Source organism: Notolepis coatsorum, assembly GCF_963971535.1.
Source record: "Notolepis coatsorum genome assembly, chromosome: 11".
In the NCBI taxonomy this organism is placed as follows: domain Eukaryota; kingdom Metazoa; phylum Chordata; class Actinopteri; order Aulopiformes; family Paralepididae; genus Notolepis; species Notolepis coatsorum.
The window spans coordinates 12810767-12882855 of NC_140175.1; the positions used below are offsets into that span (position 1 = coordinate 12810767).

Below are 72089 nucleotides of genomic sequence, written 5' to 3' on the forward strand. Positions count from 1 at the left end.
ATAGACCTAGGAAGCTATATGCTATGGGACTGATAACCGACTCTCGGTGCACTTTGTGCTCTCAAAAGGCCACTGGCACTTATATGCATATGTATTGGGATTGCCCACCAGTGGCCTGCTTCTGGAGGTCAATAACGGACAAACTTTCAGATCTGTGTGGCTTAACTATCCCATTCACAGCTGTTACGCTACTCCTGAACGATATAACGACACTACCCGCGTCCGTACAACTGAAAAGGGTTGTCCTAGCGGGCGTCACAGCAGCGAAGAAGCTAATAGCAATGAGATGGAAGGAGCCTGAGAAGCTTACAATGATTAACTGGTCCCTAACTCTATTGGATGTGATTTATCTTGAGATATCCACAGCCCGGGTGATTGGGGTGGGGCAGGCTGGAATTGACCTATGGTTCGCAGCAGCTGAGAAGGTAAAGACCGCAGTGTGCGGCTGAGCGGGGTTGAGGTGCGTGTTCGGGTGAGTCCGGCGGTCTCTTGGAAGGGGGAGGAGGAAATGTTTTGTCTGTCTTGTCTTTTGTCTTGTCATCTTGAGTTTAGCTGGGGATATTATGGGGGGGCAGCTATTTAACTATTTCTTCACTGTTTGGCCACTTTTACACGGTCTCTGTGAGTCTATGGAACACCTCTACAGGTTTTTGTTTTTTCATGAAGGTTCATTGCTCTGTTTTCGGGTCGTGTTCTCAAAAAATGGTCCTTGTGGTGGATTGGAGATGTACGTTTTATTAATATAGGGTCACACGGCCGGGAATCGGGGCTGAAAACTGGGAAAGACCATTTATTAGATAGTACCCCTTGGAATTAAAATTTAGAAGGTTGAACTCTGTTTTCTTTTCTCTTATAATTGTTAGTCTGTATTATTATTATTGTTTTGTTATTTTCTTGTGAAGTTCTATGTACTGTGATTGTGGTTAATGTGTTGTCTTGTTTCATGTGAATAATAATAAAAAAGTTGATCAAAAAAATAAGTCCACATAGCTAGAAAATAATGCTAAACACTGGAAAAGGCCATTTATAAGATAGTTCCCTGTTTAAAACTTTACGGTTACCCTTTTCTCTCCGAAGTCTCCTTTCAAATCCTCCGGCCGACGCACGCTCTGTGCTGCCAGCACTGATCGCCAATAAGATCAGCACCTTGACCCGACAGGTTAATACTAACAGTGATAGTAATAATGTGTTTCATTATTTGGCATATTGGTTTTATCAGTGGTGGCGGCGCCGAGCGTTCATCGAGCTTTCCCAGAAAACCACAGAAGGAGGCGCCATTAGCGATTTTGAAAGGAGACTTCAGAGATAAAGAGGGTAATTGTGTTCTGTTTGTCAGCAGCAGCAGCAGCAAGTGTTTTCACCCCACTTTGTCCAGACGGAGCCTTCTGTTGATCCCTTCGAAAACACATCAGTTAGGACGGTTATTGACGTAACCCCAGTCATCCGCAGCGGATGACATCATGGAGCTTTGTAAATACAGTACATACAAAGCTCATCAATAGAGCTACACTGTATCCAGTGATTAACACATTCCCGCCCGACCACGGACATGTCCGTGTTTCGGCGCCATGCTTAAAGGGCCATGTCCGTGGCAAGGTTGTTTTGGCTTTTATTCCATTTTAATAACCTACTCAATGTCACCGAGCGGCACTGCAGATTTACCCCACTCTTGGAATTCTGAAAAGTGCATTACCGGCCAGATCCTCTTAGGGGCGCTGTCTCGATAATGCTGTGTTCCCTGTGGCAGAACGGTGCCTTCTTTTTTTTTTTACTTTCAATGGAGTTTCCAGTTATCTGGATTCTATACGTGTAGCCTTGTAGCTTGGAATATCTTTTGCGACGCCGAATTCACTATGCAGTAAAGGAATATATCATCAGCCAATGGACATATCGATCTACCAGATGGCGATTGATAACTGGGAAATCCTTTTGGGGATCCAACCGGCCCACGGTAAGATCTTTTTCACGTAAATTACATGCTGATCGGGCCTTGTTCTCATATCCAACCAGCCGATCAGCGAATGTGGCTACTGAGGCTAACGGGGTTATTGGTAATCAATAATCAGAAACGACGTCCCCGCCCCCCCCCTTTCATGCATTCATGGTGGACCATGAATACCGACAATATGCATTTTGCGTTTTAGCTCTAGCTTCTGTAGGGCCGAAAAGCTGTTCGATTTAATGTTATTAGCTTAGCGCCCTGTATCTCGCCTTCCAGGAAATATACTAGTCCAAATCCCATATAACGCTTATATTCACAAGGCTATAAAATGAGGACGTATTGATGAAAAAATTATTTCTTTAAGCCGTTTTGAAGGGGCGGTTTATGGTCTCAATTGACAATGAGAATGGACAGATAGCAATACTATAAAGTATAGATTTAGCGTTATCCTGGACTCCACCCTCTCCTATCAAGCCCATGTCAGTTCCGTCACCAAATCCGCCTTCTTCCACCTCAGAAACATCTCCAGACTCCGACCATCACTTTCCGACTCCACAGCCGAGACCCTCATCCATGCCTTCGTCACCTCCCGCCTGGACTACTGCAACGGGGTCCTGTCCGGGGTTCCAAGCAAGACCCTGGACAGGCTCCAGTATGTTCAAAACTCAGCTGCCAGGGTTCTAACCCGCACCAAACCCTGGCAGCACATCACCCCCACCCTCCACTGGCTCCCCATCAAATCCTGCATCACCTACAAATCCCTCCACGCTCTGGCACCTCAGTACCTCACTGACCTCCTCCACCCCTACACTCAGTCACGGTCCCTGCGATCCACGGACACTGGTCAGCTCTCCATTCCCCGAACCAGACTGCGGACCTTTGGGGACAGAGCTTTCAGCGTGGCAGCTCCCACCCTCTGGAACTCCCTCCCTGCAGAACTCCGCAATGCCCCAACTTTGGACTCATTAAAAAATACTCCTCAAAACCTACCTCTTCAACTTGGCCTTTAACCCTTAATTTATCACTTTGTATGTTGTGTCTGTCCACTATGTTTGTTACTTTAGTTTAATTTTTTTTTAATGTAAAGAGACCTTGGGTCTTCTGAAAGGCGATATATAAAACTAAGTTATTATTATTAATTTTTTTTTTTTTTTTTTACTTACTCTTTTTACCCCGTTTGGGGCATAGGCCGTTGACAAGGGTTCTCCAAGCATCCCGATCCTGAGCCAACCTCTCAAGCTGGCCCCAGGTGTGTCTCATCTTCTTGGCATCATCTTCCAGGTCTCGGCACCAGGTGTTTCGTGGTCGGCCTCTCTTTCTTTTATGCTCAGGGATGGTTTACGGAGTGTATGGCCAATCCATCTCCAACACCGTTGGAGAATCTCTTTCTCTGCTGGCTGTTGTCGTGTTCGTTGCCACAGGTCTTATTATTAACTACTACAATAATAATAATAATAACTTCGTTTTATATAGCGCCTTTCAAAAAGTTACAAACATAGTGGACAGACACAACAAACAAAGTGGTGATTTTGAAAGGAGACTTCAGAGATAAAGAGGGTAATTTTGTTCTGTTTGTCAGCAGCAGCAAGTGTTTTCACTTTTCACCCCACTTTGTCGAGACGGAGCCTTCTGTTGATGCCTTCGAAAACACAATGCGAACATGCAGTAATCAGTTAGGACGGGTTATTGACGTAACCCCCGTCATTTTATGCGTTTCTAATGTGTAACCGTGTCTATGCCCGTTTGTGTTTTATGTAGGGATGTCAGATATTATCGGCCGATATTGGCATTAAAATGTAATATCGGAAATGATCGGTATCAGTTTTCAACATTTTACATTTATTTAACCTTTATTTACCCAGGCAAGCAAGTAAGAACAAATTCTTATTTTATTTATTGTCAAAAGTATGCATAATGTTGTGTTAATTCCACGACAAGACTAAGAGATATGTAATGTTAATTACCTGAAATTATTCAGGTTTTTTTTAGGGGGAAACCCTGCATATCGGTATCGGTTGATATCGGTATCGGAAATTAAGAGTTGGACAATATTGGTATTATATCGGATATCGGTAAAAAAAAAAAGCCAATATCGAACATCCCTAGTTTTATGTGTTTCTAATGTGTAACCCTGTCTATGCCTGTCTGTGTTTTATGCGTCTCTAATGTGTAACCCTGTCTATGCCTGTCTGTGTTTTATGTGTTTCTAATGTGTAAACCTGTCTGTTTGTGTTTTATGTGTTTCTAATGTGTAAACCTGTCTATGTCTGTTTGTGTTTTATGTCGTGCTTGTTGCCTTCTGGCCTCTTGTGTTGATTTCTCTGTTTGTTGAGCCAAAGACAATTTTGGGTAATGGAGTAAGCAGAAGTAAATAGTCTACCCATATAACTCTGTATGATAGCATGTACAATAGTGCTATCGTATATATATACATTTATATTTACCGCATATATATATACATATCCGTCTGAATAATGAACATACCTGCATATAATCCTTCTAAATAACTACTTATACACCTGCATATAACCCATATAACTCTGTGTGATATCATGTACAACAATGCTATATATACACCATATATAAATATATTTATTCTTACTTATTTATCCTCATCTGTCTGTACATACCTGCATATAATCCTTGTTACATACCTGTAGATACTATATCTATATCTGTACATATCCCTTAGCTTCTTAAATGTACACTATGAATTAAATGGGGGACCCTGATGTAAACAAGACAAACGTCTTTCTCTGGTCTTCATCCCCTTAACAATTGTGTGTATTGAGCCGTACAGTATTGTACCCATTCTGCAATCTGTTAAATAAAGTTTTCATTCATTCATTCAGCTACTCTTACTAGTTACGCTGCTGGCCAGTATGACTTACTACAATAGTGTCTTCATACCTGTATCACTGTACATATTAATACTACAACTCTGTACATAGATTTGATTACCACTGTTACTCAGTAGTACTAATCTATATATATTAAACCCAATTTAATCACCTGTACATTGTATATTATTATCGCACTTTACCGCTACATTTGCACTCTGGTTGGATGCCAAACTTATTTTCGTTGTACTGTACTTGTGCTGTATGATGACAATATATTTGAATAAAAAATAAAGAGATATTCCAGCAGGTGGAGCTGTAAACGAGACCGCTCCAAGGTTGGGGGAGCCATTCAAATAATATATACAATGAATGAAAATTTTTATCATTTTAATAATAGTTTTTAGTTTCCGGTTACGTTGTGCACATACAAGAAAAGGAATGGTGATGAGGGTCTTTGAGGTACAGTTTATTACATAAACAATTATAGAGATTGTTACATAAGTCCTTAAAATAAAGTCCAATATACATTGGGAAATATACTAAAACAAAACAGTATATATACAAGAAAAATAATAATAAAATTATATTATGTTTACAAATAAAAAGCACTTCTTGATTACAGGTTTGCCACAAACAACTCCATCACATAACACTGTCATGCTTTCTATGATCTCCCCGGTTACATTATGCCATCTTACACCACTACGCTACATGCCATAATGAGCGTAGTCTGCATGCTGGGAAGTGCTGTTTTAACCATTACCGTTATTACCAACCCATAATAAAACAACTAGACGCCTGGAGATGTGAGAAAAGCATCTAGAAGAAACACAAGTATCAAACAGGGTATCTGCAGGTTTCAACAAGTTAAATGTAAGACTATTTAAAACCTTTTTAATAGCAATTCAATCGATTTTATACCAATTCCACAACCATACTAGCAAAAAAAACAAGAACACATACAGTAGCGACACTGAACTGCCGGCTGCACTTGCACGCCAATTAAAATTCTTGCACGTTCCATACAAGCTCTCGCCAGACACACCAAGCTATAGAAAAATATATTATTATTATTTAATCTCCCAACAGCCCGGGTCTCGCCCCAAAATGTAATACTTTTTAATATTAATACCCCCCGCAGATACCCTGATCAAATCATAGATACGGACGCTCTTCTAGAAAGGTCACGGCCTCTTCTTTTTAAAAGAAAAAGGAACAGCATAGCCTCCACCGTTGGTGTGAAACTAAATTTGGATAAAAGCTGCTATATAAAGGCACTATTCACCATTTTTACCTAAAGCAGTGGTCGTTTTCACGTCAAGGACCCCCAAATTGATGCGTAATAAGGCCATGGACCCCCCATATCATAAGATTCCAAGAAGATATTTGTTGTTGGGTAAGATTTTGTTGAGAATTCCATAACTTGAATGTAGGTTGTGGAGATAACAAGAGGAACTTATATATAGCCTACATTCTTTGCCCTAACTTCTAGTGAAGAATCTATTACGGGGCATCTGCATGTCGCCTGTAGAGGGCGACACTGAGCTGGCTGCAACTCGCGGCACCAATTTAATAAAAATGATTACGTGTTCCATACAAGCTCTCGCCAGACGCACCAAGCGCCGACTTGAATACAAAAAACATTTCATATATTTCACATTATTTCATCTCCCCACAGCCCCCTCAAAAATGAATACCTGTGCAAATTAAATGTAATACTTTTTAATACCTTTTAAGGCCTTAAATTGAGAATTGTGACTTTAATACTTTTGAACCCTTTCACTGTGACGATACAAAATGTTAACCCTTTCGCTGCCACACGACAAATGGTTAACCCTTTCACTACCACACTGCAGAAGGTTAACCCTTTAACTACCACACTACAGCCGGTTAACCCTTTCACTACCACACTACAGACGGTTAACAGATACCCTGTATTAGTGACCTTCAGCTGGGGGCCCTGGAAGCCCCTCGGGGACCCCTGGCGGGCCCCGGACCCCACTTTGAGAAGCACTGACCTAAAGAACAGCAGACAACATGGACCATGTGACCCGGAGGACCATGTGACCCGGAGGACCATGTGACCCGGAGCAGCAGAGATGGAGAGATGTGGGAACGTTTCATTCAAACCCGCTTCTCCCACCGGGACCAGGGGACGACCTGAGACGAGACACTCCCTGAGGAGAGAGACACACACACAGACACACACACACAGAGAGACACACACACACACACACAGACACACACACACACAGTCCGTCTTCTGTGTTGCATTTGAGTATCTGCAATGACCCCATGCAGGGGACATATTTTAGTCAACAAGTTAATATATGTCTTAGAGATCCCTGGACATGTCTTTTACATGTTTGCTGAAGAAAATCTGATTATGCATTCTAGCCCTGGGGGGGGGGGGGGGGGGGGCGTTTCATCAGTGACCCTGTGCATGTGTGTTCCTGTGTGTCATCCATCTCCCATGTGTGTGTGTGTGTGTTCCTGTATGTCGCCCAGCTTGTGTGTGTGACGTTCCTGTGTGTTCCTGTGTGTCGCCCTGCTTGTGTGTGTGTGTGTGTTCGTGTGTGTCACCCATGTCACATGTGTTTGTGTGTCGCCCATCTCACATGTGTGTGTGTGTGTGTGTGTTTCCTGTGTGTCACCCATGTCACATGTGTTTGTGTGTCGCCCATCTCACATGTGTGTGTGTGTTTCCTGTGTGTCACCCATGTCACATGTGTGTGTGTCGCCCATCTCACATGTGTGTGTGTGTGTGTGTTCCTGTGTGTCGCCCATCTCACATGTGTGTGTGTGTGTGTGTTCCTGTGTGTCGCCCATCTCACATGTGTGTGTGTGTGTGTTCCTGTGTGTCGCCCATCTCACATGTGTGTGTGTGTTTCCTGTGTGTCGCCCATCTCACATGTGTGTGTGTGTTCCTGTGTGTCACCCAGCTCGCATGTGTGTGTGTGTGTGTGTGTTCCTGTGTGTCACCCAGCTCACATGCGTGTGTTCGTCTGCATGACAAATAAAGACTTCGTCTTCCTGTATGAGTTCTGTGTGAACAAGAGGAGCTACACACCCCAGGCTGTCCTTTGGAGAAGTTGACGTGTGCATAAAGCAGCATGGCGATCTCTTTATGTCCCGCCTCCAACGCGATGGACAAGGCCGTGCTTTCATCCTGTAGACACACAGAGACAACGCATGACTGTCTTTTCACAACTACAGTATATATACAGGGTTGTAAAAAGTACCCAGAAGTTATACTTATGTGAAAGTATGGGTACCGTCTCAAAATCTTACTCAAGTAAACGTCAGAGTATCTGGCTAAAAACACACTTGAGTAAAAGTAAAAAACGTTTCTACTTTTAAATGTACTTAAGTAGTAAAAAGTAAAAGTAAAAAATAGCAGGTGTTTAATCAAAGATCCCCGCTTTCTAGTCTTGCACAAGACCAATCAGCATGGGTATGGGGGCGGGTTAATTTTCCATTGATGGGGATTTGATTGGCTGTTTTTAAATAAAACGCGGCCGCAGGATTAATAACACTAACGTTAGTTCGGCCAGAGAAACAAATATACTAATTAAAATAGATGGACCTGTGAGATTTGTACTTTGTAGGTCTGCATTTTAAATGTAAGGAGTAAAAAGTATGTTTTTTTTTTTCTGAGCAGGAGGAGAGAGAGACAGAGAGAGCAACAGGAGAGAGAGACAGAGAGACAGAGTGAGCAGGAGGAGAGAGAGACAGAGTGAGCAGGAGGAGAGAGAGACAGAGTGAGCAGGAGGAGAGAGAGACAGAGAGACAGAGTGAGCAGGAGGAGAGAGAGACAGAGTGAGCAGGAGGAGAGAGAGACAGAGAGACAGTGAGCAGGAGGAGAGAGAGACAGAGAGACAGAGTGAGCAGGAGGAGAGATAGACAGAGAGACAGAGTGAGCAGGAGGAGAGAGAGACAGAGTGAGCAGGAGGAGAGAGAGACAGAGAGACAGAGTGAGCAGGAGGAGAGAGAGAGACAGAGTGAGCAGGAGGAGGAGAGAGAGACAGAGTGAGCAGGAGGAGAGAGAGACAGAGAGACAGAGTGAGCAGGAGGAGAGAGAGACAGAGAGACAGAGTGAGCAGGAGGAGAGAGAGACAGAGTGAGCAACAGGAGAGAGAGACAGAGTGACAGAGTGAGCAGGAGGAGAGAGAGACAGAGAGACAGAGTGAGCAGGAGGAGAGAGAGACAGAGTGAGCAGGAGGAGAGAGAGACAGAGAGACAGAGTGAGCAGGAGGAGAGAGAGACAGAGAGAGCAGCAGGAGAGAGAGACAGAGAGACAGAGTGAGCAGGAGGAGAGAGAGACAGAGTGAGCAGGAGGAGAGAGAGACAGAGTGAGCAGGAGGAGAGAGAGACAGAGTGAGCAGGAGGAGAGAGAGACAGAGAGACAGAGTGAGCAGGAGGAGAGAGAGACAGAGTGAGCAGGAGGAGAGAGAGACAGAGAGAGCAGGAGGAGAGAGAGACAGAGTGAGCAGGAGGAGAGAGAGACAGAGTGAGCAGGAGGAGAGAGAGACAGAGAGACAGAGTGAGCAGGAGGAGAGAGAGACAGAGTGAGCAGGAGGAGAGAGAGACAGAGTGAGCAGGAGGAGAGAGAGACAGAGTGAGCAGGAGGAGAGAGAGACAGAGTGAGCAGGAGGAGAGAGAGACAGAGAGAGCAGGAGGAGAGAGAGACAGAGAGAGCAGGAGGAGAGAGAGACAGAGTGAGCAGGAGGAGAGAGAGATAGAGTGAGCAGGAGGAGAGAGAGACAGAGTGAGCAGGAGGAGAGAGAGAGACAGAGTGAGCAGGAGGAGAGAGAGACAGAGAGCAGGAGGAGAGAGAGACAGAGAGAGCAGGAGGAGAGAGAGACAGAGTGAGCAGGAGGAGAGAGAGAGACAGAGTGAGCAGGAGGAGAGAGAGACAGAGAGAACAGGAAGACAGAGAGACAGAGAGAACAGGAGGAGAGAGAGACAGAGAGAACAGGAGGAGAGAGAGACAGAGTGAGCAGGAGGAGGGAGAGACAGAGAGAACAGGAGGAGAGAGAGACAGAGACAGAGTGAGCAGGAGGAGAGAGAGACAGAGAGAGCAGCAGGAGAGAGAGACAGAGAGAGCAGGAGGAGAGAGAGACAGAGTGAGCAGCAGGAGAGAGAGACAGAGAGAGCAGGAGGAGAGAGAGACAGAGTGAGCAGGAGGAGAGAGAGACAGAGAGAGCAGCAGGAGAGAGAGACAGAGTGAGCGAGAACAGGTGACCCGTACTCAAACAGCAACGACCCGGCTGCGTGTAGGGGGGGTGGCGGTGATGACGACTCACGCTGTCGCTCAGGGTGGCGTCGCAGCCCGGCCGGCCCAGCAGCGTCTTCACGATGTGGGCGTGGCCGTGCTCGCTGGCGCACATCAGCGCCGTGGAGCCCTCGTCGTCCTGCAGGTTGACCTCTGCCCCCTGGGCCAGCAGGGCCTGCACCATGTCCGCCCGCCCGTGGCTCACCGCCAGCATCAGCGCCGTCTGACCCGCCTGGGCGAGGAGGGGGGCACAGATGTCAAGACGAACGGGGGGTCAGCACTCATTGAACAACACCGCCGAGTCCAACTCACACGGGGCGAAACAAGTGATCATCTGCCCGGTGAACTGGATGATCCAGGGTGAACTGGATCATCAAAACACGATGGATTAGATTCACATTTATAGTCATTATGCACCACAGGCACAGTGCAAGGAAAATAAGTTTGTCAAAGAGTGCAAAATGTCAAAGAGTGCAAAATGTAACAGTAAAGTGCAGTAGTACAATGTACAGGTGATTAAACTGGGTATAACATATATAAATTAGTACCACTGAGTAATAGTGCTAATCAGATGTATGTACAGAGTTGTAGAATTAATATGTACAGTGATACAGGTATGAAGACACTATGGTAGTAAGTCATACTGGCCAGCAGTGTAACTAGTAAGAGTAGGTAAGGGATATATGTACAGATATAGATATAGTATCTACAGATATGTAAAAAGGATTATATGCGGGTACGTACAGACAGGTGTGGATGAATATATACGTACAGGTGCAGCTCAATAAATTTGAATATCGTGGAAAAGTCTATAAATTTTGCTGTATTGATGCAGTAATTTGTGCAAAAGGAACCCCAACCAAGCACTGAGTGAACATACATGAACATACTTTTCAGAAGGCCGACATTTCTATATACAAAAGAAAAATACATCTATTTTAAATTTTGTATTGGTGATACAGAAGTTTGGGCTTTCATGAGCTGTAAGACATAATCATCAAAATTAAAACAAATAAAGGCTTGAAATATTTCACTGTGTGTAATGAATGAAGAGTTTCGCTTTTTTAATTGAATTGCTGAAATAAAATAACTTTTCCACAATATTCTAATTTATCAAGCTGCACCTGTATATGGTAAGAAATAGAATAAAAATATATACGGTATATTCAGAAATGTTTGGATTCAGATATATATATATTAGTGGTGGGACTCTATTAAAAATTGTAATCGGGTCAGGTGGCGTAGCGGAGATTGTGCTCGTCACCAATGCAAGAGGCTGCGGTATCGACTCCCGGAGAGTCAGCATTGCCTTGGCTCGGGCTGATCGCTATACTAACTCGTTTGGCTGAGTTAGGGGGAGGGAAGCCGTGGGTGGGTCCTGGGCGTTGTGGACAGCGACCCCTACAGTTCGGTCGGGGCGCCTGCACAGCAAGGGTAGCATCTGGAGAAAGGTAGTGTGACCTTCCACACGTTACACTCTCCCGGTGAGAATCTGCACGGCCAGGCTGGCTGCCGGCTGGCTGCACATGTGTCGGAGGAAAGCATGCGACAGTCTCCGGCCTCCCGGACCAACAGTAGGGGGGGGGTGCGCAACAACCAGGAAGGGGGTTGGGAATTGGCACAACGACTAACAGTGGGATGGGAGAAAAACGGAAAAAAGGGACAAATTTTTTTTTTAATCGATTTAATTCGAGACTTTATAGTTAATTAATCTAAATTAATCACATTTTAATCGCATAATTAAGAAAAGCAAAATTTTTCAATTCAAATGAATTTGCCTCAGCGACGGACTGACCTGGCTGGCCTTGGCGTTGACGTCTCCTCTGGTGAACAGCTCCTCCACCACCGCCATGTCCCCGGGAGTCTCCACAGCTGCCAGGGCGGCCAGCATGACGGGGGTGTAGCCGGCCTTGTTCTGCTGGTCCACGTTGCACACCTCTGCGGGATGAACAGAAGAGTACATTACACATTAAAAACCACCATGATTGGCCAAAATTTGCCGATAGTCTGGCTGGTCGACTACCCATGCAAAGAATTGCCCCAAAAGAAAAATAATTATTATGATTATGATTTTTTTTTCTTGTCCTCTGCGAAAGCATGCAATTGGTCCACTGATGGATACATCTTGATATTTGTCTAGTCTAGTGTGTTCATTAGACGGGTGAAATCCTCTTTCAGTGCCTCTGTGACCGTTTTCTTAGGCAGTTAGCCTCTCCAGTATGCGCGCCATTAGCGTTAGCCACGCTTCTAGGCCTCTTTGCTTTTGGAAAGAATGATCCAAATAATTATAATAATAATAAAAAAATATTATAATAATATATATAGATTTTGATTTTTTTTTGCATTCAACTGAGATTGGCAGTCGACTACGGCTCCTTTTGATAGATAGTCGACTATTCGACTAGTCGAGGTCAGCCCCAATACTTATTGTACTTATTTTATGCCTATTCTTATGTCTGCACTTTCTACGTTGCACTACTTTTATTGTCTTTTATACCTATACTTATGTCTGCACTTTATGCATTGCTTTTATTCTGTCAGCTGTATGCCAATTTTATAATTATGTTCATTTTATGCTATTTGCTGTGAAGGACTTTGAGCTGCAATCCATGTATGAAAGGTGCTATATAAATAAAGTTATTATTATTATTATTATTATTATTATTATTATTATTATTATTATTATTATTATTATTGTTATTATTATTATAAGGTCAACCCACGAAGGACAGACAAAGTCTCCTCTCTTTCCTTTTGTTATATACAGTACCACTCTAAAGAGTACCACTCTAAAGCCTCTGGATACAGTACCACTCTAAAGCCTCTGGATACAGTACCACTCTAAAGAGTACCACTCTAAAGCCTCTGGATACAGTACCACTCTAAAGAGTACCACTCTAAAGCCTCTGGATACAGTACCACTCTAAAGAGTACCACTCTAAAGCCTCTGGATACAGTACCACTCTAAAGAGTACCACTCTAAAGCCTCTGGATACAGTACCACTCTAAAGAGTACCACTCTAAAGCCTCTGGATACAGTACCACTCTAAAGAGTACCACTCTAAAGCCTCTGGATACAGTACCACTCTAAAGAGTACCACTCTAAAGCCTCTGGATACAGTACCACTCTAAAGCCTCTGGATACAGTACCACTCTAAAGAGTACCACTCTAAAGCCTCTGGATACAGTACCACTCTAAAGCCCCTGGATACAGTACCACTCTAAAGCCTCTGGATACAGTACCACTCTAAAGAGTACCACTCTAAAGCCTCTGGATACAGTACCACTCTAAAGAGTACCACTCTAAAGCCTCTGGATACAGTACCACTCTAAAGAGTACCACTCTAAAGCCCCTGGATACAGTACCACTCTAAAGCCCCTGGATACAGTACCACTCTAAAGAGTACCACTCTAAAGAGTACCACTCTAAAGCCTCTGGATACAGTACCACTCTAAAGAGTACCACTCTAAAGAGTACCACTCTAAAGCCTCTGGATACAGTACCACTCTAAAGAGTACCACTCTAAAGAGTACCACTCTACAGCCTCTGGATAGAGTACCTCTCTAAAGAGTACCACTCTAAAGCCCCTGGATACAGTACCACTCTAAAGAGTACCACTATAAAGCCTCTGGATACAGTACCACTCTAAAGAGTACCACTCTAAAGCCTCTGGATACAGTACCACTCTAAAGCCCCTGGATACAGTACCACTCTAAAGCCCCTGGATACAGTACCACTCTAAAGCCTCTGGATACAGTACCACTCTAAAGAGTACCACTCTAAAGCCTCTGGATAGAGTACCTCTCTAAAGACTCTTCTGCCCTGGCCGAGTTGGTCAAGAGCTCCATCTAGTGGCGGAGTGGGGGTGGGGTGTTGGTCCTGGGGAGTCCGGTGGTCTTGGGGAAGGGGGGGGGGAGGAATGTCTGTCTAATGTCTAATGTATTTGTGTTGTTTGTGATGTCTTTATTATTTAGACTTTTTATTTTTATTTAGTATCATTAGTCCTGATTTGTAAATAACATGTATTATTATTATTATTATTATTATTATTATTATTATTATTATTATTATTATTATTATTATTATTATTATTATTATTATTATTGTTGTTGTGTTATTATTGATATTGATGTTGTGTTGTTGAAGTTTAAAATAAAATAAGAATTGTATAAAAAAAATTAAACTTTTTAATGTCAAATCTATTCTAATTCGGGAGGTTTTTATGTAAATGATCTGCTCATTTTATGCCCGTCTATAAGTATACAAATTTTATGCTGATTTTATTCCTATGTTTATTTTATGACTACATTACTGCTGTGAAGCACTTTGGGTTGCAATTCTTATATGAAAGGTGCTATCAAAATAAATCATATCATTATTGTAATTATTATTATTATTAACTCATTCAGCGCCAGTCACGATGATAGTCGGGTTAACTCGCCATTGCTTGAGCGCCAGACCCGAGTATATAGTCAGGTTTTAATCGTTATTTCTTTTATTAGCGATTTTCATCCAACCAGCCTGATGTTATCGTTGGGAATGGGTCTGGCTCGCAAAAGGGCAAATACCGCCGCCTACGCCTTCCAGCTGGTATTGCACCCCATTGGGAATGGTGTAGTTTCTTTTCTGGGACGATCCGAGCCGTGCAGGCAGGGTTTAAATACTCAGGGGAGGTGGGCAGATACAACGATGCATTGGAACAGTAACCCCGCCCGCCCGTCATTGTGAAACGGTCGGTAATGTGGTACGGACCTCCACGAGCAGTATTTAGAATGGCGATCAGATAATTGGATTATAGCGGTTGGGTGGCGCAGCGGAGATTGCGCCCGTCACCAATGCAAGAGACTCCGGTCTCGAATCCGGGTGTCAGCATTGCCTCCGGCTTGGGCCGGCCGTCATACTGGCTCAATTGGCAGAGTCAGCGGGTGGAAGTCGATGGGTGGTAATCTGGACGTTGTGGACAGCGACTCCTACAGGTCGCTTGGGTGACGCCTGCACAGCAGAGACAGGAAATAGCGGGGGTAGTGTGAGCCTCCAACACGTTACACCTCGCCAATGAGAGTCCGCGCTGGCAGGTGAAAAGATGTGACAGGCTGCCTCTTTGTGTACCGGGGGGGGGGACACATGATGCAAGGCTTCTATACTCCCTACAACCGACCAGTGGGGGGCATATGCGAGCAACGTTCAAGACAGGGGAGGGAAGAATTGGCAATTCGAAATTGGGATGGGAGAAAAATAATTTTTTTTTTTAGAAAAAGTGGATAAAAAAAGGAGGCTAATACAGAACCAAGCATTTCAAGGTAATGTACATGTACCTTATATGTGACAAATAAAACTTGAACTTGAAATTACAGCAAATGGCTTACTATAACCCTTTCACTACCACACTACAGAAGGTTAACCTTTCACTACCACACTACAGACGGTGTAGTGTGGTAGTGAAAGGGTTAACCGTCTGTAGTGTGGTAGTGAAAGGGTTAACCTTATGTAGTGTGGTAGTGAAAGGGTTAACCTTATGTAGTGTGGTAGTGAAAGGTTAACCTTCTGTAGTGTGGTAGTGAAAGGGTTAACCTTCTGTAGTGTGATAGTGAAAGGGTTAACCTTCTGTAGTGTGATAGTGAAAGTGTTAACCTTCTGTAGTGTGGTAGTGAAAGGGTTAACCCTTTGTTGTGCAACAGTGAAAGGGTTAACCTTCTGTATTGTCGCAGTGAAAGGGTTAACCATTTAGTAGTGTGGTCGTGAAAGGGTTAAAGCATTTATATATCTGTTTTGCCTCACAGATGGGGGACACACAGCCCCCTTTAGTTAATGACTCGGCACCATCTTGTTTGAAGGTCCTGGTTGAAAGGCTGGACGCGCCCGGCTCCTCCTTCAGGCAGAAGGACAGGATATGAAACTAGTGTTTACGTCCCGCTGCTGGTGCCGAGCTGCTTCGCGCCGATAAGGACGGCTGCTCCCCGTCGCGGCGGCGAGGATGATGGATGCTAACGAACGATAAGGAGCTCAACCGTCTCGGCGTAAAACACGACGACGACGACGACGAAACTGCAGCGATTCGAGGAAACGATAAAAAATAATCCTCTTTAAAATGAGGAGAATCTTTGGTTAGAGATGCATTCGAGTGCGACAGAAACTTCCCTCGTCCTCTCGCAGTCATACGGCGCTTCTCTTAGAAGATACTCGAGGCGCTTTACAATGCAGGGTGGAAATTGCCTCATTCGCCCACCGCAGTGCAGCAGCACCCAGGCGTGTTCCTTATCTGACGTGAGCCCCGCTCCGCACACACGCGTTACTCGCTCCCAGTGAAACTCCTCGCTGTCGGGTGAAAAGAAGCAGGCTGGCGACTCCACATGTATCGTCGGAGGAGGCGTGTGTTGGTCTACACCCTGCCCAGACTGACAGTAGGGCAGCATGTGGTAGTCTGCACCCTCCCCAGACTGACAGTAGGGCAGCATGTGGTAGTCTACACCCTCCCCAGACTGACAGTAGGGCAGCATGTGGTAGTCTACACCCTCCCCAGACTGACAGTAGGGCAGCATGTGGTGGTCTACACCCTCCCCAGACCGACAGTAGGGCAGCATGTGGTGGTCTACACCCTCCCCAGACTGACAGTAGGGCAGCATGTGGTGGTCTACACCCTCCCCAGACTGACAGTAGGGCAGCATGTGGTGGTCTACACCCTCCCCAGACTGACAGTAGGGCAGCATGTGGTGGTCTACACCCTCCCCAGACCGACAGTAGGGCAGCATGTGGTAGTCTACACCCTCCCCAGACCGACAGTAGGGCAGCATGTGGTAGTCTACACCCTCCCCAGACCGACAGTAGGGCAGCATGTGGTAGTCTACACCCTCCCCAGACTGACAGTAGGGCAGCATGTGGTAGTCTACACCCTCCCCAGACTGACAGTAGGGCAGCATGTGGTACAGGGTTTCCGTTAGAAAAAATTGTTGCCGGTCTCAGGGTCCGGTAGATTTTTATCTACCGGTCAAATGAGAGAAATTCCGGTCAGAGTTTATTGAGCTTAAAAACAACAGGCTATATAAAGAATGACATCCTCAAGGCATGTAGATTTATAATATTTTAACTTAAAGCTAGGCTACTTTTGCGTATACAGTCATTATATTCCAAATAAAATAAGTCCAGAGACTCCGTGCTGCTGCCGACTTTAAATCAAATAGACCTGTGTCTGTGGGCAGTCGGCCCGACATTAATAAACAGCAGTCTGTTATAATCACATTTATGAGCTAACGAATTCCGTTATATTGGACATTTGTATTAATTATATCAAGCGAAGAACTGAGAAATTTGGCAGAGAGATGGCAACATTATCGTGGGTTTGCGTGATGTATATCTCCACCTAGTCCCAACGACTTGGTGCTGGTCATAATGTCCGGTGAAAACAACTCCCTCCAAGCACAACTTGACCACCCGAACCGTACCAAAACAGGCCAAAATTAAATAGCCCATGCGACGAACGATTCATTACATTCGTTTCATCGTTGCTCCACCAAGCAGCCGGTCCAACAATATCAGCGCGAGCGCCGCAGTTAGTTTGCAAGAAGCATCCAGCTGCAGACCCGCAGAGCAGCTTTCCAGGTCTGGGGACCGCACTGTGCCAGCAAAGCTGGTGGGTTCTGTGGGTCTGCAGCTGCATGCCTTCCGCAAATCCAGCAGCAAGCTCTCGCTGAGCGAAGCAACGACAACAAACGCAATGATTGTTTCGTTCATCGCATAGGCCACCCAACTCCAGCCCATCCAAATACAATTCAAATAATCAAACTGTGCCCAGAGGGAACTATTTTCACCGGACACTATGACCGGAGAGATTAAATTTGTCGGACTTCAACAGATTTTGCCAGTCAAATACCGGTAATTACCGGCTAACGGAAACGCTGATGTGGTAGTCTACACCCTCCCCCCAGACTGACAGTAGGGCAGCATGTGGTAGTCTACACCCTCCCCAGACCGACAGTAGGGCAGCATGTGGTAGTCTACACCCTCCCCAGACCGACAGTAGGGCAGCATGTGGTGGTCTACACCCTCCCCAGACTGACAGTAGGGCAGCATGTGGTAGTCTACACCCTCCCCAGACTGACAGTAGGGCAGCATGTGGTAGTCTACACCCTCCCCAGACTGACAGTAGGGCAGCATGTGGTAGTCTACACCCTCCCCCCAGACTGACAGTAGGGCAGCATGTGGTATGTGGTAGTCTACACCCTCCCCCCAGACTGACAGTAGGGCAGCATGTGGTAGTCTACACCCTCCCCAGACTGACAGTAGGGCAGCATGTGGTAGTCTACACCCTCCTCTCCAGACCGACAGTAGGGCAGCATGTGGTAGTCTACACCCTCCCCAGACCGACAGTAGGGCAGCATGTGGTAGTCTACACCCCCTCCCCAGACCGACAGTAGGGCAGCATGTGGTAGTCTACACCCTCCCCAGACTGACAGTAGGGTAGCATGTGGTAGTCTACACCCTCCCCAGACCGACAGTAGGGCAGCATGTGGTAGTCTACACCCTCCCCCCAGACCGACAGTAGGGCAGCATGTGGTCGTCTACACCCTCCCCAGACAGACAGTAGGGCAGCATGTTGTAGTCTACACCCTCCCCAGACTGACAGTAGGGCAGCATGTGGTCATCTACACCCTTCCCCCAGACTGACAGTAGGGCAGCATGTGGTCGTCTACACCCTCTCCAGACCGACAGTAGGGCAGCATGGGGTAGTCTACACCCTCCCCAGACTGACAGTAGGGCAGCATGTGGTAGTCTACACCCTCCCCCCCAGACCGACAGTAGGGCAGCATGTGGTAGTCTACACCCTCCCCAGACCGACAGTAGGGCAGCATGTGGTAGTCTACACCCTCCCCAGACCGACAGTAGGGCAGCATGTGGTAGTCTACACCCTCCCCAGACCGACAGTAGGGCAGCATGTGGTAGTCTACACCCTCCCCAGACCGACAGTACGGCAGCATGTGGTAGTCTGCACTTTACTTTACACTGTATACACTTTATATTAGGGATGTCCCTAATATAAAAATCTGGATTTTTTTATTAAAAAACTCTTAAAACTCATACTGAGGCCTTAGTTTTGGTTTTAAATTGCATATCATCACTAATTTATTTATTGTCACACAGAGCAGAAGAATTTTGCCAAAACAAACGCATTTCCTTTGATTTAATTATACATCAAATGATTTATGTCAAGGATTGCAATGCCTCGCTTGAATGAAGTTAACTTTTCACCTGGATAACGTCAACATTCAGGGTGAATGTAATGTGAGAAATTGGGATAATAAAAAAAAAAAAAAAATAATATATTATTTTTTTTATTTAAATTTTTTGATCGGATCGGGAAAGATCGGTATCGGTAGATACTCAAAATCACATGATCGGGATCGGATCGGGAGCAAAAAATATACTTTATATATTTATTCAAATGATTAATCCTTCACTGCACTGTCTTTGTCCTGTGTCTGTTGTTGCTGTTTGTTATGTGGAAAAAATATCTATGTAAAAATGCATATACAGGGGCGCCCAAGTGGCGAACCGCGTAACGCGCTGTGTCACGGCACGGCCGACCAGGGTTCAATTCCCGGACCCGGCGTTCTTTGCCGAATGTCTTCCCCCCGCTCTGTCTCCCATTCTTCCTCTCTCTCTCTCTCTCTACCAAACTGCCCGGTAGTAAAAACCAATAAAAATCTACCAAAAACATAATTAAATAATTTTTTTTACAAAAATGCATATACTGTAATTGCCGTAACAATTACCAATGTGTTTACACATAATGGCTCATGAAAGGAATCTGAATCTGAACCCAGCGGCAGCGCCTCTCATGCCCTCCGGGGGGCGCCCTATAGAGGTGTGTACGGTGGAGCGGGGTACCTGCGTCGAGCATCTTCTTGACCACGTGGAAGTTGGAGTGAGACACGCTGTAGTGCAGAGCCGTGTTGCCGTTGCCGTCGGCCATGTTGGCGGCGTGGCGCAGGACGGCGGGCGAGACGAGGCGGAAGGCGGCCAGGTGCTCCTCCACGGCGGCGGGGTCGGCGGCCTTCTGGCTGGACACGCGGAACCACTCGTGCTGGAGCGTGTGCAGGCAGGACCGCTGAGAGGGAGACACGCGGAGGAGAGCGCAAGGTCAGAGGTGCACGTCCAACACAGAGGAACGAAAACAAGTGAATACTGTCATAGTGTGTAATAGTGTCAGTGTCTAATAGTGTCAGTGTATAATAGTGTCAGTGTATAATAGTGTCAGTGTATAATAGTGTCAGTGTATAATAGTGGCATAGTGTAATAGTGTATAATAGTGTCATAGTGTATAATAGTGTCAGTGTCTAATAGTGTCATAGTGTATAATAGTGTCAGTGTCTAATAGTGTCATAGTGTATAATAGTGTCAGTGTATAATAGTGGCATAGTGTAATAGTGTATAATAGTGTCATAGTGTATAATAGTGTGATAGTATATAATAGTGTCATAGTGTATAATAGTGTCAGTGTGTAATAGTGGCATAGTGTATAATAGTGTCAGTCTGACACTATTACACTATGACACTATTATACACTATTACACTATTATACACTATGACACTATGACACTATTATACACTATGACACTATTATACACTATGACACTATGACACTATTATACACTGACACTATTATACACTATGACACTATTATACACTGACACTATTATACACTGACACTATTATACACTATGACACTTATATATTACATATACCGATATGCCCTACTTTTGATTACTTGTATTATTGCACAATGTCGTTCTATTGGATTCTTATTATATTATTATTATTGTATTATGCACAATCGTTGCGGGCAAGACCCCCCGCATTTCACTGTATACTTGTATACCGTGACAAATAAAACTCTTGACTTGACTTATACACTATGACACTATTATACACTGACACTATTATACACTATGACACTATTATACACTATGACACTATTATACACTATGACACTATTATACACCGACACTATTACTCTATGACACTATTACATTATGACACTATTATACACTGACATTGTCCAGGGAGATCACCAGACTCCCTGCTTAAAGAGCCGCCCCAATGTTGACATCAAACCTAGGCCCTTGCACATGCACACACACAGACACATGCACACACAGACACATGCACACACAGACACATGCACACGCCCAGCCTTCACTCATATTTTTTTATTTTAGAATAGCGGAAAAAGGCGTCTTCGTCAAAACCTCAGGGTTTTGCAAGCCTCCATAATTGACAGTGTGCAGACTGAGCAGTTTGAACTTGGAATAGCAGAAGGCCGTGTTGTAATTACGGGGACGCGGCTGAGAGAAAATAAACAAGAGAACACAATAAGTTTCACTGAAGCTCCGAAACCTCGTCTTCAGGGGGAGGATCTCAGACGCTCTGCAGTAGAACCGCAGAAGACTAAAACTAACAAAAACAACCTACTTCTCTAGTAGCACTTTGAAAGGAGCTTGTGAACCTCTCTATGTAGCTCAGTGGTGGTGGTAGTAGTAGTAGTGTGTGTGTGTGTGTGTGCGTGTGTGTGTGTGTGTACATGTGATGTGAGAGACACAATTTCAGTTTTCATCTCTTGTCTATCGATCACCATCTGTCAGACCATTTCATTCTGACTGATGCTTGTCTCCCATCTTATTTTTCCAAGGAGTATGTCAACATCTCTATGTAGCTCAGTGGTGGTGGTGGTAGTAGTAGTGTGTGTGTGTGTGTGTGTGTGTGTGTGTGTGTGTGTGTGTGTGTGTATGTGTGTGTGTGTGTGTGTGTGTGAGAGAGACACAATTTCAGTTTTTTTCCCCATCTCTTGCCTATCGATCAACATCTGTCAGACCATTTCATTCTGACTGATGCTTGTCTCCCATCTTATTTTTCCAATTCTCCAGATTCACACTACTCTCCAGTGGTACCTTTCACACTACAAGTTCTGTGAGTCAGCAGGAGGGGAAGGGTAGGTGACAGCTAAGGGTCAGTGAGATTGTTAGTCAAACAGCGTTGCACCCGAGTGCTACAGTCTTGAGTGCATAGTAGTAAAGACATACTAGCAGTAGTATAGGCAGGTCGATTCCTTAGTAGCAGAGTGCATAATTGTAAAAGACAATACTATATATATATATATATATATTATATATATATATATATATATATAGACCCTCATCTGCACCTTTGATTACACGGTTTACTTGCTCATAATCTTATATTTAGTTAATTATATTGTTTACAGGTGCGGCTATGTGGTGCAGTGGGCAAGGCGCTCACCACGAATACTGGAGACTGGGCCCAGCGCTCCACATTGCTTTCAGTTTAGCTGGTCGTCTGCACTAATACACATTGGCCGTATTAGGGGGAGGGAAACTGATGGGTGGGGATCGGGCGTTGTGGACAGCGACTCCTACAGGTCGGTTGGTGCGCCTGCGCAGTAGAATCAGGAAGCGACTGCTGTTACCTCGAGTATCGGAGGGGACTCGTGCTATGTATGACTTAGTCCACATTGCAGCCGGCTTGTGGGAGGCAAGAAACAGCGTTCAAAGACAGGGGAGGGTTGAGTTGGATGATACGAAAATTGGGATGGGAGAAAAATAGAAAATGGGAGAAAAAGTGGATCAAATTTTTTTTATATTGTTTACACTGCTTATTTCTATCTTTACTATAATAAATATCTTGCCTATATTTATGTCTTGATTGATTGATTAAAAACTTTGGAGGATTTGAACATTTACAGGGGACAGTTTCTAATTGCTGTGTAATTGCTATGCCGCTATGACGACCACATTTAATAGAGGAATATCTGATCTCATCTTAATACGAAGGTTAGTATTTTTCGTTCTTCATTTCAGACATTGTTTTTAGTCGGGCGGGTTTTCGAACCTCTTCCGAACCTCTCCTCCCTTCCTCCGCTCTATTTCCATGACAACAGCCTCCGCAGCAATCACAGTGGCCGTCTGGAAGTCCACCCAGGCCAGATGATCCCTTTCACTCAAAAACAACGTTGACATTTTTAGGTCCGAGAAATAGCCAAAGGCGGAAAATTACAGAGCCTCTACATTCCTAGGCTATGAATGTCCTTCCTCTTACATCCTGTTTTATTTATGGTATGTCACTTCATACCACACGGGTCGGCCACCCGACTCAGGATCTCATCCGAGGACCTTTTCTAATCTCTCAAATCAGAAAGTCAGTCACAAATACCTTTCAAATAAAGGTGAATGCAATTATGTGCGTTCATGCATCCCTAGCACTAGCAGAGAGGGAGAGCTGCCTTGGCATGTTTTTTATTTGCGTAAAAAAATCTTTGGCTGTGATCTTCCTTCTGTGGCCTCTATATATGCCACACACATCAGGCGGAAAGGGGAGAAGATGATCGGTGACCCCTCTCACCCTGCTTACTACCTATTTAACCCCCGTCCCTCTGGTAGAAGACTCCAAAGTCTCAGGTGTAGGACATCTCCTTTTAAGAATAGTACATAGTCGAGTAGTACACGGTTTTATGCTGAAATGAGCATTGCACCGAGACAAATCCCAATCAACCATGTGTTGAAATGGCAATAAAGTATCTATCCATCTATCTATTTCTATATAAAGCCTTGGTTTATATAGACATAGATAGATGGATAGATACTTTATTGCCATTTCAAATTATGACTTGAGGAAAAGGGGTGGGATTAAATAAGTGTATACTTCTTCCCACTCCTTTTCAAATAATATGTAATGACACAAAAAAAAGTTGTTTGACTTTTGCGTTTTATTCTTATTTTTATACATTTATTATTTGAATGGCTTAAGGCTATATCTGTACTTGTTGTTTGTTTGTTGTTGTTGCATATTTGAAATAAACTTCAATCAATCAATCAATCAATCAACTAAAACGTACCTGTTCTCTGCTGGATAAAGCCTTGTCGTCGCTCAGATGGATCTTTAGCGCCTGGCATGCGGAAAACATCTTCTCGCTGAGCTTAAACCTTGTTGGGAAAGTATTAGATTAGATTCAAATGTATTGTCATCATACAGCCCAAGTACAGTATAACAAAAAGAAGTTTGGCATCCAGCCAGAGTGCAAATGTAACAATAGTAGTGCAATAGTAATATACAATGTACAGGGGATTAAACTGGGTATAAAATATATACATTAGTACTACTGAGTAATAGTGCTAATCAGATGTATGGACAGATTTGTAGTATTAATATGTACAGTGATACATGTATAAAGACACTATGGTAGTAAGTCATACTGGCCAGCAGCGTAACTACAGTAGTACGAGTAGGTAAGAGTTATGTACAGATATAGATATAGTATCTGCAGATGTGTAAAAAGGATTATGTGCAGGCATGTACAGACAGATGTGGATAGATATTATACGGTAAGAATAAATATATATATATACACTATATACAGCATTATTGTACTACTGAGTAATAGTGCTAATCAGATGTACGTCAGTATGTACAGAGTTGTAGTATTAATATGTACAGTGATACAGGTATAAAGACACTATGGTAGTAAGTCATACTGCTCCCGCCTGCCTTTGGGGGGGAAGGATGACGGGATGGGTCAAGTGCAAAGAGACATTTCATCGGCGACTCAGTGCATGTGTGTGTGTGTGTTCCTGTGTGTCGCCCATCTGTCTCACATGTGTGTGTTAATCTGCACAACAAATAAAGACTTCTTCTTCTTCTTATGTCACAGGTTTACAAACTGCAGGTCTAACGGCTCCAGGGCTGTGGGCCTCTGGGATCCAGGGCCCTATTCCCCGTACCTGGTTCAACTAAGTCGATCAAGAGTCCCATTATCCAGATTCAGTTAACCCGATGTTTGAAGCCGGGATTTTCCTGTTCCTCGAACGCTGATTCAGTCTCGTTAACTCGAACCAGACTTGAGACTCTGGATAATTGCGTGCGGCCGCTTCAGTTGAAAAGACAGCAGGTGTAGATCGCAGAAATCCTGATATTCTAACGGCATTGATTGATTGATTGTTTTAAAACTTTATTAACAGATTGCAGGCGGCTCAATAGCCTCGCCGACAAGTTAAATGCATAATCTATAGGCTAATTTTAAATCCCTCATTACCCCAATCAATCAGATTATATTTCTTTAAACGTTCCTGCTGGCAGTAGGTTTATGCATTGAATAATCAAATGAGATCTTGCTAGCGAAAATAATTAGTTCAACTGTTTCAGAATAAGGATACGGCTCTCTTATCTATTGATTGATGTATGGTGGATATTTTACTTATCTGCACTGTGGTGTGACGGTTTGTGCTTTTGCCTTTCACGCAGACGGCCCGTGTTCGAATCCCCCTCCTTGTCTTTTTCTTCTTTTTGCAATGTAAATACTTTGGTGCACGTTTAGAGCTATATAAAGAATGACATCCTCAATGCATGTAGATTTATAATATTTTAACTTAAAACTAGGCTACTTTTGCGTATAATCATTAATATTATATTCCAAAAAAATTATATTCGAAGCGCGGGGTTTCGAACTCGGGTCGCCCGGTTGACAGGATTAAGCACTAGCCGTTGGACCACTGTGCCAGACGGGATATATCCATTGTGTATCCATTAATGGACAAGAGACCCGTGTTTCGAATATTTTTCTTTTGAATGAAGTTTTATCTCTTTATTCTCAAATGCATTAATGTAACGTCAACGGCTCATTCAATTTCTCAAATCCGTCAAACAGCGCATCTCATCAGACATTTTAATCCCAGTTACAATATCACAATAACGTGTGAGTGATGATACAATTCAACAATCCTCAGAGTCCTCGTAATTCATAATCCACAAAAACCACAATCCACGCATAGACACTTCGATTTTATGCTTGAATGAAACACAATCCGGGCGCTCCGTTAAGCAAATCTACAGCGGAGAATATATGAAACTAATCAGAGCCAAACGGCCGATAGGTTTCATTCATTAAAAATATCCCCGCGGGATTCACATTTGAAATGCGCCTGCAGCGTGTATCGCACTCCGAGCGCCGTATATGACGTGCATTATTTTATTTAGGACAAAGTAAATCTATAGGCTGAATATGATTTATTATCAGCATTTAGTTCTATTATTATACATTTCAAAAGCCCCCTCTAGGAAAACGAAGCACAGAAACATAATTCAGAATGGTATAATGCAGATCTACACTGTGAGAATCATTTCAGGAAGCGAGCTGGCTTTTCTTTGCGGGGGCGTGGCCATGGTTCATCCAGCTAACTGAACTTAACCCTGCTCCGGACCAGGCTCAAACTTTTTGATCTGTTGTCATGGTGATTTAGACAATCGAGCGTCGGGGAACAGAAAGGTCCGGCTTAAGTCAGGCTATACTGGAAATGATCCGGCTAACTCAGTTAGCCAGGTACGGGGAACGGGGCCCAGAAGAGCTTCAGCCTGGTGTTTTTCTCTAGCCCATCATTCAATTATCTACTTATCGCCCCTCTTCTGGTCAGCGCTGTGAATTTACTTCCACCAGATAGTCTTTGGTTTACTTAAATTAGATGAGATTAGATCAAACGTATTGTCATCATACAGCACAAGTACAGTATAACGAAAAGAGGTTTGGCATACAACCAGAGTGCAAATGTAACAGTAAAGTGCAATAGTGATATACAATGTACAGGAGATTAAGTTGGGTATAAAATAAATGAGTAGTACTGAGTAATAGTGTTAATCAGATGTATGTACAGAGTTGTAGTATTACTATGTACAGTGATACAGGTAAACAGTAAAGACATTATGGTAGTAAGTCATGGTCAAGTGTAGGTACAGATATAGATATAGTATCTACAGATATTAGGGGTATAACGGTACACATATCCGTACTGAACCGTTTCAGTACAGACCTTCAGTTCTGTACACGCTGTGTACCGAACAAATGCAACGGTACGTTAACCACCAATGGAACGAATGTGCAGAACTTTTTTTTGCATGCAGAATTGAATTCAAAACTCCAAGTTCACCCCTTCTCAAAATATAACTTGAGCAAAGGGCCTGATGTTCGTTCAGCCCACGCACAACACAGAGATTACCTGTAATTTAGCATAGCCTCATAGTGTGGCGAACGCACACACACACAAACACACACCCTCTCTCTCTCAGTGCGTGAGGAGGATTGGTGCTAGATTGAGAAGGGGCCGTCTCTCGGAGATCAAATGAATGATAGTCTGCGGCATATAATGGACATTCATCCACAGCAACGCGCCTCCAAACAAAGTGGTGTGTGGTGCTGTGCTGTATTTATGTATTTATTGTGTCATGTTGTGCTGTATTATGTATCCATTGCTGGGAAGGGGGGGGGGGTACATGTATCTATGTTCCAGTTGTATGTACTGTAGAGCTCAATACACTCTGTACCGATCACAAATACCACCAACCTGGTTGTGTGGCAATAAAGGAATCTTGTAAAGTGTGATAAACATGAATTGATATATTTTCCTTGGCATGAAACAGGAAATAGTATTTACCATTAGGGACCTGCATGACGCTTCTTTCTCTATTCAATAACGTGGTCACGGTTGTTGTTGTATTCAGTTCAATGAGATTGCGTGTCTCCTATCAGTCGTGCAGCGCATTGAGGCCCACAATCTATTTTTATTTTTATTTATTTTTTTACAAGTCGATTATTAATTTGAATATAGAATATTCATTGCCAACCCTACTTAACAGTTACTGCATCACCCCTGAGTGGAACATGGAAAGCCAAATAAATAAACTTAAACTTTCCCCCACTGTACCGAAAACCTGTACCGAACCGCAACTTCAAAACCGAGGTACGTACCGAACCGTGGTTTTTGTGTACCATTACACCCCTAACAGATATGTAAAAAGGATTATACTGTATGCAGGTTACAAAGTAACGCATTAGGCACTCACAAGGAACATTTAGTCCGTTCTGTGGGCATTTATACCTCTGCTGTGCGTCTGCTTTCGCAAAGCCTCTCCGCTCCCTGTAGGGGGCGCCCTTCACGTGGCTCGCGTGCGATCTTCCTTCGTCAGTGTCGTCCCTCCATCTTCTGGTGCCCTTCCTGTCCTCGTCCTCGGAGCTGGCGTCCTCACAGGTGTAGGGTTCACAGGTGGACAAGTCTAACCTGGAGACCAACCAAACAGAATGACGCTCTTAACTTCACCCAAAAAAACAATGCTGGTTTATTTAGCACATAATCACACACACATAATAATAATAATAATAATAATAATAATAATAATAATAATAATAAACGTTATTTGTATAGCATAATTATAGCATATAAGTGCTTCACAGCAGTAAAAAGACAAGAGCAATGTATAAAGTGCAGACATATAATAAGTATAAAATGAGCATCAAAATAGACAAAGTCAAGGTAAGACACATCAAATCACATAGTCTTTCACATTAGGATATAACATCCCAATAGGCCTCTTTGTTTACGGTTTGATTATCATTGAAACACATAATATAGACAATTTTAAAATAGACAGTAATAAAAGAGCAAAATAGAATAGACAAGAGTAAAATAGCAATAGTGCAGTGCAACTCTGAATGACTGTTTAAACAGTTGAACACCTTTTAAAAAACAGATAAAAACGTCCTTACTGTTTTTTTACTATTATGTACCCGACTACTATGCTACAATACTTACTACTACCTATCATGCTAATATGTCTATACGACTATGCTACAATACTTATACTACTACCTATCATGCTAATATGTCTATACTACTATGCTGATTGATTGATTGATTGATTGAAAATCTTTTATTTTTGTATCTACTTTTTCTCCCCATTTTCTATTTTTCTCCCTTCCCCAATTTCGTATTGTCAAATTCTACCCTCCCCTTTCTCGAACGCTGTTTGGCCATGCCTCCCACAAGCCGGCTGCAATGTGGACGAAGCCTTGCATCACGTGTCCCCTCCGGTACTTGAGGAGGCAGCCGTTGCATCTTTTCACCTGCACAGCACGATCTCTCAGCGGCGAGGGTCTGCGTGGGAGGGACACGCCGCCCCCGTCGCTTCCTGATTCTACTGCGCAGGCGCACCAACCGACCTGTAGGAGTCGCTGTCCACAACGTCCGATCCCCACCCACCAGCTTCCCACCCCCTAATACTGCCAATTGTATTAGTATGAACGACCAGCCAAGCTGGTAGCAACGCCGAGAGCTGGGCTCGATTGATTGAAAATCGTATTAACATATTGCAGAATGGGTACAATACAGTACGGCTCAATACACACAATTGTTAAGGGGATGCAGACCAGAGAAAGACTTTCGTCTCGTTTACATCAGGGTCCCCCATTAAAAATGTTCCCCCATTTCAGGCTGTACATTGGAGGGGGTTGGGTTTGGACATTTACAGGGGCCAGTTTCGAATTGCAGTCTCCCGTAGGTGCTCTTTTAGAGAGGTTTAGGTGGGTAGTGATTCACATTCCTTTACAGCTGTGGGTAGGGCATTCCACATTGTTATGGCATAATTGCGAAGCGTGTTTAGTCCCTTGTTTGAGCCGAATCTGGGTTTAACATGATTTGTGGAGCTCCCTCTGGTGTTGTGGTCGTGGTATTCACTGACCTTTGGGAAGTATTTTGTAGACCAGGCCCATTGCAAGTTGCTGTACTCTGTCGTCTACTCTAAGCCATCCTAGGTCGTCAAAGTGGGCATGGGTAAGTGGGTTCTAGTAGTAAGGTCAAGCAGTAGTCTGACCAGTTTGTTTTGTGATGTTTGTAATTTAGTTTTTAGCGCCTTTGAGGTGCTTTGGTACCATGAGGTGCAAGCATAGTCGTAGTACCCTTGAATGAGTGCTCCTGCCAGAGTCTTCAGGGTATTTTTGTTTACCAGAGAGGAGATTCGGTACAAGAATCTAGTTCGTTGGTTGACTTTTTTTTTATTACATTGGTTGCCATTTTGTCACAGGAAAGATTTGCCTCTAGTATGGAACCTAGGTATGTAATTTCATCTTTCCTTGTGACAATATTGTCACCCACTGTAACTGAGATGCCGTCGGTCTTGCCGAGTTTGTTTTTTGAACCGAAGAGAATGGACTCTGTTTTACCAAGGTGTAATGATAGTTTGTTATCAGCTACTATACTTATACTTCTACCTATCATGCTATGTCTATAAAACTATGCTACAATACGTATACTACTACAGTACCTATCATGCTAGTATGTCTACACTACTATGCACTCAAGAGTGTAAGACTCAAGTTCAACACTATTTGACGAACAACGCCACTGACTCTTAGCTGCCAGAGACGTACCCTTCCTGCTGACTTGTTGTTCACAATTTGTGAGTCGCTTTGGATATAAGCGTTGGCTAAATGAAAACTTTTCAAATGTAAAGCTCTTGTTGTGCACACATCAATTTAGTTTGACAGTTACGGAGAGTAAATTGGTTTTTAATATGGCCACCAGGGACATTGAATCCTTGCGTTGTGTTAATTACAGCTCTGTGAAAGTATGTGGATGAAAAAATAGCAATAGCTCGTCTCATTTAAGGAATGCTAACTCGTCATTTGAATGTCATCGGGGACGTTGAATCCTTGTGTTAATTACAGCTCAGAGAAATCCTCTAAGGTAGCAGACGAGCTACGGCTATTTTCTACATAATTTCACCAAGCTGTAATCAACACGACACAAGGATTCAACGTCCCCGATGACTGGATCGCTGCAGGCCAGATTCAGACTAATTTACTCTCAATATAACTGTCCAACTCAATGCATGTGAGCCAAATTGTTTGAGCCGTACTGTATTGTACCCATTCTGCAATCTGTTAATCAAGTTTTCAATCAATCAATCAATCAATCAAGTTTTCAACACACACACACACGTTTTTTTTTTTTTTTTTTTTTATTGGTCTTTTTCCCCCTCCATTTTCCTCCGATTTTCTCCCATCCCAATGTTAGTCGTATGCCAATTCCCAGTCCCTTCCTGGTCGCTGCGCACTTACCCCCCACAGTCCGATCATCTGGGAGAGTGGAGGCTACCACGTGCTTCCTCCGACACACGTCCAGCCAATCACCGCTTCTTTTCACCTGGCAGCGCGGATTCTCATTGAGAGGGCGTAGCGTGTGGGAGGACCACACTATCCCCCTCACGTCCAATCCGCGCTTAGCAGGCGCCCCGACCGAACTGTAGGAGTCGCTGTTTACAACGACCCGGACCCACCCCGCCAGCTTCTCCCACCCTCTGATACAGCCAATTGTATCAGTGCAGACGGCCAGCCAAGCTGGTGACAACCCCGGAGCTGTGAGCTGGATTCGAACAGGCAAATCCAGCTCAGCTCCGGGGCTGGTGACGAACGCAATCTCCGCTCGGCCACCTAACCGCCTCGCACACACACGTTCTATTATTACCCCACCTGTACCCGACTCTGGAACACCCTCCCTCAGACCATCAGAGACTCTCCCTCACTCTCCACCTTCAAATCCCGTCTCAAAACCTACCCCCCCCCCCCCCCCCCCCCATGCTGCTACGACACTTGAATTCCCCCAAGGGGATTAATAAAGGAACACTTGACATGACATGATTTAGCAATGGTTAAGTATTCTTTAAAAAATTCTAGTCCCAATTATTTCAAATCCAATACCGGTTCTAAAATTATACTTGTAGTTGATTCCTTTCTTTGATAAATGAAAGCACATTTCATCGTGTAAGAGAGTAAAAAATAAATGTATAAAAGGAAAACTCAATCATATATCATAAATATCATCGGTCTCCATCGATGGCCACAGATATCTAAGGAGCCAAGACAGGATCCTTACCCTGTGGTCACCCCCATAAACTTCAAGTTCTTCCTGTTGCCGCTGCAGCCTCCGTCGCCGTCTTGTTTCTTCATGATCGACCGCAGCATACTGGAATTATTTGGCCTTCCTGGGAGCAACCGTGGAGAAAAAGCTTACATAACCCACACAGTATCGGGGCTCTGCCCAGGCCTTTCAAACACGATGGTGCTGAGATTTGCACTGCTTCTCTAGCACATTTTTGCATTTGTTTGCATTTTGTACTATTTTGTATAGTGTTTGGTCTTTATTCTTGAACTTTTTTTACTGTATCAAGATTCAAGAGTTTATTCATCACATACATACCAGGGCATACAGTGAAATGCGGTTGGCAATAAAACAATAGTAATAGTAGTAATAATAATAATAATAATAAGATAACTAGAATACACATGGTAAATAGACATGTTAATAAATCGCTTAAAGGCACTGGATGTACACTCCTATACAATGTGCAGTTTTCCTTCTATGTCCCTATATGCTATACTTGCTGTTACTAACTATACTATGCAACAATCACAACAAGTTATTTTCTTAAAGTGTCCTTTTTCCTTCCTTTAAAGTGTCCTTTTCTTGTGTGTGTATGAAGCACAATCTCAGGAGGCTCATGCAGAGCCAAGCATTTCACTGTAATGTACATGTACCTTATATGTGACAAATAAAACAAAACTTGAGTCTCAACTAGGGGGTGGTCTGGAGGCGATGTGTAACCCCCCCCCCCCCCCCGTATAGGAGGCAAACAAATTTGCAATAAAGAAAGCCGCTTGCTGTAATTGCATGCAACTTACAAACATTAAGTACAGTGTATAAAGTTGCACAATAGTTTAACTTTGAACACGAAAACACACGCATGAACACAAACACACACACACAAACTCATAAACAGTACTGTATATTTGTAGATCTGGTATGTCATAAATGTCTAGATGTAACAGTACTGTCTACCTGTATGTCATGTATGTTATATTATGATGAACTGAAAATGGGGGACCCTGATGTAAACAAGACGAAAGTCTCTCTCTGGTCTGCATCCCCTTAACAATTGTGTGTATTGAGCCGTACTGTATTGTACCCATTCTGCAATCTGTTAATAAAGTTTTCAATCAATCAATCAATCAATCACACAGACACACACAGTGGAACAGGGGACAAAGCAATCATGTATTAGACAATGTCTGTTTCCAGAGCTTTCAGTGCAAAAAAATAAAGAATGATAATTTAAATAATAAATAAAAACTGGCATGTTGTGGTGGTGACGCTGGCACGTGTCGTAGTGGCACTGGCATGTTGTGGTGGTGACGCTGGCACGTGTCGTGGTGGCACTGGCATGTTGTGGTGGTGACGCTGGCACGTGTCGTAGTGGCACTGCGCCCCTATTGGGTTGTTAAGCCCGACGCCACGCGTGATGTATTATATTCATGTCCGGGGGCCAAACGCTCCGCTCTCAGTTTCTTTATGACTCGGATCCATTAAAACAACAAGGGACACCGAGGACTGACGCACGACGAGAAGACACGCAGGAAGCCTGGCCTCGGGAACTCGTTTATTGAAGGTCGATACGTCACGACTTAACAACCGAATACCATTCTGACCACAGTTTAAACTTGTGTGTCCCCCCCCCCCCCCCCCCCCCCCAATATATTAAAAAAGGGCCACTTGGCCTTCGTTTTGACGACATGTGACCAGCGTGTTCTGAGTCTTGAGAGCTCGGTCACAACGGCACGCACAGAACCTCTGGAGCAGAACTCGAGTGAAACTGCAGACACTTATTTCCTCAGTTATCTTCGACTGCAGTAAGTTAGTGGCCCGACTCCAGGAGAGTTTGAGGAAATGTATTCTGCTCCGGGCAAAACCTCTCGGGGTGCCGAGCTCTTGAGACAGAGCAACATGTTGCTTTTATGTCAGAATAAGAGCGGATAGGATATTCCCTTATTGATCCCCTTGGGGGAAATTCGGGCATCATAGCAGCATGGGGGGGGTACAGGTAGAAAGACATAAATATAGGCAATCAAATTACAATTTAGTCATTTAGCTGATGCTTTTATCCAAAGCGACTTACAGATTGTGAACAACAAGTCACCAGGAGGGGTACATCTCTGGCAGCTAAGGGTCAGTGGCATCGTTTGTCAAATAGTGTTGAACTTGAGCCGCGTTACACTCTGAAGTGCATAGTAGTATAGGCATATTAGCAAGGTAGTAGTATACGAATGGTAGCATAGTATTAGGGTACATAATAATAAAAAGGTTAGAGGGTTAGTTTTTTTTTCTTTTTTTATTATTATCTTTTCCCCCCCCTCCTTTTTTCCGATTTTTCTCCCATCCCACTGTTAGTCGTTATGCCAATTCCCAACCCCCTTCCTGGTTGTTGCGCACCCCCCCTACTGTTGGTCCGGGAGGCCGGAGACTGTCACATGCTTTCCTCCGACGCATGTGCAGCCAGCCGGCAGCCAGCCTGGCCGTGCAGATTCTCACCGGGAGAGTGTAACGTGTGGAAGGTCACACTACCTCCCTCCAGATCCTACCCTCGCTGTGCAGGCGCCCCGACCGAACTGTAGGGGTCGCTGTCCACAACACCCAGGACCCACCCATTAGCTTTACCACCCCTAATACTGCCAATTGTGTTAGTATGAACGACCAGCCAAGCTGATAGCAACGCCGAGAGCTGGATTCGAACCCAGCGTCTCCAGCGTTGATGGCGAGCGCCTTGCCCACTACACCACCTAGCCGCCCCAGAGGGTTAGTATTTAATTTTCCTTCAGATATTATTCCAGATATTGTTTGAAGGTGTGTTTTTTAGTCGGCTGCGGCAAAATTGGCCGGGTTTCAGCTGCCGTGACTGTGGTGGGGAGTTTGTTCCACTGTTGTGGAGCGAGGACTGAGAATAACCTGCTTAGTTTAGATCTGAATATAAAAATATGAGAAAAATAAACAGTGTAAACAAAAGGCGCAGATGAGGGTCTGTATGCCCCATCGGTATATTTATCACATATCCTCCTCACAACAGAATGATAGGATTATGGTTAGAAATTCGACTAAATGCCTCTTTAATATTTATATAGTTAACATCTACAACCTTAAAGCCAGTAGGGTCCATCTGGAGCGCTACCATTTATTGATTATGTTAACCCTTTCACTACCACACTACAGAAGGTTAACCCTTTCACAGCCACACGACAAAGGGTTAACCCCTTTCACAACCACGCTACAGAAGGTTAACCCTTTCACTACAGACGGTCTGTAGTGTGGTAGTGAAAGGGTTAACCTTCTGTAGTGTGGTAGTGAGAAAGGGTTAAAAGGGACACGCCAACATTATAGGAAATACGCTTACCGTCTTCTCCAGAGTCAGACAAGAAGATAGATACCAATTTCCTCTCTGCGTGTTCAGTAGAAAGCTATCCGGCCTAGTTTAGCACAAAATGAATGCAAGCGGATACGGACACCAGCTAGCCTAGCCGTTGGCCCAAAACACCTCTCAAAAGTTTTAAGCTACTGTAGGCTAGTGGTCTGTATCCGCTTATCATTTGGCTTGCAGCCAGTTAGCTTTCTACCGAACGCACAGACAAGAGATTTGGTATCCATCGTCTTGTCTGACTCTGGAGAAGAAGTCAGACAAGCACATTTCTAGGGCTGTCTTAAATACTTCTAAGCTTCGAAGCTTCGTTCGATGGGCATGGGATTCGAATATGAAAATAAAATTAGATTATGTAAAAATCAATAAAAGAAAATTTAAATAAATGATTTTTTTAATTTTTTAGCTAAATCAACTCTGCCTCTCTTTGTTAACTACAACAAGCAATGCTGTTTGTTATTTAAGATGAGTGCTGTTAGTTATTTAAGATGAGGTCGGACTCGGCACTGACAGATTTGTGTTCATTGTGCTGCTTTTATGAAGCCTCAAATGACGGCTTACAATATTTCATGGAAGCAAAGTGTTTCGTTTGTCTAAGATTTAAAAAGGTTTAAACTTTACAGCACGGACAAAGTTGAACAAAGTGCTGTACAAGTCCCACAACATAAAAAAATATATAATAATAAAAAAAATATATAATACATATATTCCCCCCCCCCCCCCCCCCCCCCCCGAAGCTTCAAATTAAAATCGAATCTCGGCCCCGAAGCTTCAAATTCCATCAAATTCCAAAAAAATTATCGAAGGTCAGGCCTACACATTTCCCACAATGTCGGCATGTTCCTTTAAATCCACAAGCACTGCTGTTGGCTGCACCAGTTCTGGTTACGCTTTCAGCTCCCCTTCAAAAAATAAAAATAAAAAAAGAACTTAAACATTCTTTGTCCAACAAAGCCATTCAATTTTAGCCCCTCGTCCGCCGCAGACCAGACCACTGTGTCGTGGGAGACGGGTGCTTTTCCAAAAGCCAAATATCATTCCACACAGTTCAAGTGCAAAGCCTCAAAGCGGCCAATTTGCCAAATCAAAGAGAGCCGCTTCCTCCTCTGAACCCTTTCACTACCACGCTACCAAAGGGTTAACCCTTTCACTGCGACAATACAGAATCTTAACCCTTTCACAACCACACTACAGAAGGTTAACCCTTTCACTGCCACACTACAGAGGTTAACCTTTCACAACCACACTACAGAAGGTTAACCCTTTCACTACCACACTACAGAAGGTTAACCCTTTCACTACCACACTACAGAAGGTTAACCCTTTCACTGCGACAATACAGAATCTTAACCCTTTCACTACCACACTACAGAAGGTTTACCCTTTCACTACCACACTACAGAGGTTAACCTTTCACAACCACACTACAGAAGGTTAACCCTTTCACTACCACACTACAGAAGGTTAATCCTTTCACTACCACACTACAGACGGTTAACCTTTCACTACCACACTACAGAATGTTAACCCTTTCACTACCACACTACAGAAGGTTAACGCTTTCACAACCACACTAGAGACGGTGAAAGGTGAACCTTCTGTAGTGTGGTAGTGAAAGGGTAAACCTTCTGTAGTGTGGTAGTGAAAGGTTAACCGTCTGTAGTGTGGTAGTGAAAGGGTTAAGTCAGAGAAGAGGATACTTCAGGAAAAGAGATGTTTTCGCTCGGTACCTTCCTATGTGTATCTGTCACCGCAATGATTCACGCGGATAACGGATTATAAAAAGGGATATCAAAAAGGTCATTAGCATGTGTGCTTCCCACACACACACACACACACACACACACACACACACACACACACACACACACACACACACACACACACACACACACACACACACACACACACACACACACACACACACACACACACACACACACACACACACACACACACACACACACACACACACACACACACACACACACACACACACACACACACCTCTACCTTGCAGAGCAGAGGACGCATGCTGTTCCATCAGCTGGATCTTCCTCTTGACCTCAGAGTCGTTACTCGACCGATGACTGACGGCAGACTTTGCCGTATCGCTGCTGCTCTTACAGGAGTTACTTGAGATCCAAGACAGGGACTGAGGCTGTCTGTGGGCTGAGAGAGAGAGAGAGAGAGAGAGAGAGAGAGAGAGAGAGAGAGAGAGAGAGAGAGAGCGAGAGAGAGAGAGAGAGAGAGAGAGAGAGAGAGAGAGAGAGAGAGAGAGAGAGAGAGGGTGGGAGAGAGGGTGAGAGAGAGAGAGAGAGAGAGAGAGAGGGAGAGAGAGGAGAGAGAGAGAGAGAGAGAGAGAGAGAGAGAGGGTGAGAGAGAGAGACAGAGAGAGAGGGTGAGAGAGAGGGGTGAGAGAGAGATAGCGAGAGAGAGAGAGAGAGAGAGAGAGAGTGGGAGAGAGGGTGAGAGAGAGAGAGAGGGTGGGAGAGAGGGTGAGAGAGAGAGAGATAGAGAGATAGAGAGAGAGGGTGAGAGAGAGTGGGAGAGAGGGTGAGAGAGAGAGAGAGAGAGAGAGAGTGGGAGAGAGGGTGAGAGAGAGAGAGAGAGAGAGAGAGGGTGAGAGAGAGAGAGATAGCGAGAGAGTGGGAGAGAGGGTGAGAGAGAGAGAGAGGGTGGGAGAGGGTGGGAGAGAGGGTGAGAGAGACAGAGAGAGAGGGTGAGAGAGACAGAGAGAGAGGGTGAGAGAGAGGGTGAGAGAGAGGGAGAGAATGAAAGAAAGAAAGAAAGAAAGAAAGAAAGAAAGAAAGAAAGAAAGAAAGAAAGAAAGAAAGAAAGAAAGAAAGAAAGAAAGAAAAGGAGGGAGAGGGAGATAAAGAGAGAGAAAGAAAGAAAGAAAGAGAAAGAAAGAAAGAAAGAAAGAGAAAAGAGAATTGGACATTGTGATTGCGAACGATACACTCTTAAAAATAGATAACAGATTAGTCACACTTAAGCGTGGCACACACTTGGTAAACAAACATGATCACAGTCCCACCTGCTGCAGCCTGGGAGGAGTCTGGTGGCCGGGGCTCCGCCTCCCCGTGTCTCACGGCCGTGTCGATGCAGGACAAGGTGCTGGACAGCTGGGAGCTGATGCCGCCCAGGCCGCCGGGTGGCTCCACGCCGACGTGCCCCTCCCCGAGCTCCCTCAGAAGCCTGTGCATCGTCTCTATGTACTGGTCCAGCCCCCGGTCTGCCGGCCCCGGGTCCGGCTGAGACGACGACGGTGTCGAGGGTTGCTGCCGAGGCGTCTGACCGGCGGGTGCCTGCTGCTGCTGCGGCGAAACGGAGAAGTCCCGGATCTTGCCCTCGCCCACGCCGACGCTCCGGGTGGTGGCGGGGTCGGGCAGACGGGAGGGTCCGCAGGCCATGTTGCGCGTCTTCAGTCCGACCAGGAAGTTCTCATTGACGTCGGTCATACCCACGCCCGTGTCTCGGGTTACCGCCTTTGCCGCCGTCGCCACCGGTGGAGTTTGGCTGGAGCTACTTCCCGTCCAGGTCCCGCTGGTTCCCACGGCGACCGAGCGCGTTTTCGGCACGCCCCCCTGAATGTCTCGGACCCGGTGGCCCACGGACACCGTCCTGGTCACGGTCTGCGCGGTGTTGGTGTGCTTCTCCTGCGTGTTGAGGACGGTATTGGTGCTGGAGTTGGTGTTGAAGGCGTGTCTGGTGTTGGTGAAGCGCGAGACGGAGTTGGGCTCCGTGTTGGTGCGCTGCGAGGCCGTCTGCGGCGAGGCGGTCTGCTGCCAGGAGGCCACGGTGCCCAGATCCACCGCCACGGCGTGGGACATCAACTCCTTCGCCTCGCTAACGGTCACGTGGACCGAACAGTCGCCCCCGCAAGCCACGGAACGGTACTCCGCCGGTCCCTTCCCGGAGGACCCCCAGAACTCCATCATCGTCGTCGTCGTATCCGTGTTGGTCCCCGCCTCACACACACACGTCATCTCCGTGCCCACGCCTTGCGAGTGCGTGACCGCTTGTATCATCCCCACGCATTGCTCCTTGGTCTCCACTCGCTCCCTCACCTCCCAGCGGGTCATGGGTTCATCCGGGCCCGTGCTCACACTCCTCGACTCGGGCCTACAAGACACCCCCACGGCGCAGACCTCCGTCCTCTCCCCCACGGTGCTGCCGACGTCCCGGAAGTCCGTGTGGTTGCCGACTCCCAGGCTCCTGGTCTGAGTCCTGGCTTCGACGCCGACGCTCTGGGTGGAGGGGCCGACCGCGAGGGAGGCCTTGTCGACGCGACTCCTGGCCGCCGCCGCCGCCTGGAGCTCCGACTTCAGACGGCTCATCTCCGTCTGGAGGGCCGACTCCTTCAACTCCGTCTCCAGCTGGCAGACTCTCCCCTTCAGCGCTTCGATCGCGCGCTGCTGGGCGTCGATCTCCGCCTCCTGCTCCGCGACGATTCCCAGGTCGACCTCGGACACCTCCGTTGCGAAGGATCGCGTCTCCGTCGGCGGGTCAGTGTTCACAGAAGCGTCTCTGTTTTGCTTTGGAAGTTTGGACGAGTCGACGGCGCCGATGTCTTCATCATCGGTGCCAACTGCCACCGTCTCACACGACGACGGCCTCTCGCGCAGGGTGGTACAACTCGGCCTGTGGTGTTGTGCCTGCAGTCGTCCACCTGTGATGGTCCTCTCCAGTGCCTGCATCTCCCGCGTCAGCTGCTTAAACTCCTTAAGACCGGTGTAGGCGATTCGCTCCGTATAATCCGACTCGCGTTTAGTATCCGACGTCTCCTCCTCCTCGATCCCGGGCTTCTGGAAGCGGGTGGAAGAACTCCCGGCGCTGTGGGCTCTCTTCCGGAACACGTCGCCGCCGCCGGTCGGGTCCCCCCGGTGGTGGTGGTGGGTCTCGTCGTCGACCCGGCTCGTCTTGACGAGGCGCGAGGTCAGTTGCCTCTTCTCCTCCTGCAGGACGGAGATCTTCACCTGCAGCACGGGGATGGTCCTCACCTGCTCCTCCAGCTCCTTCAACCGCTGCAGGGCCACCACCATGTGGTCGCGCACGTGCTGCAGGTGCGCAGCGCTGAGGCCCGCCCCCGCCGCCGGGGTGCAGACGCCGGAGCTCAGGGACGTCGTGCTGGAGGAGGCAGCGAGGCGGAGGGCCTGGGGCAGGTCGGGTTTGTTGCCGTTGTTGTTCTGGTTGTACGCGCCCCAGCCGCCGGTGAAGGGGGACGACGAGCCCGCGGAGCTCACGCCCCCGAAGCTGGCCAGACGTCGGCGGGGGTGGGGCTCCGGCTGCTGCGGGGGGGGCTCCGGCTGCTGGTCGCTCGTCTTCTCCTGCTCCAGGCGTCGCCGGGTCTCCATCAGGGTCTTCTCCACCGCGGGGTTGTACCTCGGCAGGGATCTCGCCGCGGGCAGAGGCTTCTTCGTCGACGACGCGGGTCCCTCGTTGGCGGAGGAGCCGTGGGGCGGCGGAAGAGGGGGTCGCCCTCTGGTGGCGGAAGACGACATGACGGCGGATAGTCTGGTGTCGTCGCTGCTGCTAGCCGAGGACAGGGACTCGGACGAGGCCCATTGGCCGCCGGTCGGCGTGCCGCCGCTGCTCGGCGGTTCCCCCCCCACATTGTCGGCCGCCGCCCTGGGCCTCCTGCGGAAGCTTAGCCGCTTAATGGTGGTGCCGTTCTGGAAGTCGTCCACACACTTGAGGAAATCCAAATCCAAGTGATAACCGTAGGCCGTTTCCAGGTAGTAAGGCACAGAGTCTCGGGTGACTTTTCCACTGTGATCTGCCAGAGAGGGGGGAGAACAAGCGAGACTGTTATTACTTGTATAGCAACAAAAAAAACAGAAAAACGTTAATCCAAACATCGGGTTGGCCACTAGGAAATGAGAGACACAAAGAATGTGGAAATAACAGAATTCCTGAGATCTCTCCCCCCGAGTCACTGTGATGAAATCGTAATGAAATTCAGGGACAACCATACAAACTGACTATGCATTTTGAGGGATACGACTACAAATTACATATTTCAAATGAGATAAATACAGAATAAAAGATTATGGTAATGCCATAAAAAAAATATGATTATTTACATTCTGAATCAACAAATATCAATTCAACAATATGAAAAATTACTAACGGCTACTGAAAGTACACACTGGATCCAGCTTTACCGCACGTAAAAATCTAAATCCCTTTACCCATCACCCCTTACCTCAGTAGTATCACACACTCATCCTGCGCTCTCTCTTGAGCTTTCCTTCTCTCACTTCCAAAATACTTTTTTTTTTAAACTGTGATCTCTCGTCGCATAGCCCATCGGCGGCGGAGGAGGGAGGGACGAACACGGACACCCGTCCAATAGCGTCGACACATACAGTAACATCACCATGGTTTGAACAGTCATTGGCCGACACCACTCCACCAAATGGTATGTCTCTCTGCAAAAGGCTGCGGCCCCGGCTCCGCTATAATTACTGTGCAGTCGTCTCCTTCCAAATGCCCAACCATACTCTTGGCATCTCTCTCTCTCTCAACCCCCGGTCCTCCTCGGAGCGTCTCGACCGCTGAATCAAACTAAAATATAACCCTTTCTAAGCCCTTTTCTCGACTTAGCGACCGACACTGTGGACTGGAGTTGTTTGGCATCTAACCAGAGTGCTTAATGTAACAGTAAAGTGCAAAAGTAATATACAATGTACAGGTGGTTAAACTAGTGTTACCATTCTTGTTGTATTCATTGTTGTTTCTTAACCCTTTCACTGCCGCACTACCAAATGGTTTAACCCTTTCACTGCGACAATACGGAATGTTAACCCTTTCACTGCCACGCGACGTGTTAACCCTTTCAGCCTGAGCTCGAAACACAAACATGTCATTACCTGCAATGCCCCCTGCATCGCTGTGTATTTGACAAATAAAGACCTTGAACTAGGTACAAAATATACAAATTAGTACTACTGAATGTAGTGCTAATCAGATGTATGTACAGAGTTGTAGTATAATAAATAAAGAGACAGTATGACTACTACCGAGTACTAGTAGTAAGAGTAGGATATGTATAGATATAGATGTGCAGGTAAGTACAAACGGGTGAGGATATAGGTATTATATTTAAGATGCATCTTTTGAAATGTGCAGATGAGAGAATGTGAGAAAAGTGGCATTAACTAGAACATGACCAACATTGGATTTGTCGCTTAAGTCATTACCTTGAAGACGACAAAACAAATCCATATGCAAAGTTACCTGCTCCATTTCTAAAGATGTCAGTGTCTTGAGCCATGAATGTACTTGATCCTTTATTTATGGTGGAGCGACTCATCCACTGGATCCTTTATGGATAGTGGAGCGATTCATCCACTGGATCCTTTATGGATAGTGCCGTGATTCATCCACTGCCGATCCTGTCAAGTCGTTGGTTACGTCTGAATATTAAAAAGGAATTAAAGACACAAACAAAATAAACATTGCTTAACATCTTCAATTCTTTGCATTTCTTCAATGTTGTTGTTAAGAGAGAGAGAGAGAGGGGATGTAGAAAGAAAGAAAGATAGGAGAGAGAGAAAGAGCAGAGAGATGGGGGAGAGAGAGAGAGGGGGGGGGATAGAGACAAAGAAAGAAAGAGAGATAGAGAAAGAGCAGAGAGAGAGAGATTGAAAGAGGAGAGAGAGAGAGAGAGAGAGAGAGAGAGAGAGAGAGAGAGAGAGAGAGAGAGAGAGAAAGGGCTCAGGGCCAACAGTCAATAACAGATAACGTTACAGTGCAGCATAAAGGAAATACAATGCCAGGCAAGACATATTGCAGGCGATACTTCAAAGGCACATTAAGCAGAAAGCTGCTCTTCGGTTCAGAGCACAAAGACGACTGTTATCACTTTTCCTGTGAGTAAGCGCCTCTCCAGTTGTCAGAACATGATACCTTGAGGGAGGGAGCCTCACAAAGAAAGAACAGTATTGACTCAAATGTGCACAGTCACCAATTATGTCAATCGGTTAGATTAGATTCAAATGTATTGTCTTTGTCATCATGCAGCACAAGTACAGTAAAACTAAGAGGTTTGGCATCCAACCAGAGTGCAAATGTAACAGTAAAGTGCGATAGTAATATACAATGTACAGGTGATTAAACTGGGTATAACATATATAAATGAGTACTACAGAGTAATAGTGTTAAACAGATGTATGTACAGAGTTGTAGTGTTAATATGTACAGTGATGCAGGTATAAAGACACTATGGTAGTAAGTCATACTGGCCAGCAGCGTAACTAGTAAGAGTAGGTAAGGGATATGTACAGATATAGATATAATATCACTATCTACAGATATGTAAAAAATAAAAAAAGATTATATACAGGTATGTACAGACATATGTGAATATACAGTATATATATATATATGGTATATACCGTGCAAAAGCTGCCTCAAAATCTGCATGGGTTGCAATAATCACTAAAATATCTACAATCACTGATATCTACACATATCTACAGATATGTAAAAAAGGATTATATGCAGGTATGTACAGACTCTGAGTTAGTGACTCAGATTACCGTCTATTCGGTCTTCACATCAGAGATTACAAAGAAACATATTTAAACAGATGAGTGGATTGTGCAGAAGTTTGTAGCAGATGATTATGTCTTCAATCTAGGTCAAGTTACCGAGGTCAAGGGTCAAGGGTTCCCAGACATTGCCAAATGAAATTCAAGGACTTTCAAGTACGTTTCCAAGCACTATTTCTCATTTTAAAAGGGCATTTAAAAGGATCCAATTCACCTTTAAATGCGTTTAATATTTTTTGGAAAAAATCTGGTATTTATGGCTTTCCGACTTTAGATACAAAAATGCAATTTCTTGATTCAGAACAATTTGATCATGGATGAACACAACTTTCAATGCGAATGGTTGATTTGAATTCCAAGGACTTTTTAAGCACATTGCTAAAAGAATTGCTGTTTTCAATGAATTCCAGGCCTCGACTCCCCCCCCCCCCCAAACAAAAACCAAGCACTTTAAGCACCTTGTGCGAACCCTGTTTAAAACAATGCCTGTGATCCAATCCAGGCCCTTCCGAGACGAGGCAGGCTGGCCTGGCAGTGAGGGCAGGCTGTTTTGTGAAATGCTTAACATGCCTCTCTCTATTTTGAGGACTCTGGTTAGGTGGTGAGAACCCACTGTTGGCCTGCGCTCAAGCAGCACCGAGCCTGAGGGACGCACGCAGCCACAGACAGGACCTCCACGCAGGCCTCCTCCCAACCCAGCACTGCCCCCTAGAGGGGAGCCAGCTCCACGACGCCCATGGAAGAGCTGGCAGTGTTAACAGCATAGGGCTGGGCGATATGGCCAAAAATGATATCGCGATAACGATATCGATAACAATATCATATCACTCTAAAAAAATCGAGTATTCAAAAAAAAAAGTGTTACATCCCCTCGCACTCCAGTTCTCAGGCTGCAGCTGGTTTGAAAGCGAAAGTAAACCGGCTTCTCTGCTGGCTGTGGCTCCAGGGGAGTTGAACAGTTCTGGCTCTGCTAGTTTCTTTTCTATCTTTTGGCGCTTTTCTGGTGGACAAACCACGGCACATGTGCACCGTGACTCGTGACTGGAGTCTAGCTCTGCTAGCACACATAGCCTACTGTGTACAGACGGTTTCAAACTGTATTTTAAATTAGAAAGCAAACTAAATAAATGGACAAGAGAAAAATGTATCTCAATTTGGTCAGTATTGTCATTTGGACAAGCAAAGCCATTACTTTAAGTTGCAGGCAAGAAAGACAAGTCTGTCCACTGTCTCTGGTTTTAAAACTGCCCTGTTGCAGGTCACATATATTTTTTCCCCCCTGATATCGATTATTTAAATATATCGCGATAATTATCGTTATCGTTATATCGCCCAGCCTAAACAGCAGCAAGAGGAAAACTTAGTCAAGTCGCTTACAAGCTTCACAGATGAAAAACTAACATCACAATAAAAACCACTGCACTTTGTATGTGCTCATTTCATGTCTATTCTATTCTACTACTTATTGCACTGCACTATTGCACTATTTTATTCTGTCTATTCTATCTTACTATTTTTTTTTTTTATTATTGTCTATTTTTAACTGAATCAAACCATAAACAAGGTGGCCTGTTGGGATGTTAGATCCTAATGTGAAAAACTGTGATTTTATATGTCTGCACTTTATGTGCTCATTTTATGCATTTATGCTGTTGTGAAGCACTTTGAGGTGCAATTTCTGTATGAAAAGTGCTATACAAATAAAGTGTATTATTATTAATATTATTACTAAAGTAGGTAAAGGTAATTGGCTGCATATTATATAGCGCTTTTATCCAAAGCACTTTACAATTATGCCTCACATTCAGCCATTCACTCACCGACGGCGGAGGCGACCATGCAAGGTGCCAACCTGCTCATCGGGAGCAGTTAGGGGTTTAAGTGTCTTGCTCAAGGACACTTCTCAACACATCAACACATTGTCGGGAAGAGACAGAATCAAACTGGGAACCCTTTGATTACCAGATGACCGCTCTACCTCCTTGAGCCACTATCACCCACTTACAGTATACCCAGTGTATTCACCTGTACATCACTGTTGCACTGGATGCCAAACTTCTGTTCGTTGTACTGTACTTATGCTGTATAATAACAAACATTTGAATCTAATATGATCTAAATGGTCAAACTTCTCAAAATTTCAATGGAGAGTCTTGTCTGTTTACTCGGAGCCAACATCTAGATTAGAATGTAAAATGTGTTTTTTTTTTTTATCATCATCTTTTTCCCCCTCCTTCTTTTTTCCGATTTTTCTCCCATCCCACTGTTAGTCGTTATGCCAATTCCCAACCCCCTTCCTGGTTGTTGCGCACTCCCCCCTACTGTTGGTCCAAGAGGCAGGAGACTGTCACATGCTTTCCTCCGACGCATGTGCAGCCAGCCGGCAGCCAGCCTGGCCGCGTGAATATTTTAGGCAACCAACTTGTGTTTAGCGTTTCTCTGATTGGCCACTACGCCCATGTGACCGCGGCAGCGCAAGAGAGCTGCAGCGCGGAAATAGGCTGTCTATTGCCATTCTCTAAGACAAACTCTAACCTTAACCAGCTCCGAAACAGCGCCTAAACTTAACCCTTCTAACCATAACCAACTCCGAAACAATGCCTAACCTTAACCTTAACCTTAACCATAACCAACTCCGAAAGAATATTGCCATTCTCTAAGACAAACTCTAACCTTAACCAGCTCCGAAACAGCGCCTAAACTTAACCCTAACCTTAACTAACTCCGAAAAACAATGCTTAAACTTAACATGCCTAAACTTAACCGGCGAAAGAATGCACGTTAAAAAGAAAAAAAAGGAAAAAATTGAAGGGAATCGAACTTGTCAGCAACGGACAGCAGGATCCACAGCAAGGCAGCGCTGCCAGTTGAGCTAATTTTCAATGTTAAAAGAAGGGGGATTACTGCTACATAATGCTGCCACGACAGAGCTGCGCGGCAGAGCGCTACGCTCCGCTCTGCTGATGCCGCGTCGCCGCGGCTAGACGCAAGTTGGGGCGTGGCTAGACACAAGTTGGTTGCCTTTAATATTTAGGCAGCCTGGCCGCGCAGATTCTCACCGGGAGAGTGTAACGTGTGGGAGGCCGCACTACCTCTCTCCAGATCCTACCTTCGCTGAGCAGGCGCCCCGACCGAACTGTAGGGGTCGCTGTCCACAACGCCCAGGACCCACCCACGGCTCCCCTCCCCCTAACTCCGCCAAACGAGTTAGTATAGTGATCAGCCCGAGCCAAGGCAATGCCGACTCTCCGGGAGTCGAGACCGCAGCCTCTTGCATTGGTGACGAGCACAATCTCCGCTATGCCACCTGACCGCCCTCGTAAAATGTGTTGTTCTCACTCCAAGTCACATTTGATTCAACATGGCAGCGGCCAGTACGTTTAGTAATTTAGCTGAACGGTGAACGCCTTTATCCAAAAGCAACTTACAAGTTCTGTACAACAAGTCAGCAGGAAGGGTACGACTCTTTCAACTGAGTAAGAATGTTCATCAAACAGTGTTGAAACTTGGGTGCTGCAGTGTTAGTAGTGCATAGTAGTAAAGAAAGACATATTAGTACAGTAGGAAGAGAGCATGATGGTAGTAGTGGACAGTAAGGAGGTTAGTGTTTTTCTCTCCACTGACATCTTGGGAAGTTGGACCAAATACTTCGGGGTAGGTATTCGACAAATAAGTGGCCCAGATTTTTATGTTTAGCTAATATTAAAATGCTTCTTCCGAGTAAGTCAAATAAAATGACATACCATCACCCGGAAGATCTAAAGTTAATCTCAGTCTTAGCGATACATAATAAAGGCCTACAGCCGGGAAGCAGCCATCTCCCTATATGCCGTATATATAAGATGGTCCCATTCAGAACACCGGTCGACATGGAAACCCTGTTACCAAGGCGATAGCCCCCCCCCGCCCTATACCTGCTGACTGAGACCAGAAACCTGAGAAGGTCTCTCTCTCTCTCCCTCTTTCATCCCCCTACACAATAATACTGCAAGATTGTATAGCATTAGCGACTGTGTTTACATGCAGCAGTGGTGTGTTATCTCTAAGCAGCTGGAGTGGTCGGCGGCTTGGCTGTGCTGGATTAAAGACCCCTCGTGCACACGCAACACGACTACTTCATCCAAAAAGCATTGAAGCGAGGTTGCAGTTCAAATGTATAGAACGAGCAAAGGCTATTTGTATGTTTAACGTCCTCTAATTAAGTGGATTATCCTGAGGGGGGAAAACCCTTTTTCCCCCCCTGCCCTGTGGGTTGACATTTCAGTCAGGACCGGTGAGATAATTTTATTTGAAATTAGATAAAATTAGTGTAATTAATGGATTATCACGCTGTGTGTGAACGCGGCCATGTGGCTGCATTCATTTCTCTGATCAATAAGTGGCACGGTGGTGCAGTGGTTAACACTGTCGCCTCACAGCTAGAAGGTCCTGGGTTCGATTTCCGCTTTGGGGGACCAGGTCGCCGTGTTGCCAGGTACACCGACCTGTGGGGTATCACCCGGGCCTTTCTGTGTGGAGTTTGCACGTTCTCCCCGTGCTCGCAAGGGTTTCCCCCCCGATAAGAGAAACCCAATGGAAAAACATGCAGAACAGGTAGCCAACGCTGTCGCGTCCTTGACGAAGACAGACAGGAGCACTTGGATTGGTCCCCCGGGCACGGCCCCACGCTGCAGCCCTGGTCTGCTCCCGGCTGCCCTTGGGGGGGGAAGGACGATGAGATGGGAGGTGCAGAGAACGTTTCATCAGCGACTCAGTGCATGTGTGTGTGTGTGTGTGTTAGAGATGAGTTCGAATTTTCAAATTTTTTGAATAGTCGTGCCAGTCTCCAAATTAGATTTTCATGTCAGAGTCGAAAAATATATATAATTTTTTTTTAATATAATAATTATTAAATGTTTATATTTAGAGGCAGCCTAATTTTCATAGCCTAATTGATCTAGAAAGATGCACATGCTACTGTTTCTGTTTGTTTATTAAAACCGGTTGATAGGCCAATGCAATGCTGTTATTATTATAGGCTACGATAGTGAACGGTGTCATTTTGATTTATTATCGGTCAGCTGAGCCGATCAACGTTCTGAAGGATTATCTGAAGTGCCTATTTATGTGCAATACCCTTTGATTTTAATGATCCATCCAATGACTTCTTCTCCTGCATGACAAATAAAGACTTCTTCTCCTGCATGACAAATAAAGACTTCTTCTTCTGCATGACAAATAAAGACTTCTTCTGCATGACAAATAAAGACTTCTTCTTCTGCATGACAAATAAAGACTTCTTCTCCTGCATGACAAATAAAGACTTCTTCTCCTGCATGACAAATAAAGACTTCTTCTGCATGACAAATAAAGACTTCTTCTCCTGCATGACAAATAAAGACTTCTTCTGCATGACAAATAAAGACTTATTCTGCTGCATGATAAATAAAGACTTCTTCTGCTACATGATAAATAAAGACTTCTTCTGCATGACAAATAAAGACTTCTTCTGCATGACAAATAAATACGTCTTCTTCTGCATGACAAATAAAGACTTCTACTTCTGCATGACAAATAAAGACTTCTTCTTCTGCATGACAAATAAAGACTTCTGCTGCATGACAAATAAAGACTTCTTCTTCTGCATGACAAATAAAGACTTCTTCTTCTGCATGACAAATAAATACTTCTTCTTCTGCATGACAAATAAAGACTTCCGCTGCATGACAAATAAAGACTTCTACTTCTGCATGACAAATAAAGACTTCTTCTGCATGACAAATAAAGACGTCTTCTTCTGCATGACAAATAAAGACTTCTTCTGCATGACAAATAAAGACTTCTTCTTCTGCATGACAAATAAAGACTTCTTCTTCTGCATGACAAATAAAGACTTCTTCTTCTGCATGACAAATAAAGACTTCTTCTGCTGCATGACAAATAAATACTTCTTCTTCTGCATGACAAATAAAGACTTCTTCTTCTGCATGACTAATAAAGACTTCTTCTGCATGACAAATAAAGACTACTTCTTCTGCATGACAAATAAAGACTTCTTCTTCTGCATGACAAATAAAGACTTCTTCTGCTGCATGACAAATAAAGACTTCTTCTTCTGCATGACTAATAAAGACTTCTTATTCTGCATGACAAATAAAGACTTCTTCTTCTGCATGACAAATAAAGACTTCTTCTTCTGCATGACAAATAAAGACTTCTGCTGCATGACAAATAAAGACTTCTTCTTCTGCATGACAAATAAAGACTTCTTCTGCATGACAAATAAAGTATTCTTCTGCATGACAAATAAAGACTTCTTCTTCTGCATGACAAATAAAGACGTCTTCTTCTGCATGACAAATAAAGACTTCTTCTTCTGCATGACAAATAAAGACTTCTTCTGCATGACAAAAAAAGGCTTCTTCTTCTGCATGACAAATAAAGAGTTCTTCTTCTGCATGACAAATAAAGACGTCTTCTGCATGACAAATAAAGACTTCTTCTGCATGACAAATAAAGACTTCTTCTTCTGCATGACAAATAAAGACGTCTTCTGCTGCATGACAAATAAAGACTTCTTCTGCATGACAAATAAATACTTCTTCTTCTGCATGACAAATAAATACTTCTTCTTCATGACAAATAAAGACTTCTTCTGCTGCATGATAAATAAATACTTCTTCTTCATGACAAATAAAGACTTCTTCTGCTGCATGATAAATAAAGACTTCTTCTTCTGCATGACAAATAAAGACTTCTTCTGCATGACAAATAAAGACTTCTTCTTCTGCATGACAAATAAAGACTTCTTCTGCATGACAAATAAAGACTTCTTCTTCTGCATGACAAATAAAGACTTCTTCTGCATGACAAATAAAGACTTCTTCTGCATGACAAATAAAGACTTCTTCTTCTGCATGACAAATAAAGACTTCTTCTGCTGCATGACAAATAAAGACTTCTTCTTCTGCATGACAAATAAAGACTTCTTCTTCTGCATGACTAATAAAGACTTCTTCTGCATGACAAATAAAGACTTCTTCTTCTGCATGACAAATAAAGACTTCTTCTGCATGACAAATAAAGACTTCTTCTTCTGCATGACAAATAAAGACTACTTCTTCTGCATGACAAATAAAGACTTCTTCTTCTGCATGACAAATAAAGACTTCTTCTGCTGCATGACAAATAAAGACTTCTGCTGCATGACAAATAAAGACTTCTTCTTCTGCATGACAAATAAAGACTTCTTCTGCATGACAAATAAAGACGTCTTCTGCTGCATGACAAATAAAGACTTCTGCATGACAAATAAAGACTTCTTCTTCTGCATGACAAATAAAGACTTCTTCTGCATGACAAAAAAAGGCGTCTTCTTCTGCATGACAAATAAAGACTTCTTCTTCTGCATGACAAATAAAGACGTCTTCTGCATGACAAATAAAGACTTCTTCTGCATGACAAATAAAGACTTCTTCTTCTGCATGACAAATAAAGACGTCTTCTGCTGCATGACAAATAAAGACTTCTTCTGCATGACAAATAAAGACTTCTTCTTCTGCATGACAAATAAATACTTCTTCTTCATGACAAATAAAGACTTCTTCTGCTGCATGATAAATAAAGACTTCTTCTTCTGCATGACAAATAAAGACTTCTTCTGCATGACAAATAAAGACTTCTTCTTCTGCATGACAAATAAAGACTTCTTCTCCTGCATGACAAATAAAGACTTCTTCTCCTGCATGACAAATAAAGACGTCTTCTGCTGCATGACAAATAAAGACTTCTTATGCATGACAAATAAAGACTTCTTCTCCTGCATGACAAATAAAGACTTCTTCTGCATGACAAATAAATACTTCTTCTCCTGCATGACAAATAAAGACTTCTTCTGCATGACAAATAAAGACTTCTCCTTCTGCATGACAAATAAAGACTTCTTCTGCTGCATGATAAATAAAGACTTCTTCTGCTGCATGATAAATAAAGACTTCTTCTGCATGACAAATAAAGACTTCTTCTGCATGACAAATAAAGACTTCTTCTTCTGCATGACAAATAAAGACTTCTACTTCTGCATGACAAATAAAGACTTCTTCTTCTGCATGACAAATAAAGACTTCTTCTTCTGCATGACAAATAAAGACTTCTACTTCTGCATGACAAATAAAGACGTCTTCTTCTGCATGACAAATAAAGACTTCTTCTGCTGCATGACAAATAAAGACTTCTTCTTCTGCATGACAAATAAATACTTCTTCTTCTGCATGACAAATAAAGACTTCTTCTTCTGCATGACAAATAAAGACTTCTGCTGCATGACAAATAAAGACTTCTTCTTCTGCATGACAAATAAAGACTTCTGCTGCATGACAAATAAAGACTTCTACTTCTGCATGACAAATAAAGACTTCTTCTGCATGACAAATAAAGACTTCTTCTTCTGCATGACAAATAAAGACTTCTACTTCTACATGACAGATAAAGACCTCTTCTTCTGCATGACAAATAAAGACTTCTTCTTCTGCATGACAAATAAAGACTTCTTCTGCATGACAAATAAAGACTTCTTCTGCTGCATGACAAATAAAGACTTCTTCTGCTGCATGACAGATAAAGACTTCTTCTGCTGCATGACAAATAAAGACTTCTTCTGCTGCATGACAGATAAAGACTTCTTCTGCTGCATGACAAATAAAGACTTCTTCTGCTGCATGACAAATAAAGACTTCTTCTGCTGCATGACAGATAAAGACTTCTTCTTCTGCATGACAAATAAAGACTTCTACTGCTGCATGACAAATAAAGACTTATTCTCCTGCATGACAAATAAAGACTTCTTCTGCTGCATGACAAATAAAGACTTCTTCTTCTGCATGACAAATAGACTTCTTCTCCTGCATGACAAATAAAGACTTCTTCTGCTGCATGACAAATAAAGACTTCTTCTTCTGCATGACAAATAAAGACTACTTCTTCTGCATGACAAATAAAGACTTCTTCTGCTGCAAGACAAATAAATACTTCTTCTTCTGCATGACAAATAAAGACTTCTTCTTCTGCATGACAAATAAAGACTACTTCTTCTGCATGACAAATAAAGACTTCTTCTTCTGCATGACAAATAAAGACTACTTCTTCTGCATGACAAATAAAGACTTCTTCTTCTGCATGACAAATAAAGACTTCTTCTTCTGCATGGCAAATAAAGACTTCTTCTTCTGCATGACAAATAAAGACTTCTTCTTCTGCATGACAAATAAAGACTTCTGCTGCATGACAAATAAAGACTACTCCTTCTGCATGACAAATAAAGACTTCTTCTTCTGCATGACAAATAAAGACTTCTTCTTCTGCATGACAAATAAAGACTTCTTCTTCTTCTTCTTCTGCAGGACAAATAAAGACTTCGTCTTCTTCTGCATGACAAATAAAGACTTCTTCTTCTGCATGACAAATAAAGAAGTCTTCTTCTGCATGACAAATAAAGACTTCTTCTTCTGCATGACAAATAAAGACTTCTTCTTCTGCATGACAAATAAAGACTTCTTCTTCTGCATGACAAATAAAGACTTCTTCTTCTGCATGACAAATAAAGACTTCTTCTTCTGCATGACAAATAAAGAAGTCTTCTTCTGCATGACAAATAAAGACTTCTTCTTCTGCATGACAAATAAAGACTTCTTCTTCTGCAAGACAAATAAAGACTTCTTCTTCTTCTGCATGACAAATAAAGACTTCTTCTTCTTCTGCATGACAAATAAAGACGTCTTCTTCTGCATGACAAATAAAGAAGTCTTCTTCTGCATGACAAATAAAGACTTCTTCTTCTGCATGACAAATAAAGACTTCTTCTTCTGCATGACAAATAAAGACTACTTCTTCTGCATGACAAATAAAGACTTCTTCTTCTGCATGACAAATAAAGACTTCTTCTTCTGCATGACAAATAAAGACTTCTTCTTCTGCATGACAAATAAAGACTTCTTCTTCTGCATGACAAATAAAGACTTCTTCTTCTGCATGACAAATAAAGACTACTTCTTCTGCATGACAAATAAAGACTTCTTCTTCTGCATGACAAATAAAGACTACTTCTTCTGCATGACAAATAAAGACTTCTTCTTCTGCATGACAAATAAAGAAGTCTTCTTCTGCATGACAAATAAAGACTTCTTCTTCTGCATGACAAATAAAGACTTCTTCTTCTGCAAGACAAATAAAGACTTCTTCTTCTTCTGCATGACAAATAAAGACTTCTTCTTCTTCTGCATGACAAATAAAGACGTCTTCTTCTGCATGACAAATAAAGACTTCTTCTGCATGACAAATAAAGACTTCTTCTTCTGCCTGACAAATAAAGACGTCTTCTTCTGCATGACAAATAAAGACTTCTTCTGCATGACAAAATAAAGACTTCTTCTGCAGCAATAACAGAAACAGAGCTTACAGTGTAACAGCACTGAGCTCCATACTCACTCAACAACACCACCCGTGACTCCACTCATAAACAAGTTCCATATAGTACCAAGCTCTACTGGACCATTATATAACCAATGCATTGTTGACTGGGTTTTAAAGTAGCCCACATTATATTGGATTAGAGTCTTGGAAAACATAATCCTCTATGGGACCAATGTTGAAAAGGCAATGTGGTTGATGCAATGTGGCAATGATTTATTTAGGAAGGCTCTTTAAATCGCCTAGAGGTTGCAGCATATGGTTTTCATGAGTAGGCCTGTTACACAAATAATTATTTGATCAAAAAAGATCTCCCCTTGAGACAGGAACATTGCCAATGGCAACGTTTTGGATTTGCCTATAGGCACGTATAGCCCTGTGTCTGATTTCATAAGAGCTTCTCTATATCATTTAGCAATTGAAAAACGTTTCCGAGAACCATTTTGTATTTTTATTTAACCAGGCGGGTCAATTACTGTAAGAACAGGTTCTTATTTACAATGACGGCCTGGCGAGAAGAAAAAAAGGGCCTCTCGAAGCCTTGGTGAATGAATGAAAACTTTATTTAACAGATTGCAGAATGGGTACAATACAGTACAGCTCAATTAATACACACAATTGTTAAGGGGATGCAGACCAGAGAAAGACTTTTGTCTTGTTTACATCAGAGTCCCCCATTTTCAATTCATAGTGTAACAGCCGAAAGGGGACAACATTTTAAATTAAATTAAATTAAATAGAAAGGAGACAGACGATACACACATCACAGAGGAAAGGGAAATAATTAAAACACACATCAAACAAACAAATACAATTTTACCAGGTATGTCATTCAATTTTCCAATTCAAATCACGCTGTGATGTGACATGTTTTGATGTATTGTCGTGAAGATTTCCTGATGAATTGAAAATGGGGGACCCTGATGTAAACAAGACGAAAGTCTTTCTCTGGTCTGCATCCCCTTAACAATTGTGTGTATTGAGCTGTACTGTATTGTACCCATTCTGCAATCTGTTAATAAAGTTTTCAATCAATCAATCAATCAATCAATCAAGAACTGCAGTTAAAAGGCTAGGTGACAGTTGCAGGTGTGTGTGTCAATAACTCGGTGATAAGAGTCCCTAGAAGTAGTGTCAGGGGATACATTTTTCCATTTGCAAAGTCCTTTGCATCTCGTTCAAGGACACACAAGTGCTTGCATGCGTGTAGGTTGAAGGGTGACACTTGGGTTATATGAGTGGCAGACAGTTACTGTGCAGCTTATCAGCAATATAATAAATTATAAGCATGAACACCGGTTGTGTTGTTGTTGCAAAGAGAAAACCTTCTGTGGTAGAGATGAAACTATTTCCAACATCCTATTGACATCATGAATGATAATAGTCATAGTAAAGTGAAGTACCTGAATGAATGAATGAATGAATGAATGAATGAATGAATGAATGAATGGATGAATGAATGAAAACTTTATTTAACAGATTGCAGAATGGGTACAATACAGTACAGCTCAATACACACAATTGTTAAGGGGATGCAGACCAGAGAAAGACTTTCGTCTTGTTTACATCAGGGTCCCCCATTTTCAATTCAGTGTAAAGTGACAATCTCTCTATCTCTGCCTTATAAATAGGCCACAGAAACACGAAAAGAAAGTTCAATGATGTCTAATCGTATCATCAATACTTCCATAATGTGATGTAAGATGGATGTCAACGTCGCTAACTTGACTTTATAGTCGGCGATGATAATAACGGCATGCAGGTGAATAACGTCACTCACCTGCGCAGGGCAACAACACAACGCTTGGCAACGAAATGTAGCATGGATAATTGAACGACGTTAATAAAAGTAGATGAAATAGACGCTAGAGAGTCGATGGTGTCCTGTCGCTATATAGTTGAAATAAGTAGTGAAACTCTATCTCATCTCTCAGCCTTGGCGAAATATAAAAGCATCATTCAGAAGTTTTTTGACTCAGCTTCCCTTTGGGCCCTTCGGACAGCCAGTGCCCATGCGCAGTAAGTTGTCAACAAAGCGCACGCACCGGTGTCACGAGTGCAGACGTCCCCTGACCAGGGGTGGGGGCTTTTCTGGGGGGCGCGCGGCCACCGTGGTGGTAATAGTTCACTGTACTTCATTCACCTCACCTGTAAAGAAGGAAGGGACTCACACGACGTCACGATGTAGCGCGTGAATTGGTGCCAAGTGTGTAAACGTCGTCTCCACGAAACAGTTCAGCTGATCACTTATCATGCGTTTGATTGATTGATTGATTGATTGATTAATTAATTGATTGAAAATTGTATTAACAGATTGCAGAATGGGTACTGTAACTGAGGGGTACAATTCCCTGACTGTATTACTAGATATGATACTTACTACCACTACCTTTGTACTTAATATTCGGCCACCCAGTACTCGGCATAAATATATTATGATGAACACTGTCACGTAGATGAAACGGATCCAACACAAATGTACGAATTAGAAATAGGTCTTTATTTCTACACAGCGATGGTGTGTAGAGCAAGCACTTAATCAAATCAATCACATTTATGAATGGGAATTAGTATGCACTTTTATGGCAAGAGTATTCGTCGGTATATCAATAGAGAATGTCCAATCTCTGAAGGCGCAGGTGGTACATATACGACCTGGAATAGTTTAAGGAATAACAGCAATGATACTTCAATGATTATAGGCTGGATACACTAGGGGGGGTTAATCCGGTCGCTTGTAAGCCGACAGGAGTAGGAAGGGGGGGGGGTAGAATCCGGCTGCCTCATCCGGCCAAGGGTATCCCAGGTGAACCCACTGTAGTGCCGTTCAATGCGCCGGCGATCCTTGGACCACAGATGAAAGCAGGTGGACTCTCTGTGAGCCGGCGTCCTCCGGTCCACGGAGGAGAGACGTGAAGCGACCTCGTCTTGCAGAGCGTCTCCTCACCTTGCGTCCTCTCCAGGGGGGGGGGTTCCAACACACGGCAGTGTCGGGGGTCTTTATCCATGGAATAATCAACGTATACAAAGCATAATCCGTGCCGGGGAAGGCGGGCTGTCGTCGGTAGAATAATCCGGTATACAGGTCCACTCGCTCGTCTGCTCTGGGGCTCCTCGGGTGCAGCTTCACGTGGGGTCAACCACCCTGGATAAGCAGCCAGTTCTCTGCCCGAAACGATGGGGTACTGACTACGGTAGTATTCTCACCGCACGAAGCACTATATATTAACAGACTATTATTAGCTTAATAGACTACGTCCAACTCGACGATATAGTGCCAAATATGACTATTCAAATATTAATATACACGATGTCTCAATACCGATGGTAGGCGAACTTGGCCTTACTCCCACACGTGGCGTCGCGGGGAGGCTTTACGTCTGTGACTCTATTGGAGGGTAAGAAACTGGACTGAAAAGGAAGTCCTACTTTAGTAGCGCAGTATATATACGCACTATGAACAAATAGTACCGTTAGTGGTGCGGTAGCCAGATTCCTACGCGGAACTAGGACTTGTTCGTACATGTTGAGCGGTACGTTTGAACTGGGTCTGAGGGGTATGGCAGCCTGGCACCAAGGTCTCGACCAATAGTAGAATGGAGACTATTATGGGATGTTCAGTAGGCTAGAATGGATATTCAATGCATATTGTACAAGGAATATACAAGGGATATCAGGGAATATTAGAGAATATACAAATACAATTAAATATATATATATAAATAAATATATATATTCGGTTTAATCTGGCCCTTCACAACAGGTACAATACAGTACGTCTCAATACACACAATTGTTAAGGGGATGCATTGATTGAATTGATTGATTGAAAAGTTTATTAACAGATTGCAGAATGGGTACAGTACAGTACAGCTCAATACATACAATTGTTAAGAGGATGCAGACCTGAGAAAGACTTTCGTCTTGTTTCCATCAGGGTCCCCATTTTCAATTCATCATATGACACACATGACATACAGATAGACAGTACTGCTACATCTATACATTTATGACATACCAGATTTTCAAATACAGTACTGTTTGTGATACTAAAAAAATCCAGAAGAAGAGTATATACATTTGACATAGAAACTGTGCATTGGGGGAGGTTGGGTAGGTGGGGTGGGGCTGTACATTGGAGGGGGGGGGGGGGGGGGGGGGTGGGTAGGGGGGGACACACACTGTACATTGGAATACTGACATACATTTGACATGGAAACTGTACATTGGAGGAGGTTGGGTAGGTGGGGTGGGGTTGGGTGGGGCTGTACATTGGAATACTGACAAAGCCATGCTTGGTCTTTATTGTACAACTGGGTTAGGACATGCAGACCAGAGAAAGACTTTAGTCTTGTTTACATCAGGGACAGGGAGGGTCCCCCATTTTCAATTCATCATAACATACATGACATACAGATAGACAGTACTGCTAGACATTTATGACATACCAGATTTACAAATACAGTACTGTTTGTGATACAAAAAGAGTATAAAAGTGAGTATATACATTTGATGAAGAAACTGTACATTGGGGGGGGGGTTGGGTAGGTGGGGGGGGACTGTACATTGGAGGTGGTTGGGTGGGGTATACAGACCCTCATCTGCACCTTTGTTTACATTGTTTATTTGTTCCTCATATTTTTATATTCAGATGTACTATTACCCTGCCCATACCTGTACCTCCCCTCCCCCATGCTGCCCGAATTTCCCCAAGGTGATCAATAAAGGAATATCTTATTATCTTATCTTAGCTGATTAACCTTAACGGGAATTATGACCATTGCACTAAATGAAAAAACAACACAAAACAGGAGACTATAAATAGATTGAAATCTTTATTATTGCTGACTGTATCAGAGTTAACATTTACAAGGAGACATTTATTACTCACTCACCTGAGCTATAGGTACAGTTAGTAACTCAATGGAACTCAGATTGGACAATAGTTACTGGCCACCTAGCTATCCTTTATTTAGATTAGATTCAAATCTACTGTCATCATACAGCACAAGTACAGTGTACAATATAAGACGTTTGGCATCCAACCAGAGTGCAAATGTAACAGTAAAGTGCAATAGTAATATACAGTGTACGGGTGATTAAACTGGGTATAAAAATATATAAATTAGTACTACTGAGTAATAGTGCTAATCCGATGTATGTGTACAGTGTTGTAGTATTAATATGTACAGTGATACAGGTGTAAAGACAGTATGGTCGTAAGTCTGGCCAGCAGCGTAACTAGTCGGTAGGCTTGCAGGAGCTCAGCAGGCTCGCCGCAACCTTCGCAACCTTCGCAACCTCTTTGACATCTGAGTATAAATTAGGCATGAGGCTCACTGAAATATACTCCACGGTGCACACAGTACATTTCAGCAAGCCTCCGCCAGCTCGTACAGACAGGAGCGTGGCGCCATTGACTTTGTGTGAATGAATGAATGAATGAATGAATGAATGAATGAATGAATGAATGATCGAATGAATGATCGAATGAATGAATGAATGAATGAATGAATGAATGAATGAATGAATGAATGAAAAGTTTATTTAACAGATTGCAGAATGGGTACAATAATACAGTACGGCTCAATACACACAATTGTTAAGGTGATGCAGACCAGAGAAAGACGTTTGTCTTGTTTACATCAGGGTCCCCCTGTTGTGTTGGTTTGGGGCTAACTATTCTGAGCTACATTTACATTTAGTCATTTAGCTGACGCTTTTATCCAAAGTTCTGTACGACAAGTCAGCAGGAAGGGCAAGGAAGATTATTATAATTTTTTCCTTTTATTAAAGATTTATTTTTTAGCATTTATTGCTTTTTACTACCGGGCAGTCCAGTAGAGAGAGAGGGAGCGGGAGACAGAGCGGGGGGGGGAGACATTCGGCAAAGGACACCGGGACCGGGAATCGAACCCTGGTCGGCCGCTTCGCGACGCAGCGCGTTACATGGTTCGCCACTTGGGCACGCCAAGGAAGATTATTTAGTGGAAAAGTGCATGATAGTAGAAGACAGTACGAAGGTTCGTTTTTTTTTTTTTTTTTTTTTTTTTTTCAGATATTGATTGAAGAACTGTGTCTTTAGTCGACGGCAAAAGATTGGTCATGTTTCGGCTGTCCTAACTGTGGTGGGGAAGTTCGTTCTACCATTGTGGAGCAAGGACAGAGAATAGGCGGCTTCTCTTTGATGACCTCCCCAGAGCTCACATAGGAGTGGGTCTGAGGCGGCCAGGAGATTTAGGGGATGAGGGTGTGTAGTTAGAGACCATTGACCGAAGGTATAGGGGGGAGCTTACCTATAGTACGAGGAACAGCATGGATTGTGCTGAGAAAGGATTCTACCAATCAACATTATTGCTAAGTAAGAAATAGGACCAGGGTTCCAAAGATCCAAACTATCCCTAAGATAAATGTAATCAGCCTACACTGTACCTACAAGACTCGGTAGCTTAAACATGTGATGAATGCACATTTCAAATAGCCTAATAGAGGCTGTTTCAAAGTGTTCCGCTTCATATAGCGACATCTAGTGGATTGCATGGAGAAATGCATTTTCAGGCATCCTCGAAAACACACTGCAAGCATTAACCCTTTCACTGCCGCACTACCAAATGGTTAACCCTTTCACTGCGACAACACAGAAGGTTAACCCTTTCAATGCCACACAGCAAAGGGTTAACCCTTTCACTACCACACTACAGAAGGTTAACCCTTTACTATCACACCGTTTATTAACACCGTCTGTAGTGTGTTAGTAAAGGGTTAACATTCTGTAGTGTGGTAGTGAAAGGGTTAATGCTAAATTCTGATGTAATGCTCAGATCAGATTTCTGTTTATTTGGTTTATTTCTGTCTTATTTTAGATCAGATTCAGATCCAAGATCAGATTCCAGTGTGAAGTGGTCACGCTCCTGAACTGACCCCCACATGCGCAAATGAACAATGACGAAGACGGACGTACAGTAAACATGGAGGACACTGAGGTCACATTGCAAAAAATAAATCTGACCTGTCTCTGATTTAAGACCACATTATGAAAGTGGCCCAAATCAGAATTGAAAACATCAGATTCCGTGTAATTTGTGCCGTTCACACTGTTGTGAAAGAATCAGATCTGAGTCACATTATGAGCAAAACATTTATCAGATTCGGGCCACTTTCACTTGCAGTGTGAAGGTAGCCTCGGTACTACTCTCTTGTGTCAAAGGGGTATTGGGGACCGTGGGATGGGATGTTAAAATTCACTAACCGGCCTGTTTTTTTAAAACGAGCAAATCTATCAATTAATTTGGGCTTCTTTCTATAGAGGCCTGTGATATTTGGCGTTCTCTGAATGAACATGTTTGGATCCCTGCTTGGTCATGGCTAGAAGGTATGCATTTTGTTGATATTCCATCTTATGTAAACCTAACCCTTATCTTAACCTCCCTGGAGACGTCATGCCCCACCTTAACCTAAACATAAAAAAAAAGAAAAAGTATTTGTGTATTTTACCAGTTTAACGTATCTATTTATATAGCTTTACTGCGATTACCGGTACTCTGTAAAGATGTATATCTCTGCTAGTCAGTAAAACATGATATGCACACTCAACACTGTAGAGTGTAGACAGTCCCTGGGGAAAAGGTCTGTTCTTCTCACACAAGATCAGTGGCCACCAGCGACCCCTCCTGCAGCTGCTGAGGGCTGGGTTCCGGTTAGGAAATGGTCTCCCAGATATTCTGTACAAACACAAGTGTTAAGACATCAGACCCAGACATCAGACGTACACACACACACACACACACACACACACACACACACACACACACACACACACACACACACACACACACACACACACACACACACACACACACACACACACACACACACACACACACACACACAAACAGAGGGACTCACACACAGAGAGACACACACACACACACATTTAAATTGACATTACATTTACATATACACGTAGTCATTTAGCTTATGCTTTTGTCCAAAAGAGGCTTACAAGTTCTGTACAACAATTCAGCAGGAAGGGAAGGGTACAACTGGTCAGTAACACACACACACACACACGCGCGCACATGCACACGCGCACACACACACACACACACACGCTGCAGCCTGTTCCCTTGACGTGGCTGACCACTGCCTTGCAAAATATTTGCATGGTCTCATGACGTCATGTAGTGTGATAATGTAGTGAGTGACAGACCTGCTGCACGGAGAGGAACTCTTTGTGTTGGGAAAGTCCCACAGAGAGGTGACCTGTTGTCTGACCTTTAGACTCAGCGTAGAGAGAAACATGCCTACTCACTTTGTACTGTATACTGTGGTCCTCAGAAACATACTGCATTAAGGCCTTAACCCTTTCACTACCACACTATAGAAGCTTAACCCTTTCACTACCACACTATAGAAGGTCAACCCTTCTGTAGTGTGGTAGTGAAAGTGTTAAAGGGGACATGCATTGAAAGGGTTAAAAACAAAAACAAAGTCCAGAAGGGGCTCGAACCGAATCAGCTCAACAACTGTCACTATCTCTGAACTTTGCTCTCTTGAAACCTGCAGACCTAGACGTGATCCAACCACCCCTTAGCCCGAGGAGACGTGTGATTGGTTAGAGTGGGAGCACCCCCCCCCCCTTCCGCCATGCCTTCTCCTGTCTCAGTTCAGATATGTTTTTTTAAACTTTGTGGCTTTACACTCATCACCTCCTGTCACCTCACTCGAAGCACCAGGGCTCACACTGCTTTCCGCGTCCTCCTGAAACGTCACCGCCGCCGCCACCATGTCCGACCGAGGCGCCTTCGACACCGACGTGGTGACCCTCACCCGGCTCGTCCTGGAGGAGGGCAGGAAAGCGCAGGGGACGGGGGAGCTCACCAACCTGATCAACTCCATCTGCACGGCCGTCAAAGCCATCTCCACGGCCGTCAGGAAGGCTGGGATTGCTAACCTGTAAGGTTTTACACTCGCACGTTTTTTTTACCCCCAGATAGGAGAATAATTGTTTTATTAGAGTATCTCTCTGTACACCGACTCTACCTCTGTGGCCCTGAGATGAAGCAGAGCTGCTGTATTCCTTCTTTCTCTCTGATTATCTTCTTTCTTTGACTATAAGGCTATTACGCTGTGTGTGCCAATTTCATCAGTGCATATGATTAATGATAATTAATGTTTGGATAAGTCACAGGGTAAAATGAGAGAATTAATTAATTAAAAGAAAAAACACTGAAGGGTGTACGTACCAAGGCAAAGATCAATATTTAACTTGTGGTCAAATCAAGTCCCGAAGTCTGTCAAATAAGTTAACAGCAGCCTTGGACATTGGTCTCCGGGCAAATGTTTTGCACAGTTCTCCTCTGAGCACCAAGACAGCGTGCTCCAGCCAGAGCCGTCCCTAGACTTTTGTGGGCCCCCTAGGCAAAAAGTTATTTGGGGGCCCTTCTGTTTTACTTCATATCAGTTCTCTTTTCCAGAGCGTAACAGCTGTTTCAACATCTTGCTGTTAGGACATCTCCAGGTTAGGTTTACTTCATATCAGTTCTCTTTTCCAGAGCGTAACAGCTGTTTCAACATCTTGCTGTTAGGACATCTCCAGGTTAGGACACCAAAGGAGGGAGGGAAAGTAGCGTTTATGGCAAAAAAATTATTTGAATTAAAATGAAGATGGGGCAAGTTAGCTATTAGCATGCTAATGTTAGCTATGTGTTAGCAAGCTAGTTAACGCAAAACCAATACAGGATATAGCTTTCTGATTGATCTTTTAAAGCTTACCATGACTTGCTGCACACGTCCAACTGTTTTGCCTGTTTAATTGCAACACTACTATCACCGACATCTAAGAAGGGAGATCCCCCCTTGAACGGCCCTTCTAAGGTTGCTCTCCTCCACATTGCCTGTGGTGCATTTTTTCCTATTGCTAGATTTTAGTTAGTTTTTCCTTACCTTCGCGTGGGGTATGTCTGGGAGTGTTGCATTTATTTTATTTATTTAAAAATGTTTTGGACTTTATGGTGTTCTTGTTTTGTTCTTGATTTATTGTGGTGTTTCTTCTTGACTTGTTTAAAGAAGATGTGTCCGGCCCATGGGGACATTAACGAGTGTTGTCGGGCCTCACAAATACATTTGATTTTATTTGATTTTATTTGATTTGACATAGAGGCTATTGAGTGTCAGGGTCCCAACGTTTTCCCATTCTTGCTGCTGACGCCTCACATCTTATTGCCTAGATCCACCTTTCTCTTTTTTTTTTTTTTATCTTTTCCCCCCTCCTTTTTCCGATTTTTCTCCCACTGTTAGTCGTTATGCTAATTCCCAACCCCCTTCCTGGTTGTTGCGCACTTTCCCCTACTGTTGGTCCGAGAGGCCGGAGACTGTCACATGCTTTCCTCCGACGCATGTGCAGCCAGCCGGCAACCAGCCTGGCCGCGCAGATTCTCACTGTTGAGAGAGTAACGTGTGGGAGGCCGCACTACCTCTCACCAGATCCTACCTTCGCTGACCAGGCGCCCCGACCGAACTGTAGGGGTCGCTGTCCACAACGCCCAGGACCCACCCACGGCTCCCCTCCCCCTAACTCAGCCAAACGAGTTAGTATAGCGATCAGCCCGAGCCAAGGCAATGCTGACTCTCCGGGAGTCCACCTTTCTCTTTTTAAAGGCTCGGTTCTTTTGGTATGGAAGCTCATGAAATCTTGTCTCTGGGTTCTTTACCCTGTTGGCAGTGCCTCCCACCACACAGTACATATTTGAGGTATTTTGCTGTCGTTTGCTAGCGGACCGGAATGTAGGGTTGGGCACCGAGATCTGGTTCCGGAACCGGAAGTTTCGATTCTTAAATTTTTTTTTTTTTCTTTTTTATAAATTATTTTCTTAATTAATACCCTAGTTACAGTACAGCAACCAAATGAAACTGTATCAAGTCAACTGAAAATGTGAATAGTATGATATTTATTTTTTTTCAAATACATTTTCTTCTCCTGCGAAATAAGCTGTGACCTGTTTTGACCTGCACCTCAAAGAATCTGAATCGAGAATCGTTTAGAACAGGAATAGAAATGGACACACAAGATTACTATGACATTGTCACCAATACCTACTAAAATGTAGTGACATTTAGAATTTTAGGTTACACTCTACATCTCGTGGAGAAAAGTTTCAACATTTGTTCCTCAGTTTCCCTAAAGTGTTTTCAACGAGGACGGCTACCGATGCCATCGTTCTGTTTGAGGGGAAAGGTTAGGTCAACATGAAGCATCTTTCCCTCACAGCACAAGAGCAATGAGAGCAACGACCGACTGAAATTTAAAATGTCCACAATGTGTCTGTCCTTGCCCCACAATGGTGGAACGAACTGCCCACCACAGTTAGGACAGCTGAAACCCGTCCAATCTTTCGTCGTCGACTACAGACGTACTTCTTGACTTCAACCATTATCTGAAATGAAGAAAACTTTAACCCTAACTAACCTTACTGTCATGCACTTGTCCTAATAAACTAACCTACACTGTAGCACTCAACACTTTGATGCACATTGTTTGTTACTCAGCTGATAGAGTTGTGGCCTTCCTGCTCTCTTGTTGTTCAATACTTGTAAGTCACTTTGGATAAAAGCGTTCAGCTAAATGACTAAATGTAAATGTAGCAGGCTGTAACTCTGTCCTCCCTCCTCAGTGTATTTGATCAGGGACAGTGCGTATCAATCAACACAGTTATACATTTATAGATGAATACAAATTAGAAAAAAAAATGTAAATATGCCAACATTAGCAGGGTTGCTAGTTTTCAGTTGTAGTCCCTGGGCTAGATGTTTAAGGCAGAAAAGAAACAGAAAAATAGAAGGACATTAAAGCTAATATAAAAACACTCCTGTGTCTCCTGTAACTCTGTCCTCCGTCCTGCTCTGGAAGCTACATCCACAGTGTGTCTCCTCTAACTCTGTCCTCCCTCCCTCTGGAAGCTACATCCACAGTGTCTCCTCTGTAACTCTGTCTCTCCTCCCTCCTCTGGAAGCTACATCCACAGTGTCTCTTGCTAGATTTAAAAAAAAAACTCTGTCTGTCCTCCCTCCTCTGGAAGCTACATCCACAGTGTGTCTCCTCTAACTCTGTCTGTCCTCCCTCTCTCTGGAAGCTACAGTACATCCACAGTGTGTCTCCTCTAACTCTGTCTGTCCTCCCTCTCTCTGGAAGCTACAGTACATCCACAGTGTGTCTCCTGTAACTCTGTCTGTCCTCCCTTCTCTGGAAGCTACATCCACAGTAATAATAATAATAATAATAATAATAATACATTTTATTTGTATAGCGCTTCTCAGGAACTCGAAGTTGCTGACAGTAGGCAGAGAGACAGAGAAAAACAAAGAAACAAAAGGAACATAAGACCACGGGGGAAACAGGGAAAACAGCATGAGGTACACGTAAACATAAAGCCACAGTAACAAACATCAAAACAGGTTGGAAGGGGGGGTTAAGGTTGGGGAAGGTTGAAGGCTAGGGAGAACAGGTGGGTTTTGAGGCGGCATTTGAAGGTGGAGAGTGTGGGGGAGTCTCTGATGGTCTGAGGGAGGGAGGGAGTTCCAGTGTCGAGGTGCAGTGTGTGAGAAGGCCCAATCGCCAAAGTTTCTCTCTGTCTGTCCACAGTGTGTCTCCTCTAACTCTGTCCTCCCTCCCTCCCTCCCTCCCTCCCTCCCTCCCTCCCTCCCTCCCTCCATCCCTCCCTCCCTCCATCCCTCCCTCTATGTAGCTACGGCATCGCCGGCAGCACCAACGTGACGGGGGACCAGGTGAAGAAGCTGGACATCCTGTCCAACGACCTGGTCATCAACATGATCAAGTCCTCCTTCAGCGCCTGCGTGCTGGTGTCCGAGGAGGACGAGCACGCCCTTATTGTGGAGCCAGAAAGACAGGTGTGTGTGTGTGTGTGTGTGTGTCCCAGGACGCCCTTATTGTGGAGCCAGACAGACAGGTGTGTGTGTGTGTGTCAGAGGAGGATGAGCACGCCCTTATTGTGGAGCCAGGCAGACAGGTGTGTGTGTGTGTGTCAGAGGAGGATGAGCACGCCCTTATTGTGGAGCCAGACAGACATGTGTGTGTGTGTCAGAGGAGGATGAGCATGCTCTTATTGTGGAGCCAGACAAGCATGAGTGAGTGTGAGTATGAGTGAGTGAGTGTATGGGTGTGAGTGAGTGAGTATGAGAGTGAGTATGAGTGAGTGAGTGAGTGAGTGAGTGAGTATGAGAGTGAGTATGAGTGAGTGAGTATGAGTGAGTGAGTGAGTGAGTGAGTATGAGAGTGAGTATGAGTGAGTGAGTATGAGTGAGTGAGTGAGTGAGTGAGTGAGTGAGTGAGTGAGTGAGTATGAGAGTGAGTATGAGTGAGTGAGTATGAGTGAGTATGAGAGTGAGTATGAGTGTGTGAGTGTGAGTGAGTATGAGTGTGTGAGTGTGAGTGAGTATGAGTGTGTGAGTGTGAGTGAGTGTGAGTGGGTGAGTGAGTGTGAGTGAGTATGAGAGTGAGTATGAGTGGGTGAGTGAGTATGAGTGAGTGAGTGAGTGAGTGAGTATGAGTGTGAGTGAGTGAGTATGAGTGGGTGAGTGAGTATGAGTGAGTGAGTGAGTGTGAGTAGGTGAGTGAGTGAGTATGAGTGTGAGTGAGTGAGTATGAGTGGGTGAGTGAGTATGAGTGAGTGTGAGTAGGTGAGTGAGTGAGTATGAGTGTGAGTGAGTGAGTATGAGTGGGTGAGTGAGTGTGAGTGGGTGAGTGAGTATGAGTGAGTGAGTGAGTGAGTGTGTGTGTGAGTGAGTATGAGTGAGTGAGTGAGTGAGTGAGTGTGTGAGTGAGTATGAGTGTGAGTGAGTATGAGTGAGTGAGTGAGTATGAGTGAGTGAGTGAGTGAGTGAGTGAGTGAGTGAGTGAGTGAGTGAGTATGAGTGAGTGTGAGTGAGTATGAGTGAGTGAGTGAGTGAGTGAGTATGAGAGTGTGAGTGTGAGTGAGTGAGTGAGTGAGTGTGAGTGAGTGAGTGAGTGAGTATGAGTGAGTGTGAGTGAGTATGAGTGAGTGTGAGTGAGTGAGTGAGTATGAGTGAGTATGAGTGAGTGAGTGAGTGAGTGAGTGAGTGAGTGAGTATGAGTGCGTGAGTATGAGTGCGTGAGTGTGAGTGCGTGAGTGTGAGTGCGTGAGTATGTGTGAGTATGAGTGAGTGTGAGAGACAGTGCATGCACACACACACACACACACATGTCCCCCCTGTCCTCCACCATGTGGTCCTGACTCCAGTGTCTCTTGTCTCCTGACTTGTCCCCCCTGTCCTCCACCATGTGGCCCTGACTCCACAGTGTCTCTTGTCTCCCTCCTGTCCTCCCCCATGTGGCCCTGACTCCACAGTGTCTCTTGTCTCCTGTCCTCCACCATGTGGCCCTGACTCCACAGTGTCTCTTGTCTCCCTCCTGTCCTCCCCCATGTGGCCCTGACTCCACAGTGTCTCTTGTCTCCTGTCCTCCCCCATGTGGCCCTGACTCCACAGTGTCTTTTGTCTCCCCCCTGTCCTCCCCCATGTGGCCCTGACTCCACAGTGTCTCTTGTCTCCTGTCCTCCACCATGTGGCCCTGACTCCACAGTGTCTCTTGTCTCCTGTCCTCCCCCATGTGGCCCTGACTCCACAGTGTCTCTTGTCTCCCTCCTGTCCTCCCCCATGTGGCCCTGACTCCACAGTGTCTCTTGTCTCCCTCCTGTCCTCCCCCATGTGGCCCTGACTCCACAGTGTCTCTTGTCTCCTGTCCTCCACCATGTGGCCCTGACTCCACAGTGTCTCTTGTCCCTCCTGTCCTCCCCCATGTGGCCCTGACTCCACAGTGTCTCTTGTCTCCCTCCTGTCCTCCCCCATGTGGCCCTGACTCCACAGTGTCTCTTGTCTCCTGTCCTCCCCCATGTGGCCCTGACTCCACAGTGTCTCTTGTCTCCTGTCCTCCACCATGTGGCCCTGACTCCACAGTGTCTCTTGTCTCCTGACACGTCCCTCCTGTCCTCCCCCATGTGGCCCTGACTCCACAGTGTCTCTTGTCTCCTGTCCTCCACCATGTGGCCCTGACTCCACAGTGTCTCTTGTCTCCTGACACGTCCCTCCTGTCCTCCCCCATGTGGCCCTGACTCCACAGTGTCTCTTGTCTCCTGTCCTCCCCCATGTGGCCCTGACTCCACAGTGCCTCTTGTCCCTCCTGTCCTCCACCACATGCTCCTGACTCCACAGTGTCTCTTGTCTCCTGTCCTCCACCACATGCTCCTGACTCCACAGTGTCTCTTGTCTCCTGTCCTCCACCACATGCTCCTGACTCCACAGTGTCTCTTGTCTCCTGTCCTCCCCCATGTGGCCCTGACTCCACAGTGCCTCTTGTCCCTCCTGTCCTCCCCCATGTGGCCCTGACTCCACAGTGCCTCTTGTCCCTCCTGTCCTCCCCCATGTGGCCCTGACTCCACAGTGTCTCTTGTCTCCTGTCCTCCACCATGTGGCCCTGACTCCACAGTGTCTCTTGTCTCCTGTCCTCCACCACATGCTCCTGACTCCACAGTGTCTCTTGTCTCCTGTCCTCCCCCATGTGGCCCTGACTCCACAGTGTCTCTTGTCTCCTGTCCTCCCCCATGTGGTCCTAACTCCACAGTGTCTCTTGTCTCCTGTCCTCCCCCATGTGGCCCTGACTCCACAGTGCCTCTTGTCCCTCCTGTCCTCCACCACATGCTCCTGACTCCACAGTGCCTCTTGTCCCTCCTGTCCTCCCCCATGTGGCCCTGACTCCACAGTGCCTCTTGTCCCTCCTGTCCTCCCCCATGTGGCCCTGACTCCACAGTGCCTCTTGTCCCTCCTGTCCTCCCCCATGTGGCCCTGACTCCACAGTGCCTCTTGTCCCTCCAGTCCTCCACCATGTGGTCCTGACTCCACAGTGTCTCTTGTCTCCTGACACGTCCCTCCTGTCCTCCACCATGTGGTCCTGACTCCACGGTGTCTCTTGTCTCCTGACAGGGTAAATACATTGTGTGCTTCGACCCTCTGGACGGATCCTCAAACATCGACTGTCTTGTCTCCATTGGAACCATCTTCGCAATCTACAAAAAGGTTTGTGACGACGTCGACTGGTCATCCAAACACATTTTGGGGTTAATAACCATTTGCCAAACTTCTTTTAGTTACTATGACAATATATTTGAATCTGATCTAATCTAATCTAACCAACATCAAAGTAGGTGTGCTCTTGTGATTGGTCGAAGATTAGCAAGGCTTATGGGTATTGTAGTAGTTACCATGGAAATGAGTATTTGATGAAAGCATGAAAGATGTTCAACTGAATGGTGTCCATTACACTGTAATTCAGCATCTGAAGAGGAGGATACAGAGGTTATGGTGTTGTGTTGTTATGATGTGTTATGTTATGCTGTGTTGTGTTGTGTTATGATATGTTATGTTATGATAGCATCATCACCTTTATTCCAACCACGTATATATACGTGATTGGGAGCCAGCGCTTGACGGCCAACCACGTATGTATATATATGCGTGTTAAGCTTGTTTATGTTTTTATTGCATTTTAATATCCCGGATGTTGTCACAGAGCTGTATTTTGGCTGGAAAAGGCATATTGGGACTCAGAAAGTGCAGTACCGGACAGATCCTGGTATTGGCGCTGTCTCAAAAATGCAGTTTCCCCTGTTGCAGACCGGGTGTCACTTTTTTCCCTGCTCCGGGTTAGCTTTTCTGTTAGCCTAAAGCTATGGCTTCACCAGATCACCTGGAATACTTTTTGCGACGCCGAATTCAGTATGCAGTAAAGGAATATAGCATCAGCCAATGGACATATCGATCTACCAGATGGCGATCAAATAACTGAGAAATTATTTTTGGAATCCAACCGGCCACATGTAAGAACGATTTGACGTCAATTTCAGCCTGATATTATTATGTCGATCATTGTCCTGTGATTTATCATAGATTTCTACTATTAATGTATTGTTTGTCTAGTTTTATGTTAAAAAAGGGAAAATAAAAAACATTTGTTAAAAAAAATATATATTTCAGCCTGATCGGGCGTTGTTCTCATAGCCATCCACCCGGTCAGCGTATGATGTTGCAATAACGAATGCCGTTATTGGTAATCAATAATCAGAAACAACTTCCCCCCCCCCCCCCCCCCCCCCCTTTCATGCATTCATGGTGGAACATGATACCGATCATATGCATTTTGATTTTTAACTCTAGCTTGTGTAGGGCCGAAACGCCAATCGATATAACGTTATTAGCTTAGCGCCCTATAGCTAGCCTTGCAGGAATGATCCCAGACCATTCCGGTATATAGTTCATATTCACGACGCTATAAAATGGGAACGTATTGATGGAAAAAAAATGTCTTTATGGCATATTGAAGGGAAGGTTTATACTGTCAATTGACAATGACAATGGACACATAGCAATAATATAAAATATAGATTTAGCTCTACAAACAACCTCACGGCTCACGCACAGTGAAAACGTGTAATGAAAAGCCCAATGGCCCCCGAATGTGCAGACACAGGGTCCACAGAGTAAAAAACAGACAAACATAATCAACAAGTTACATCACAATAAATAAAAACATAAACCAATAGCAGCTCTACGACAGGGCACTGTACCAATACTTCCAGATACAGGACTGGAACTTGATGTCACTGAGACTATAGGTTGAGTCGGCAACAGGATGATGATCCTGTACTGAGACACATTCAGACGACAGATACATTTATACATCAGGTGTCTCAGCAGAGCATGAGAGGAGTCAACTCCAGATCCAGAAAACATTTCACTGGCGCTGCAGCGCCTCGGCTTCCTCAGCAGAATCATTGTAAGCAACCTGAAGCTTATGGAAGCTAGCCTGCTT

The 72089-nt window shown here is 44.3% G+C and overlaps 2 protein-coding genes across 2 annotated transcripts in view; one reads left to right on the plus strand and one right to left on the minus strand.

The window, feature by feature from the left end:
• Positions 1–5255: 5255 nt before the first annotated feature.
• LOC311236832 (KN motif and ankyrin repeat domain-containing protein 1-like) lies at positions 5256–40832 on the minus strand. Its single transcript, XM_084324607.1, has 10 exons — positions 38227–40832; positions 37200–37358; positions 31820–31928; positions 27992–28171; positions 23965–24052; positions 19944–20163; positions 11856–11998; positions 10092–10292; positions 7856–7954; positions 5256–6962 (listed from the first exon to the last, which is right to left on the minus strand). The coding sequence occupies exons 1-10, from the start codon at positions 40691–40693 to the stop codon at positions 6906–6908; spliced, it is 3723 nt and encodes a 1240-aa protein (XP_084180733.1). The 5' UTR covers positions 40694–40832; the 3' UTR covers positions 5256–6905.
• Positions 40833–62975: 22143 nt separating this feature from the next.
• Positions 62976–72089, plus strand: part of LOC311236877 (fructose-1,6-bisphosphatase 1-like) — a gene marked incomplete at both ends in the record, with an annotated part of 19167 nt that continues 10053 nt past the window's right edge. The window contains 3 exons of the mRNA XM_084324666.1: positions 62976–63145; positions 66934–67096; positions 70205–70297. Coding sequence (XP_084180792.1) covers positions 62976–63145; positions 66934–67096; positions 70205–70297 — 426 coding nt within the window. The remainder of the gene's footprint in view (positions 63146–66933; positions 67097–70204; positions 70298–72089) is intronic.

What these genes read in the sequence shown, in the direction of transcription:
- LOC311236832 (XM_084324607.1), bottom strand. Translation starts at nt 40,693, where the DNA reads ATGTCGTCTTCCGCCACCAGAGGGCGACCCCCTCTTCCGCCGCCCCAC. An exon ending in AAAGCAGACGCACAGCAGAG is followed by an intron (nt 24,053 to 27,991) that starts GTATAAATGCCC and finishes TTTCCCAACAAG; the next exon opens with GTTTAAGCTCAGCGAGAAGA. An exon ending in CTTTATCCAGCAGAGAACAG is followed by an intron (nt 20,164 to 23,964) that starts GTACGTTTTAGT and finishes TCTCCCTCTCAG; the next exon opens with CGGTCCTGCCTGCACACGCT.